The sequence below is a fragment of the Antechinus flavipes genome, chromosome 3, assembly GCF_016432865.1.
Source record: "Antechinus flavipes isolate AdamAnt ecotype Samford, QLD, Australia chromosome 3, AdamAnt_v2, whole genome shotgun sequence".
Lineage (NCBI taxonomy): Eukaryota > Metazoa > Chordata > Mammalia > Dasyuromorphia > Dasyuridae > Antechinus > Antechinus flavipes.
The window spans coordinates 589,507,805-589,577,755 of NC_067400.1; the positions used below are offsets into that span (position 1 = coordinate 589,507,805).

General features: G+C 50.6%; 1 protein-coding gene across 2 annotated transcripts; it reads left to right on the forward strand.

Annotated features, from left to right (window-relative positions):
* Positions 1-12,284: 12,284 nt before the first annotated feature.
* EPHA2 (EPH receptor A2) lies at positions 12,285-51,700 on the forward strand. Of its 2 annotated transcripts, none has more exons than XM_051988459.1 (17): positions 12,285-12,537; positions 20,410-20,477; positions 22,461-23,130; positions 35,173-35,328; positions 35,692-36,024; positions 36,299-36,414; positions 36,869-37,022; positions 37,405-37,504; positions 38,219-38,274; positions 38,508-38,633; positions 40,043-40,228; positions 41,188-41,249; positions 41,367-41,576; positions 42,278-42,427; positions 43,760-43,953; positions 44,639-44,794; positions 50,319-51,700. In XM_051988459.1, the coding sequence occupies exons 1-17, from the start codon at positions 12,438-12,440 to the stop codon at positions 50,563-50,565; spliced, it is 3,084 nt and encodes a 1,027-aa protein (XP_051844419.1). In that variant the 5' UTR covers positions 12,285-12,437; the 3' UTR covers positions 50,566-51,700. The 2 variants fall into 2 exon arrangements, with proteins under 2 accessions (XP_051844419.1, XP_051844421.1); XM_051988461.1 differs by having other exon boundaries at positions 12,286-12,537; positions 50,494-51,700.
* The last annotated feature ends 18,251 nt before the right edge of the window (positions 51,701-69,951 follow it).

Here is a 69,951-nt window from a genome sequence, read left to right on the forward strand (position 1 = left end):
AGACAGAGACAGAGACAGAGAGAGAGACAGAGAGAGAGAGAGAGAGAGAGAGAGAGAGAGAGAGAGAGAGAGAGAGAGAGAGAGAGAAGAGAGAGAAAAGAGAGAGAGAGAGAGAGAGAGAGAGAGAGAGAGAGAGAGAGAGAGAGAGAGAGAGAGAGAGAGAGAGGAGTATGGTGTGCATATGTGTAATAGTTCCTTGTTTCCCTAGCTGATGAGGGTCTTCCGCCTGTGTTTATGGAGTGGGCTATGGGGGAGGAGAGAAGGCAGCCCTCAGGGGAGACCTCCTGATGGATAGACACCTCAATGTGTGAAGTGATAACCGGAAGGCGGGGCAGGGCACCCAGGTGTCAGATCATCGGACTCCTCCTTGGCAGGAAATCCACAAGCCCGCCTCTTCCCAGCTCTCCCACTCCCCCTTCACCCAGCCTTACAGCCAGAGAACATGAACAATTTATATATCAATTAAACAACTAGCATCTCTCAAGAGCTTGTTTGCGTCAGGCCATGTGTTTAGGAAGAATCATAGAATTTGGAAGGGACCCTGGAGTCTATTGAGTCCATTCCTAAATCTAACTTTATAGACACTCAAGCAAACCTGACTGTAACATACACGCCAAAGAGTCACCCTTTGCTGCGTGATCCCCAGGGAGAGAGAGCCCCTTTCAGGGCAGCACATTCGACTTCTAACATTTCGAATTATTAGGAAGTTTTTTTTTTTTTTTTAAACTGCAATCATGCCTAAATTAGCTGCTCTTTGATTTCCACCCACTGCTCCTGGTTTTGCCTTCTGGGGGCAAGCAGAACAGGTCTAATCTCCCACATGAAAGCACTTCAATTAGTGGAAAATAGATATCAAGGTCCCCTTAGTCATTTCTTCTCCAGGATAAACAATCCCATTTTTTTTTAAGTGTTCGAGAAGATTGCGTCTACTCAGAACTTACATATAACAGATAAGAAAATATAGATAATAACATGCCTATTTATGTATGTGTAGTTAATAATATAGATTATAATATTATCTTTAACAAATAGAGACATTATAACTTTCTATATACATATACACATATGCATATCCATACATATATGTGTGTATATACAGGTGTGTATATATACACACCTATATATTCACTGATGAGAACGGAGGCAACATTAACAAATGAAAAAATCCGTTAAAGGCTCATGTAGCAAATGACCTGTGAACTGAGCCTTGAATGAAGCTAGGGGATTTAGGAGTGGAGGTGAAGAAGGACTACACTGCGCACATTGACGATGGCCTGGACAAAAGCACGGAGATGGCAGATGGAATGTTCAACAGGGAACAACAGATGGTCCAGTTTGACTAGAACATAGAGTGAGGGAGGGGGAGGAATCAACCTGGAAAGATGGGGAGGAGCCGAATTGTAGTAACAGTGACAATCATATCTAATTACTTTGTATATATTTATGTTTATGAGCTCTATATTTATACTGTATATGTTTATCTCTGAACTCATTGCTTACGGATTGTTTCCATTCTTGGTCTTTGTATCCTAGGATACAAAGGATCTAGCACAAGTTCTAGCACATAGTGGGTGCTCAATAAATGCTTATTGATTGGTGTATCAGTTTAAGGTTTGTAAGACACTTTATATTCATTAAGTCATTTGAGCCTCCCAAGAATCCAGTGAAGCAGTACTATGGGTGATCTTTTATACCCATTGTATAGATGAGTTATCTGAGAACAGAGAGTGATCGCCAATGATTACACAGCTAGTATCAGAGGGAGAAGTGAAACCCACTTCTCCCTGACTCCAAGCTCCAATCCTCTTTTCTCTATACTGCACTATCTCTCATAGGTTTCTTAAGACCATTAGATTTTAACATGTATAACATCTATTGGATTGTTTGCCATCTAGGGGAAGGAGGGGAAATATGGAACACAAGGCTATGTGAAAGTCAATGTTGAAAAAGTTGAAAATAAAAAGCTTTAATAAAAAGTAATTTTTTAAAAAGACCATATTAGAGCTAAAAGGGACCCTAGTAAACATGTAACCCTAGTCCTTCCCCTCCCCCATATATAAAAAGAACCTTTTTAATCAGATACACTCAGACTCCCCTTCCTCCATTTTACAGATAAAGAAATCGAGATCCAGAAATGGGACATTACTTGTCCATAACCAGATCCTTCATATTCTCTTACAGCTCTCACATCCTCCTCCCTGAAGGAGAAGGTACAGAGCACAGGGGATTGGGGGTACATCTATCCAGATGTTTCCAGATGCTGTTCCTAGCAGTGTGGGGGAGGGAAGGGAGGATTAGGAGCTTGAGGGAATTTTAATAGCTTAATAAAAACAGTTCACATTAATACAACATTTTATGGTCACAATGTGCTTTCTATTTACTGCTTTCTCAGCCCTCTAAGGGAGGCAGGGTAGAGATAACCATCCCTAAACTAGAAGAAACTGTGACTTGTCCTATGTTATATTTCAAGAAAACAACCCAAATCTGGCTTGGAGTCTGGAGCCAAGTACCTCTGTGCCTCCTGTTCCTCCCATGTTTTATCCATGTATATCATGTGGACAGTGGAGACGAAATGAATGATGGCAACTGGACAAGTGAAGTTTTGGGGTTTCAGAAAGGCCATGGCCCAGAGGAAGCTCTTCTCTACCTGATGATCGGCTCTTCTTCAGGTTCTCCAGTTCAGGAACATGGCTTCCTTTTCCTTGATTATTATGGTGAGGGTATTAGATGGAGTTGGGTAGCATGAGCGGGCATTGGCTAGTGTTGGGAGCAGGGGAAAGGTATGACTTTGGGGTAGTCTAAGTGGAGGTTGACATTGAGGGCAGAGAAAGGCCTTTCCTAGCTGTGAAATGAGGGAATTGAATCCCTTCTAATTTAGACATTCTAGATTCTTAATTCAAATCTCTTCTAGTTCTAACGTTGATTCTAAGGCACTGTTCAGAATTGCATCTGATTCTTATGAACTCTAATTCTTTAATGAATAAAAGTGTATTGATCACCAAATATGAGCCGCTGAGCTCTGTGGAAGGCCTTCTAAAACATGAAAGAAAGGAAACACAAAGGACAGGGACACATAGAACTGTTTGACAATAATTCAAGGCTTCGTGTGAATGAGTGAGTCCTTAGTGTGGTGTGGGGAGGATAGACCATTTGAAGGAAGTAATACTTCCTCTGTGTTTGCTAGAAGGGTAAGTTTAGGGGCTATGGGAAAGATGGGGCGGAATGAGTATGGCAGGAAGACAAGAGTAGAAATTTCAGCTGGAAAGAAAAGAAGGGCGTGTATCAGGTGGCCCAAGCCCACCCAGGACAGAGCGGGAAGGGGGGAACCCATAGGGCAGGAGTGAAAGGCATTTGTCCAACCTAATGGGAAGACTGAGGAAGGGAGGCGGGCTGGAGTTCTGAGTGTTGATTAAAGGGAGAAGAAGGGGTGAGAAGGAAGAATGGGGATATGGCAGGTGAACTGGCAGCCTTAGTCTCTGCCTGGGCTCCACCTGGCATGGTTCCCTGGCCCTCAGCCTTGGGTCCCCCTTCCCCCATCTCCAGGAGCTCAACAGGCAGGATTGGGGTGGAACCCACTTCAAAGGGCTGGGGGAAATCAGTTTGAGCCTGAAAGGAAGCATTTCAGCCTTCTGCCACCCTCTGGGGATGGGGGAGGGAGGGCCCTCCTAATTAGATCTGTTCAGACTTCCTCCTCCCCTCCATGTGAACCCCCTCCCTCTTCCCCCTTCCCTCTCTCTGAACTAACCATAGACCCCATTTTTTCAAGTACTCTGACATTACAAGGCACTTTACTCACTACAGCCTGTGAAGATGGGGCCAGTATTCTTATTCCCATTTCACAGAAGAAGAAACTGAGATCCTGTAAAAAGAAATAACTTGGCCATGGTCGAATAACTAACTAAGGGGTGATGGGGCTGGGAGTAGAACAGGTAAGCAAAGCCACAATATGACCTTGTTTGATAGTATATACAATATTCTGCAACTACAATCCCCTCGTAGACATTGGATTTCCATTCTTTCTAACACTTGATTCTGCTTTTCATGGGCTGTTCCTGGTATGTGAAGGCTCTCCCTCATAATGGAGTTTCTTCCTCTTAGCTTCCCTGCCTTCCTTCAAGCCCCCTGAGGTCTCCTGCTTCCCTGCCAGGTGACTTCCCATCACTGCTCATGTATCTCGTATGTTCTTAGTTATTTGTACGTGATCTCTCCCATTGGAACGGAAGCTCCTTTTTTTGGCCTTTCTTTGGCTCCCCAGTACAATGCTTGGCACATAGTAAGTGCTTAATAACTGTTTGATTATGATTTACTGACTGCCTGGAGGTTGGGGGGTCAGAGAGGAGATTTGGAAGAGCGGAAACAAAGGTGACATGGTCTATAAACACTTGAAGAACTTTCATGGGAAAGAAGATGTCTTCTGGGTAGATCCAGCTGGCAGAATTAGGGTTGAGAGGTGAAAGTTACAGCTTTGGGGGTTCAGGTTCTGATACTCCTGTGGACAGAGTGGTCCCCTGAAATGAAGGCTCTCTCTTCTAAAGCTGCTTCCTGGCAGGCAGCTGGTGGCCCAGTGGAGAGAGCTGAGACCTGGAGTTGGGATAGACCTGAATTCAAATCTTAGTTTAGATACTTCCATAATCTTCATCAACCTCAGTTTTTTCAACTGTAGAGTGGTCAGAATAATAGCACCAACTCCCAGGTTCTGAGCATCAAATGAGGCGACATTTATAAAGTGATGAACACAGGGCCTAGCACATAGTGGGTGCTTCAGAAAAACTATTCTTCTCACTTCTGCCTCTTGGAATCAGCACCAACTCCAACAGCTTTTCTGAGCCTCAAATGAGGCGACATTTATAAAGTGCTGAACACAGTGCCTAGCACATAGTGGGTGCTTCAGAAAAACTATTTTCTTCCTTCTCACTTCTGCCTCTTGGAATCAGTCCTTCAAGGTTTGGTTCAAGTGCCAGCTTCTACTAGGTTTATACTCATTTGCCCTCTGTTAGTACCTCCCAATGGCTTTGTACGTATTTAGCATATATTTTGCATTTATTCCTTTGTATGATGAATGTAATATAATATTGTAATAACATAAGCTCTTCAAGGACAAGGGATAGTTTGCTTTAACTTGGTATATTATGGCACGTTTCCTGGAACACACTGGTATTTGATAATTTTTTTTAAAAAAATTAAAGTTTGTTGAATTTAATTGAAGAAAGAGTTTTCTGACAATCACAGCTATTCATCAATGGAATGGGCTGCTCAAGGAGGTAACAAATGTCCTATCCAATGAAGGGGAATATTTATGCAGAATGCTCATCTGTCAGGGAGGTTACAGTGGACATAGCAGCGTGGAGTATAGTTGGACTACATGGCCTCTTAGGTCCCAACTCCAAAATCTCTGAGGGTAAAGTCTGTCTCCTCTTGTTCTCCTATCTCCAGTACTAGCACAATGGCTAGATCATAGATCTAGAGCTGGAAGGGACGTTAGAGGTCATTAAGAATAATGCCCCTCAGGCCTCTTTGTAGTAGCCAGAAACTGGAAAGTGAGTGGATGCCCATCAACTGGAGAATGGCTGAATAAATTGTGGTATATGAATGTTATGGAATATTATTGTTCTGTAAGAAATGACTAACAGGATGATTTCAGAGAACCTACATGAACTGATGCTGAGTGAAACGAGCAGGGCCAGGAGATCATTATATACTTCAGCAACAATACTATATGATGATTAATTCTGATGGACCAAATCAGTTCCAATAGAGCAGTAATGAACTGAACCAGCTACACCCAGTGAAAGAACTTTGGGAGATGACGATGAACCACTACATAGAATTCCCAATCCCTCTATTTTTGTCCACCTGCATTTTTGATTTCCTTCAGAGGCTAATTGTGCACTAGTTCAAAGTCTGACTCTTTTTGTACAGCAAAATAACTGTTTGGACATGTATACATGTATTGGATTTAACTTATACTTCAACATATTTAACATGTATTGGTCTACCTGCCATCTGGAGGAAGGGGTTTGGCAATTGTCAATGCTGAAAAATTACCTATGCATATATCTTGTAAACAAAAAGCTATAATATAATTAAAAAAAATAAAATGAGCTGGAGAAGGAAAAAAAATTAAAATGCTGGATTAATTAAAAAAAAAAAGAATAATGCCCTCATTCTACAGATGATAAAACTGAGGTTTAAGAGAGAGTGAAAGACTTTACCAAGACCATACCACCACTATTGTTGTTTGGTCATTTCAGTCATTCCTGACCCTTCACGATCCCATTTGGGGTTTGCTTGGCAAAAATCCTAGAGTGGTTGCCATTCCTTTCTCTAGCCCATTTTACAGATGAGAAAATGAGGCAAGTAGAGTTAAGTCACTTGTCCAGGTTCACACAACTAGTTAAGTTTGCTATTTCTTTTTCCAGCTCATTTTACAGATGAGGAAACTGAGTCAAACAGGGTGTAGCGATTTGCCCAGGATGACACAGGTAGTAAGTTTTTATTTAAAAGCATTTTGGAAACTTGTCCTCCCCAACTCCTCCTGCTATGGTTCCCTATCACCTCCAAGATTAAATACAAAATCCTCTGATGTTCAAAGCTCTTCATGACCCAGACTCCTCCCCGCCAACTTTCCAATCTCCTTTCATCTTATACCCCTCCCCGCCTTTATTCTTTGATCCAGTGGCGCTGACCTCCTTGCCAGAGATACCTACATTTCTTCTGGATGTCCCTCATGCTCAGAGTGCTTTCTTTCCTTTATCTCTGCTTCCTTCAAGTACCAAGTAAAACCCTAACTTCTGGGAAATCTCTCGTAATCCCCCTTAAGACCAGCACCTTCTCACTGTTGATGATGTTCTATTTATCCTGTATATAGCTTGTTTGTACATTCTTGTTTGCCTGTTATCTCCCCTGTTAGCCTGTAAATTCATTGTGTGTGTGGGTGTGTGGGGGGGGGGGGAACTGTCTTTTGCCTTTTTTGTATCCTTAGCATTTAGCACAATGCCCGGGACAAAGTGATTGCTGTTTGGTCCTGTACTGCTTTTTTTGACTCGGTTGGACCACAACACATCAACCACACTCCTTGGAGTTTTCCTGGCAAAGATACCAGAGTGACTTGCCATTTCCTCCTCCACTGGATTAAGGCAAGCAGGTAAAGGGACTACCTCCTTGACACAGAGTAGGTACTCAATAAATGCTTCTTGACCAGCTAGATAGAGAAATATGAACCACCCAGAATGGTGTGCCCTCATCAGAGAAGGTGCTGCGCTCTATGGACAAAGCAGAATTGAATTAACCCAAAGGAAATGAGAAATTCACAGTTAGAGAAGCCCCGAAATGTTCATAGGAACTATTTGTGTCCGCCTGTGGCAGAGCACTCAGAGCTGGAAATGGTCCCATCAACCACAGCGGGACACAGTGTAACTCGATTCTAACATGGTGATGTCATTTTGGTCCAGCAAACCAACTAGAAGTAGGAGATCATGGATATATTACACTGTATATTATGTCAACCTCCCTTTTTTTTTTTTGTTTTTTTTTTTTGTTTTTGACATCTTAACTATTTTTTCTGAATTTTTTTTCTTATTCCTCCTTGTTATAAGGAATGGCTCTCCAGGAGGGGATCAGAGAAGAATCCAGTGGCAGAGTAAGTGATCTTCAAAGAAATGGTATCAATAAACACTTATTTAAAAAAAAAAAAAAAGGAATGTGAGTTGTAATTATTACCTAGCAGTCCCTATCTCTTCTGTACTTACTCCAGTCCTCTAGGTCAGAGCTTCCCCTTCTTTCCCCTCCTCTCCCCCCACTTCTCACTAGAGCCCCTCCTCCATCCTTTCAGTGCCTCTAGGGAAAAGGCTGGTTGAAGGTGTGGATTATCCAGGGAGATAATTTCTTCCTTCTAGAACTATGGTTGCCATCACGTTGGCTGCTAAGAACAATAAATAAACATGGAACTAGGACTTTCTCCTTGTCTTCCTCAGTTTCCAAGGCTGTCTTGGCATTTAGGACCTGAGGGCCCTTTCCAGGTCTTTACAGGGTAATTTCATCTTCATTAGGGCTTATTATGTCTCTATAAATACCACCTTTCTGTGATGGTTTATAAAGAGCAATCGACAGAACTTGCCTTCTTAGAAGCAAGTTGCCCTGAGCATTGGCTAGAAAGGATCTAGGTTAGGCAGAGGCTGGTGTATCTGTGCTCAGTTTTGTGGGTAGGAGTCAGGGGAACCTAGAATTACCCCTGTCCCCCTTATAGTACTGTAGTCAGCCAGCCCAATTCACAGACATTTAGCGCTTATGGGATTTAGAGCAGGGAGATACCTAGAGCAGAGACAACTTAGAGCATAGAATTTCAGAGATGGGGAAGGAACCTTAGAACATAAGATATTAATATGGGTGAAGGGCAAGAACAATATAAAATGTTAGCTAGGAAACAGAATACTAGAATTGAAAGAGACCTCGGAACAAAGAATGTCAGTGCAGAAAGGGATTTTATAATAGAGAATGTCAGAACTAGGAAGGAGCCTTAGGACAAAGGATGTCAAAATTGGGGAAGACCTTAGAACATAAACTATTAGAATACAGAATGTCTATGTTTGAGGGGCTTTAGAACACAAATTGTCAGAACTGAAAGAGACCTTAGAACATAGAATATTAGGGCAGAGGGGGGGGCCTTAGAACATAGAATGTCAGTTGGGAAGAACCTTGGAATATTGATTATTAAATATAGAATATAATAATTAGAAGGGATCTCGGAACATAGAATATTAGAACTGATAGGATGCCTTAGAACAAAGAATGTCAGAGTATTTAAAAACTTTAGAGTTCATCTGGGATAAACCATACCTATTATATTTAAGTCTCGGTGTGTATCAATGTTTTATTCAGAATGTCCCAGAAGTTTTAGTACCATCTTAGGCTTTTTCTAACATTAAGCTTTAATAGCTTAAAATGGCACTAAGGCTTCTGGGACATAGTGTATATTGTAAGTGAAAGACTCATGGTATGATGGCATTTAGAGCCAGAATCTATCTATACAACCATCTAGCCAAATTCCATTATTTCACAGGTGGGGAAACTGAGGCCCAGAGATGCCCTTACTTGCCCAAGGTTGCCAGTTAGTAAATATGAAATAGACAAAATATATTCAACCCTCCCCCCCTAACACTACACATAATTGAACACAAAAATTCAGGAACATAATTATAATAGGGAACATAATTATAAAAGCTACAGCTGTGGGACCAGACTCTTATGCTAATTCCCCATATGACCTTGGGCAAGTAAGTCCCTTCCCTACTCTGAATCTCAATTTCTCCATTTGTAAAAATAAGGGGTGAGGACTAGGTGCCCTTGTAGGTCCCTCCAGGCTATGTCCCTTTCACTAACCATATACAAAACACAAATGCACCTAAAGGCTTGACTCTATTACATATGGACAAAGCTCTTTCACTCACACCAACATATTTCCATACTTACAACAAATCACACACACACACACACACACACACACACACACACACACACAGCCCTGCAGACCTACCCAGAGTCCTCCACAAAACCTACAATGAATGCCCACAGAGCCCACATACATACAGAGACTTCCATGTAACAGATATACAGAATCCTCCCACACCACGGACAGCACACAGAACCTTATATGGAAAACAACAAAAACAACAACACTGGTTTTGGAGTCAGAACATCTTCCATTATTTTCCCCTCTCAGTATCTCAGTTTCCCTTTTGAAAAAAAAAATGAGGAAGTTGGGAGATATTGTTAGTCCTCTGTAGTTTTAAATCCCATGATTCTACATACACCCACTAATGCAATTCTCCCTTCCTTCCCTACCCTGCCCCCCATCTACCCATAAGTCCATCTTTATTCCTTATTTTGTACAACTCCCACACACCTAGAAAGCTACACACGGGAACCAAGGATCCCTTCCAATTATCTTGAGCAAAAGCTTTAATCCCACTGCCCACACAAAGCTCATTAACTCTCCTCTCACCTCCAGGGGAAACCTCTCCATCCAATTTCCAGGTGGAGAAACTGAGGCCTAAAAAAGGCCAATAGAGGGCAGAGCCTGCCATATCATCGACAAAATGCTTTTATCTCCCCTTCCCTTCCTTTTTAAAACGTCAAAGCCAGCTCCCCCTAGCTCTGCCTTTAGACCGTGCCCCTTTGGCCCCTGGGGAGAGGAACCAGCCCTGAGAGGCTGAGGGTCGATGAAAGCTGTTGTTGGCTGAGAATTCCTGGCTGAAGCCAAATGGGAATTGGGCAAGAGGAATCTTGGGTGGCCAGGAGGGAGGGAGAAGTGGGTGAAAGGACAGTTCCAGGTTTTTCCCACTTAACACCAGCAGGTTCAGTTGGGAAGGGGGATGAGATCACGTCTGATACACCTTTGGGGAGAGGCCACTTAGAGGGGCCAGCTGGGGGAGAGGAAGGGCAGGAAGAAGAGGAAACCTCCAACTCCTAGATCATTGGGTTTGGGATTGGGAGGGTCTTAGATCAGAGTTTGGTTAAGTCGATGAGCCTCTCTGGGCCTCAGTTTTCTCAGTAGTCTTTTCCAAGTCTAGATCTCTGAAGCTATGACTTCATGAGTTGGAAGGATGCTTAGAATCTAGGATATAAAAGTAGACCCTAGAACACGGACTGCTGTTATGGTGTAGGGAGTAGACCGCTGGACTTAGAGTCAGGAGTATTTGTTCTGTGTTCTCATTTCGATCATGTCCCACTCTTCATTGGGGATTTCTTGGCAAAGACACCGGAGTGGTTTGCCATTTCCTTCTCCTGGATAAAGAGATCTGAGAATCAGCAGCACGGAGATGATAAATAAATCAGCAGCATGGAAATGATCCTTCTCCAGCTCAATTTACAGATGAAGAAACTGAGGCAAACAGGATTACATGACTTGCCTGGGTTGCACAGCTTATAGCTGAGGTAAAATCTGAACTCAGAACTTCCTGTCCTACTGCCCAGTGCTCTATGCATTTCGATACCTAGTCAGGAGGTCTAAGTTCTCATCTAGGCCCCCACATTTATTAAAAATGTCATTGTAAGCAGGTCACTTCACCTTTGAGCCTCCCTGTTCTTATTTGCAAAATTGGGAGAAATCAGGCTCCTTGTACTTCACAGTGATTTACAGATCTTAGGAGTCTATATGACTGTGAGTTGTTAAAGTTTAAGAGACATTAGAAAATCTTAGAGATCTTAGAAAATCATTCTATGAACTCAAATTTGTAACCATTAGAACATAAGATTTAGAGATGAAAAGGGGACCAGTAAATGTACTGTAACTCCTTTTACAGATTAGGAAACTGAGGCAAGTGAGGTTATCCTAGAGCCGAAAGAAACTTTGGGATGGGGGAGAGAGGGCTGGGAGGCACACAAAGGGAACCTGAGATCCGGAGAGGGGCTGTTGACTTGACAGGTTACTTGGGTAGTTAGTGGGAGAGCCTCGGCTGGAGCCAGGATTGTCCGGACTCCCACTCACTTCCCAACCACCAGCTTCCCATGGAATGGTGCCCTGCCTCCTAAACACTCCTTCCTACCTCGGTGACCTTTGGCAAATCAATTAACCCCTCTGGCCCTCGTTTTCCTCATCTGTAAATGAAGCAATTGGACCAGGATCGCTAAAGTCACTTCCGGCTGTAAAGCTGTTGTCCTGTGAGAGACCAAAGTTCACATCAAATCAAGAAGCATTTCTTTTTTATTTCATCTTTGTTTCGCAAGCGTTTATTAAGGGCTCTTTGCTAGGGACAGTGGGGGACACGCACAAAGAGGTGTAAATAAGAGCTCTCAGTCTAACGGAGGAGGTACCAATGTGCGGAGGGAGAGAGCGACAGGATCCAGGGCAGATTGGTGATCTCGGAGGTCGGGGACGGCTGGGGAAGCCCGCGAACGCGTCCAGGGGAAGGAGGGCTCCGAAGGGGTTCCCCAGCTCCGGAGACCACCCCGACAGGCCCAGACCCCCGCCCTATTTTAAAATCCTCTATCCCGCGGAAGGTGGGTCGGGCGAGTGTTTTCCCGAGTCCCAGGTTAGGAGGAGCCGAAGCCGGCGTTCGTCAGAGGATGCGCCCATCCAGGAACCCTCGGGGCTTCCCCTTCTCCCGGGCCGGCTTTCGGTTGCATGTTCTCCCCCTCCCTCGGGCCTCGCCTGCCCCTCCCCCTCCCCGCAGTCCTGCCCCTTTAAAGACATTCCTGAGGGAGTGGCTTTGGTGACATCAGCGCGAGGCATGAATGAACAGGAGCCCAGTTCTCACCAAACTTCCATTAAGGACTTGTGGGCAGGAGGGAGCAGTCGAGTGGCAGCAGCCCGAGCCGGAGCCGGGAGCCGGAGCGGGGCCGGGGCCGGGGCCGGGACCGGGGCGGCCGGGGGAGCGATCGGTCCGAAGCGAGCGCGGGAGCCGGGAAAGACACAAGACAGCTCCGGAGCCGCCGGGACGATGAAGCAAGCAGCCACGAAACTGCGGGGACCCCGGGCACCCCTGGTCGCTCTCTCCTTCTTCCTGGGCTACACGCTGGCTGCAGCGCGGGGCAAAGAAGGTGAGCGGGCGGGGGGCTTGGGGCGGCGGACGGGCGGGGCGGTCCCGGGGGCGCCGGGACCCGGGAGACGACTGGGACCTGCTCCAGTCGCTACCACTAGGGATATTGACCTGGCGCCTGTGGGTCTCCGGCCCGGGGCTTCGGAAGAAGGGCCGGGACTGAGCCGGGACGAGCCCGGGTGAAGGCCCCCTTCCCTCCCAATCCCCAGGACCTTAGATCCAGAGTGGGGGGCGGGGGGCGAGGAGGGTGTAGATGCGCCGTGTTCGGAGGCGGGGTTGAGTCGGGTGAGGTGCGGTGGGGTGGGGGCAGGCGGAGGGAAGGGGGGACTGGGCGAGGCGGCCGCCGGACTGAAGGCCACGAGGTTGTGATGCAGCTGCGGGACACAGCCCGAGCCAGGGATACTGAGGCAGGGGAGTCGCTTCCCTTATGGGCGTTTTGGGGGATCACTTGGAGATGGGGGCAAGACGACAATCTGCTCGGGTTCTCGCTGTACACTGTACCGGGCCGGATGAGATCTCTCTCATTTAAGGGTCGTGGAGCATTCTTCTGGGGGGGGAGAGCTTTCTTTTGGGGGTGTGCAGGAGAGCTGACAGCCACCGAATACTTGCCGTGGGTGAGCTACGTTCTCCAGAGGGTTCTGCGCTCCTCCCCATACTTTGAACCCAATTCCTAAGTCTGCGAGATGCCCTCTTCTTCCCACTCCCCCCCCCCCCAACTCCGCCCCATCCAACTGCAGGACCCGTCACCTTGGAACTTTTGAAGGTGGGGTGTGGAAGTGAGAGGCCGGACAGGAAGTCTCCGTGCCTCAGGTTCTGTGAAAGGGGGTGACTCAGAGCGCTGAAATGCAGTTGGTGGGGGTGCGGTCTCCCGGTACACTGGAGTGCCTCTCACGCCTTTAGTGGGGAGCCCCACTCACACGGGGATGGGGATTCAGTCCCTCTCCCCCTAGCCTTCGGATTTCCCACGGGTCACATGGAAGGGCTGAGGATGAAAGGGGAGAGTCGGGGTGGAATCCGGAGCCCGTCAGCCACTTAGGTTTCTGGGCTGTCTCTGCTCCTTCGTACTAGTTATCTGACCCGGGAGACAAACCTCGAGGTTCCGAACCTTGTCTTCCTCATTTGTAGAGACCGGGGGAGATGCAGGTACTCTAACTCACAGACACCTCAGAACCACAGCTTTTCACGAGTGACAAAAGATTGCCACAGTGATAGTGCCTGAGCTGGGGGACAAATAGTTTAGGCGAGGCAGTTCCGCGGGATCCCCCTTAGGATTAAGACAGAAACCTGCTCCTCCAGGTAAAACTGTGGCTTTCTTTTCCCTTTCTCTGGGGGAGCCACCCCTTCCCACTCGAGCTACGTTTCCACCCACAATGAATGATTGAGATTTTTTCCCCCTGGCAATTGAAGGAGGGAGAAGGGAGGAGAGAAAGGCTAAGGATTCCAGAAAATCGGTCCATAAGCATTTATTAAGTATATACTATGTGCTAAGTGAGAGGGATGCAGATAAAATGCAAAAAATAGATAAACAGTGAGAGAGCTTATCCTAAGGCTGAGAAAAGGAGGGGCTCACAGCTTCACTGAAGGTGACAGAGGAGAGTCTCCCTTCTCCCATTTCCCTTCTGCTTTCATTTCCATCCAGGTTAGCACGGTGTCTTAAATCTAGCAAGTGCTTATAAATGTTTGTTGACTAGCTGATTGATTGACTTCCATCTTCCTCATTAGTGGGACTGAGGTTTTAAAATCTCCAGTTGGCAGGAAAAGATCTTTCTGAAAGAAAATAGTTTTTGAAGTGGGGAGGGAACATCGGCTTTATGGAGGGATTTCCTTCTTCCAGACCTGGAATTCCTTGGGATTTCCAGGAGTTCTTTGGAGTTTCTTGGGAGAGGGTATGTGTGAATGAATTGGGGGCCTCCCCAGAAATGGGTGGGCAGAGTTTGAGCCACCCAGTCGTTTCCCCCCCCCCCTCCATTCTTCCCCTCCCTGTGACTAAGTTGATTCAAGTATGCCCTTCCCCATAGTCTGTGGTTAGAGAGGAAAGACAGCTGGAAAATCTCCCTGGTTCCCCCCCCCCCCTTCCTGCTGACCCAACTTGGTGGGGGGCTGGGAGAGAAAGGTATTTCAGGATGAACTGATGATTCAACAGGAGCTTCCCTCGATCTCGTGGCTGAACTCAACCACTTTCCAGATTTCAGACTTTAGGTGCTAGACTAGGGACTGGGCAGGGGGGATATGGTTTTTTTCTCATCTAAACCTTCAGTCTCCAAGGCTGGTTAGGATTCACATAATGGGGAGGTGGGGACAAGAAGGGGTTCTGGCTTGTCATTTAGATTTTGCCTGGAAAGCCTCTTGGAGTACAGCCTTCCACACCTTCTGACCACCTGCAGAAATCAGGAGGTTTCCAAATTTCACCACCCAGTCTTTTCTTCTATGGGACCTCAGGTTCCCTTTCCCCGATGAGGATGCCACTAAAACCACAGCCTAGCATCCCGGTTCCTGTTTCCTCCATTTCTGTTATTAAACTCCTTTATTAATGAGGGCTCGGTGATTGCTAGATCGTCTCTTGCCCATCTTCTTTCTGGTGTTCAAGTCCCTTTATGGTAAAATGAAGGAGATCTCAGAGAGAGGTGACCCATTTTACAGATGGGGAAACTGAAATCTAGAGAGAGAAAAGTCTAAGAGAAAGGACATCGCAGACCTAGGAGAGACTACAATCCATGATCTTCATTTTATTATCATTCCAAATGCATGGGATAAAAAGAAACCTGTATTTTAAAAAAGAGAGAGAAAAAGCACTGAAGGACTTGGGTTCAAATCCTAGCTTTTTCTTCCTCTGTGAAACTAGAAGGAATGGCCTGGAAGGTTCCAGCTCTTATTTGTGATGGAACTCTTATTTGTAAGGCCTGTTCCCGGGAGTCCTCCCTCAACGGAACTCCTTTCCTTAGAACAAGCATCTGGGATGAGCCTGTGAAAAACAGGTCGCCAAGCCTTCCTCTAAGCTCTGTGGAGGGATAGGCTGAGGCGGGACTTTTAAGGCTTTTCCTAGTTCCAGGGAATTTCCAGCAAACGGAAGAGCCCCCCTCCCCCCCAGGTTGTTTGAGGAGGTACCATTTAAATTGGGGCCTTGAGAGCTCTGGCAGCTGGCCTGGGAGGTGGGGGGGGGGTGTTCTCAGGAGAGAAGCTAAATGGTTTCCCTCTTTGAGGGGACGTGGTTAACCCCAGAACTTTTCTCTTTCAAGATTTAGTCCTAGAAGGAGCCTTAGAACTCATCCAGTTTGAGTTTTCTTCCTCCATTTTACAATGGAATAAACTGAGGTTTGGAGAAATGACTTACCTAAGATCACACACGTAGCAAACAGCCGGATGAGAAATGTTAACTTCTCTGACTCCCAGAGTCGGTGTTCTTTCCCCTACAGCAGCTCATTAACTTTGTCCTCCGGGTCCCTGGCAACACTTAGCATTTGGAACTCTTCCCCTACCCACTCCATGGGATGAGGAGGGATCGGAAACACCAGTCCGGTTCTAACTTCCAGCCAGAAGATGGGGAGGGTTTGCAGGGGGAGATTCCCCCCCTCCTTTTTTTTTCCAATCTCATCTCTCTAGGGGAGGGGGGTAGAAATGCTGGATTCCTTCCTCTTGGGCCAGAACATTCTCTTTCCGAGGGCGGGGGGGTGGTCTGTGATTTTCCAGGCCCGAGCATGTCTGTGCAAATCCGCACCATCCTCCCCTGTGGGGCCCTCCCTCCCCCCGTACACTCCCCCACCTCCCCTATCTCTCTCCCTCTGCTGGCAGGCCGGACATTGCAGCCTGTGACCCGGGGCCTGAGCCACGTCGGATTTCCTCTCTCAGAACTAAGCAGCCCGTATCCTTCCTCTGGCTGGCCACTGTGCCAAGAGGAGCCAGGATACCCTTCCCCTGCCCCTTCCCCCTCATCAGGACTCTGAGACTCTTGCTAACGTGGCCGGGGGAAAGTTTCTTCCCAGCCCCAGCCCAGATGGCATAATTAAGGGGTTCAGAGCCCCCAGGAGCCACCATCTTTTACAAAAAAGGAAACTGAGGGACGCTGAGAGAGAGAATGATTCGCAGCGGGTCGGTCATACGCTACTTACTAATAACAGAGCTGACCTCCCCTTTTCTTTGTCTCCCTTTTACTTAGCACATGTGGCACATGGGAGGTGCTGAGGGGCTCAGTCCTTAGAGCCCCTGCCTGGAGTCAGGAAGTCCTGAGTTCAAATCCTAAATCAGGGGCTTTCACTAAGGTCTGTGACTGAGCCAATCCCCCGCTCTCCGGCAGCCTCAGTTTCTCCCTGTAAAAGTAGCACCCACTTCTCAGGATTGCTTGTGAGGTAACAGAGAGAGCTTTGCGGACCTCACAAAGCAGCGTGAGCTGTTATTAAATGCTTATTGATCGATCGCTTCTCGATTTCACTGTCTCTTGCCCACAAGGCCTTTCCTTTGGCGAGAGCCTTGTTCCATGATGGAAAGCCTCCGCCCTCAGCTCCCAATGCAGCGTCTCCCGTTCATAGCTGGATGAGCGTGGTCAGTCACCTAACCAGTCTGGGTCTCATCTTTAAAACGGGGTTCTGATATCTCCGAGGTCTGTACGTGGCCCTGCTCTGCCTTTGTTTCCCCACCCGTAAAATAGGGAGTAATACCACCTGACTCATGGGGATGTGGAGGATTAAATGGGATGAGGTTTGGAGAGCACTGGAAAGCTCTGCAGTGTCAGTTATGATGGGTTTTATTTCCCAGCCTAGGCCCCCTCAGCCTAAGGGCTGGGAGGGTCCTACCCCCTCTGCACCTGGACCTTCTCTGTTCCCTAAACCCCCAGGGAAGTGAAGCCCTTGATCATGGCCCTCCCCTGGCTTACTGAGTGGGGCCAACTTGGATGCTTTCAGAGCCGCTGGAAACCTCCCCATTTAATCCCAAAGGTTTGCTTCCTTTAGGGATGGAAATCACCTCCTCTCCCTCCCTCCTCCCACCCAAACTCCTTGTCTTCAGATGGGGCCCCTGGAGCTGAAATCTCTTGGGGCTTTACTGGTTGATAGGTGTGGGGGAAGGGGTGACCTGGGTACTGGGAGTGTGGGTGTGGCATCTTGGTCAGGCAAAGAGCCAAGAGAGCTCTGGGAGAGATGGTCAGGCTTGGCCGGTCCTAGGGCTCCTGGGTGACCCTGAGGCCTCTGCCCTGCTCTCAGCCATTGCTTCCTTCCGGAGCAGAGCTAACCTCTCCCTCCCCAACCCCCTCACCCCCCAGTCACAGCCTTTAGACTCTCCCTTCCCCCAGTTCTCCCCCACCCCACCCCACCCTCACCCATCTCTGTATCATCATATCCCCAGGGCTTAGTCACTTCCCCGGCAGCCTGGGTCACCCTGACAATTCACTCTTATTCCATTCGATAAACTTGCATTAAACATCTACTGTGTACACTGTATACTTCGCTAGTATGGGATCCAGCACTAGGAAAATGTTTTTGGTTTTGTTTTTTAAAGATAGGCTTGTTATTTATTAGTATTGGGAACTCCCAGTGGAGAGATTTACTTTACTGGTGAATTGCACATAGTAAGAGTCTTCATTGCCTTTGTCCTTTCTTATGTCCCTTCTCTGGTAAGCTTCCTTCTCTTGATACGGTGCCTGCCACATAGTAGGCACTTAATAAGTGCTTGTTAACTTCCTCCTTCTCCCTCTCTCTGTTCCCTTCTCATTCCTCCCTCCCTCCTTTCCTTCCTTTCTTCCCTCTCTCCCTTCCCTACTTTCTTCTCCCTCCCTCCCCTCTTCCCTTTTTTCCTCCCTTTCCTCCCCTTTCCTTGCTCCCTCCATCCCTCCTTTCCTTTCTCCCTTCTTTCCTTCCCTCCCTCTCTCCCTCTTTTCCTTCCTTCTTTCCTCCCCTCTCCTTGCTCATTCCCTTCCTCCCTCCCTTTCTTTCTTTCTTCCCTCCTTCCCTCCCTCCCTTCTTTTTTTATTTCCTTACCTCTCTTCTTCCCCTGAAGTCTCAAAGAGTTGCCTGAGGCAGTGAGAAATCAAGGGATGTGTTTGGGGTCTCAGCATCAGATCCTGAGCTGGTAAGTGTCTGAGGCTGGATCTGAACTCCTTGCCTCCAGGCCCAGGGCTCTCCCCCTGATCCACCCTGCTGTCTGTGGGGGGAATCTCAAAGTTAAATGATGAGGTCCCTTGCTCTTTGTGGGGCGCCCAGGAGGCTAAATCAGAGTGAGCTGTGACTTCTGGAGGGGAAGGGGCTTGCCAGCCAAGGATCGGGAGGCTTCCTGCAGGCGGGGGCGGCTTTGAGTCAGACTTTCAGGAGTTGGTGGGGGATTCAGCGAGTGACGAGCAGAGGGAGGACATCCGGGTGGGAGGTGTAGGGCTGCCAGAGAAACTGAGGCAAAGAGGTTTGTGGAGGGGCCAGGCTGAGAAGCCCAGTTCTCTAGGGTGTAAAGTGCTTGAAGGGAAGGACAGAAGATAAAGCTGGAAGGGGCTTGGTGATGGACTGTGGAGGGCCTGGAAAGCCGGGCAGAGGAGTAGGGAGCCTGTGGGAGCAGAGGAGTGATGGGACAAGGGGTTTCCTCCCTCGCTGCCTGCTCTCGGAGCCCTGGTCCCTTCCAGTCAGTCAGGTATTGGTGGTAAGGGTCAGCACGAGTCAGGGGGGACAGAGTTGGAAAGGGGGCTGTTTAAGGCCTCCCCCCGACCTGGGGAGCTGAAGGGGCCCCAGCCAGCTGGGCCGGGGGGCTGTGTCTCTTCCCTGGAGGGGGGAGGTAACGGGGTGGGGGGGCATCCGTGCTTTTGGCTTGATCTCCCCTGCTCTGGGCCTTTGTGGTTTCTCTGCGGTGAGAGGATCAGTTTGCAAGGCTCCCTCCTTCTTGCACCCCACCCCCAGCCACAGCCCTACTGAGCCCTGGAATTGTTCCCACCTGTTAAGAGCTTTCTCCTCCTGGGTGCCCCTGGCCGTGCGCCCCCAGCCCGAGGGGCTCCTGCGCTCGGTTTGACAGCAGGAATGGATTCCAAACCGGGAGGGCGGATCCGGCTCCCCGGGGGTGCTGGGAGGGGATCCGTGCTTCAGGTGGGGGCCCCGGGCATCCAGAGTCCTCCCGTCCTGCGTCTGTGACTGGGGTGAGGGGCCCGCTTTGGGGACTCCTGCTGGGGAGGTCTGTGGTATCACTTAACACGCCCCATCCCCCCGCCCCCCACTGCATCCAGCTGCCGCTCTCCCGCTGGGCCGCTCTTCCTCCTCTCGCCGGGTCTGGATTTGACTTCAGGTTGGCGGGGGGAGGGGGGTTGTGGTTCCCAAGCCCCCTCCTTTCCTTCTCTAGGGGGCTCTCCTCCCGCCCTGCCCACTCCTTCCCCACCCACATCCCACCCCCTGGGAGAAGAACCTGGCCAGGAAACTGGACCTAAAGCTTGTTGACCGTGTGACTGTGGCCAAGCATCCCAGCTCTCAGCCTCAGTTTCCTTAAATGTAAGATGAGATGGCTGTTCTAGACAGCCCTGAGAATCCGTGACCCAAACTCCCTTGTTTTCTCCAGATCGAGTTCTTAACCTGGGTCTGGGGATAGAGGTTGTGAACCTGGATGGGCAAAAACGGCATCTTTATTTCAGTTTTACCGTGTGTGTATATTTTTGGGGTAATCTTGGGTATTTTATTTCATGCATTTAAAAATTTGTCCACAGGGGCTTTTCCACAGCACCAAAGGGGTCCATGGCCCCTCTGAGCTCTGGTGATGGCTTTTATAATGGGAGACCGTTCCGGGGATATTCGGGAAATCGCTGGGTCCATTAGGAGATGTTACGCCCGGGCTCGGGAGTGGGGGCGGGGAAGGTGGCGAGGGGCCGGGATCAGTGGGAGTCCTGGAGCTCACGCTGCTTCTCCTCCACTCTCTCTTGCAGTGGTACTGTTGGATTTTGCTGCGGCTAAAGGCGAATTGGGCTGGCTGACGCACCCTTACAACAAAGGTGTAAGTTTCCGGGCCTGGAGGGGAAGGGAGAGTGGGGGGGCCTAGGGGTGAAGGCTGGGGTGACGCCCTTCGACCTAGCGCTTGAATGGGAAGCTGGAGCGGGGTGTAGTGGGGAGGGGTCTGGATCTGGGGTCAAATTCTTCCGTTGCTACTTCTCACTTAGGTGATCTTAAGTTAGCCATTTCCCACGTGTGACCTTGATCCAAACAGTTCCCATCTCTGGGCCTCAGTTTCCCCAAGGACCAGATGGCTCTAAAAGTCTCTCCCAGCTCTAAATCTCTTCTCTGGGGCTGCCTTTAGGGATGGACATCTCCATGATCTGCCAGAGCCCATCGCTTCTCTGGGATCTCTTACCTCCTCCCGCCAGCCTATTGAGAACACTCCCCCAGGGAAAGGCAGGAGTTAAAAATCCCCCTTTGGTAGGGAGTGGGAGACACCCTCTGCAGCCCTAATCGCCCTCCTGTTAGCCAGAGGAAAGCTGCTTCCTTCCAGCTGGTATCCCTTCCTCTTCGAACCTCATTCCAGGCTGCTTTGGGCACCAGAAAGCTTGGCTTGGTGTTCATCCCTCCAGATCATGGCCCATTCCCCCAGCCCATCCTCACTCCCTCCAGGCTGGATTCAATATCTCAGTGGTTCTCAAAGTAGGGTCTAGAGAATCCTGGGAATTTCTGAAACCCTTTTAAAGGGTCTACAAATTCAAAAATAGCTTTTATTTCCAATATGGTAAATGTCTATAAATATAATCCGGATAAACAAAAATGCTTTGGAGAGATCCTCAATAATTTTTAATAGGACAAAGATACTGAAAACAAAAGTTTGAGAAGCACTGCAATAGCTCTTCTAATTTTAAAGAAGGCAACAAGGGAATGAAGTGGATAGACACCAGCTCTAGATCCCAGGCAAGTCACATGGCCGCTTTCTGCCTCAGTTTCCCCAACTGTAAAGTAAGGATAATAACACTACCTTCCTCCCGGTACAGTATAGTAATACTGTATTGTATTGATCCCAGTATTGTAGTGTAGCTGAAATGACACAATTTGATAATGTTTGTAAAGGGATCACATGCTAAATAAATGGTTATTTCCATCCATTTTTCCCTCTACCTCCTAAATCTATTCCTTCAGCTCTGGTTTAGGAGTTAGGATTACTAGGCTCTAGTATCATGTTGATTAATTCACTGTATAAGTGAGTTAGAAGGGGGAAAATCCTCCCCTGCTTTTTTTTTGTTCTGCAGTCTTTTCACTTGTAAAACACCAAGGTTGGGCCAAAAAATCTCCCAAAGGCGTGGGCTGTCTCCCTGAGTGCTGAGACTTGTGGTCCCTCCCAGTTATATTAATGATAGAGCTAGAAAGGGACTCTGGGCTCACCTAATTCAGCTGTCATTTTTACAGATAGGGAAACTGAGTCCCAGGCAAGGTTAGCTCGGGGATCCCTGCAATCCACTGGAGTCAACATTAGAGCTTCTATTAGAATGGAAATCTTCTGAAGGATTCTCTGTACACCATCAAGACGGTCTAGGAGAGGGTGGGCTGAGCAGTTTTAGGAGTAAAAGGGTGGAGCTACTTAGGACTCCAGGATTGTTGTTTCTTTTCCTCGTCAATAAAATGGGGATAACAATGGCAGCTCTGACATCCTGGGTTCTAAGGGCCCTCCCAGCTCTGACATCCTGGGTTCTAATGCCCTCCCAGCTCTGACCTCCCAGGTTCTAAGGGCCCTCCCAGCTCTGACCTCCTGGGTTCTAAGGGCCCTCCCAGCTCTGACATCCTGGGTTCTAATGCCCTCCCAGCTCTGACCTCCCAGGTTCTAAGGGCCCTCCCAGCTCTGACCTCCCGGGTTCTAAGGGCCCTTCCAGCTCTGACATCTTGGGTTCTAGGGGCCCTCCCAGCTCTGACCTCCCAGGTTCTAAGTTCCCTCCCAGTTCTGACATCCTGGGTTCTAAGACCCCTCCCAGCTCTGACATCTTCCCTTTTCTGACTCTCACAGTGGGACCTGATGCAGAACATCATGGACGACCAGCCCATCTACATGTACTCTGTGTGCAATGTCGTGTCGGGTGACCAAGACAACTGGCTGCGCACCAACTGGATCTACCGCAGCGAGGCCGAGAAGGTCTTCATTGAGCTCAAGTTCACCGTGCGAGACTGTAACAGCTTCCCGGGGGGAGCCAGCTCCTGCAAGGAGACCTTCAACCTGTACTACGCCGAGTCCGACGTGGATTACGGCACCAACTTCCAGAAGCGCCAGTTCAAGAAGATCGACACCATCGCCCCCGACGAGATCACGGTCAGCAGCGACTTTGAGACCCGCAACGTGAAGCTCAACGTGGAGGAGCGCTCGGTGGGGCCCCTGACGCAGAAGGGCTTCTACCTGGCCTTCCAGGACATCGGGGCCTGCGTGGCCCTCCTCTCCGTGCGCATCTACTACAAGAAGTGCCCCGAGATGCTGCAGAACCTGGCCCGCTTCCCGGAGACCATCGCCGGCTCCGATTCGGCCAACCTCGCCAAGGTCGGGGGCGCCTGCGTGGAGCACGCGGCGGTGGCGCCGGGCGGCGAGGAGCCCACGATGCACTGCAACGTCGACGGGGAGTGGCTGGTGCCCATCGGGCAGTGCATGTGCGAGGCGGGCTATGAGAAGGTGGACGAATCCTGCCAGGGTGAGTGCCGACCCCTCTGCCCGCTCTGTGCCCCTGCCCAGGTCCTTCCGTAACGATAGCAGCCCTTTTCTCGGGGATCGGTGATCCTTCAGTGTTTGATATGGGGAAACTGCGCCTGAAAGCAGAGAGCAGATCGTTCTTCCCGTTTTACAGATAAGAAAACTGAGACCCACTGAGGGGAGTGACTTGTCCACGTGGCCAGTAGGTGAGGGAGCCGAGACCAAAGGTCCTGCTGACTCTGGGCTCGTGTTTGCCCCGATTCCCCTGCAAAACAGTAAAAGGCTGAAGAGTGGCCAAGAGCCCTCCGCACTCCCCACATTCTCCTTACGTGGCAAATAGTGGGCACTTAATAACTGTTAGTTATGTGACCGCAGCGTGGCTCAGAGCTCAGGGCCCGGTTGTTGTTTGTTCAGCCCTGTCCAGCGCTTCCTGACCCGTGGCCCCTGGCCAGCGCTGCCCTGGCGCTTTTCTTGGCAAAGGTACTAGAATGGTTTGCTATTTCCTCCTCCTCCGGTGGATTAAGGTAAACAGAGATTAAGGGACTTTCCCAGAGTGCCAAGCTAGTAAGTGTCTGGGGCTGGATTTGAACTCGGCTCTGTAGGGACTAGGTCTAGTGCTCTATCCTCTGCATCACCCGGCTGCCTCAAGGTCCTGCCGCTTCTGACTTCCATGATCCTGTGATCTCTAGAAGTCTCTCCCTCCCTGTCCTAGTATTCCAAGTTCTAATGTTCTGTGATTTAGGGTCCCTTGCCAATGTCTCTGACATCCTGGTTCTAAGGGCCTCCCAGCTCTGACATCCCGGGTTCTAAGGCCCCTCCCAGCTTAGAACCTGCTGACATCCCGGGTTCTCAGGGCCCTCCCAGCTTAGAACCTGCTGACATCCCAGGTTCTCAGGGCCCTCCCGACATCCCAGGTTCTCAGGGCCCTCCCAGCTCTGACACTTTGTGGCCCGACCCCGGCCCATTCATACTGTGGCCCTGCCTCTGACACCTCTCCCGTTTCTTTTAGCTGGCCGGCGCCTCGTTAGCAGCTGCCCTGTCCAGTTGGAGCAGTCCCTTCCTCCCTATAGCACACACACAGTCCCCTCCCCAGTGGCCAGCCTGGGGACGACCTCTAGCCTGAGACAATGGCAGCCGAGGATGGGAGGGAGGGAGGCGGCGCTGGGGAGTGGGGCCGGGCGGGCTGGCCGCTCCCCACATGACATCCTCGGAGAGGAATGTGAGGGCTGGGGGTGGGGGGGAACTTTCCACAGGCCGGTGATTCAGGCGCTGAGATAAGCCCGGGGTTCTCGGGAAGGGCTGCTGGGGTTCAGGGCTCAGCTGGGAAGGCTCCCCCTCTCTCCCTCCCTTGGTCCTCTGGAGAAAGGGATCCAGAAGGTCAAGGATGCTGGCGTGGTTTCCGAATGGCGCTTTCATGCAGGATGAGAGAGTGTGTGTGAGAGTGTGTGAGTGTGAGTGAGTGTGAGAGTGTGTGTGTGAGTGTGTTTTGTGAGTGTGAGAGAGAGTGTGTGAGTGTGAGAGTGTGTGTGTGAGTGTGAGAGAGAGTGTGTGAGTGTATGTGTGTGTGTGAATGTATGTGAGTGTGTGTGCAAGTGTGTGAGTGTGAGAGAGTGTGAAAGTGTGTGTGTGTGTGTGTGAGTATGAGTATGTGTGTGTGAGTGTGTGTGTGTGTGTGTGAGTGTGTATGTGAGTGTGTATGAGAGTGTGTGTGAGTGTGAGTGTGTGTGTGAGTGTGTGAGTGTGTATGTGAGTGTGTGTGAGAGTGTGTGTGAGTGTGTGTGTGTGTGAGTATGAGTATGTGAGTGTGTGAGTGTGTGTGTGAGTGTGTGTGAGAGTGTGTGTGAGTGTGAGTGTGTGTGTGTTGGGGGCAGACCCCGGGGGGATGGGAAGGACTTGGCCGAGTTGGCCCACACGAGCCCCCCTCTGTGCCAGCGGTCGCCTTGGAGGCCCTCGGGCCCGGTCACGCCTCCTGCCTCCCTCCTCTCCGGCCCCCTGTGGCCAGGGACTGCACTTGGCTGACTGCGAAGGAGGCTGAGGGCCACAGGGGAAGTGCTTGGCTCTAGGTCCCGCAGGTAAGGGGCAGAGCCAGGGTTGGGAGCCAGCTGTTTCCTGGCTCCCCCCGGGTTATTTCCAGGCTCCCCCGGAAGCTCTGTCCCCCCCGAAGGGCCCGGGCCCTGTGGCCAGGCCCATGAGGGCAGATCCTGGAGAGCCAGGCCGGGGGGAGGCGCCGAGGGGAGGGGGTTGCGGAGGGAAACGAGGCTGGGAACCTTCAGCTGAGGGGCCGAGGGGCTGGCTGTGGCCAGGGAAAACTCCCTACCTCCTTGAGGAAGTAGCAGAGGAAGCTGTGAATGGGGGCCAGCCCTCTTTCCTTTCCTGTCCAGCTACAGTTTACTTTGCTGCCAGTTCCCTTCCCTGCTTTGCCTCCCCCTCCCCACCCCCTGGGTCCTCCCTTAGGTGAGGAGGGTGCTTACTGCCAGGCCTTGGGCTAAGCCCTCGGACCGCGCCGAACTCCCCGGCCGTCCCTCCCAGTAACCCGCTCCGGACCCTCCTCAGGCAGCCGGAAGCCCCCGCCATCTTGCTCTCGAGGCATCATCCCTGAGGAGGAGAAGCTTCTCCTACGGGTGTGGATGGAGTCGGCGAAAGGCCCCTCCCCCACTGCGCCTGGGGTCTGGAAACGGAAATCGAAGCAGTCAGAGCCACTTTACAAATAAGGAAACCGAGGCACAAAGAGACCACGGGGCAAGAGCCAGGTCTCTCCGCTGTACCAGCCCGAGCTCCCTCATGTAGATTTAGACAGGGAAGGGGACCTGACCTAACCTCTGCCATTGCACAGATGAGGAAACTGAGCCCGGGGGCTCTGGGGCAGTGGCGGGCCCCCAGCTACGTCAGGAATGACAAGCTTCCCCCCCCCCCCCCCCCCCCCCGTTCTCCGGTCCCATGGCTTTGTTTGATGGATGGGGGAGCTGGGACGAGGGAGATACCGGAGAAACCCTACCTGCTCTTTATTTCTCCCCGGGGGCTGCTTGTCTGTCTCTGCTTCCTGTGCTGGCATCAGCAGGGCCTGGCCGGCTGGGGGCCGGGATGGCGCCACGGCGGGGGGGAGGGGCTGGGCCAGGTGAGCAGGTGGCAGGCGGGCACCTCGGAGGGCAGGGCCCGGCAGCTGTCGGACTGTCCTCGGGCCTAAGGGGAGAGGGGCCGGGGGCGCGCCAAGGTTCCTCAGGGTGCCAGGCACAGGGCCCCCTCGGCTTCCCCCTTGGGACATCAGAGCCTCTCTCTTGTCTGGCTTAGAGGAATGCTCAAGTGGATGTCTCAGCTAAATCTCACCAGTCTTGGCTGGGAGGTAGACATTTTTGTTTTTGTAGAATTGTAGATTGTCAGAGCTGGGAGGGCCCTTAGAACCCAGGAGGTCAGAGCCGGGAGGGCCCTTAGAACCCGGGAGGTCAGAGCCGGGAGGGCCCTTAGAACCCGGGAGGTCAGAGCCGGGAGGGCCCTTAGAACCCGGGAGGTCAGAGCCGGGAGGGCTCTTAGAACCGGGAGGTCAGAGCGGGAGGGCCCTTAGAACCCAGGTGGTCAGAGCTGGGAGGGCTCTTAGAACCCGGGAGGTCAGAGCTGGGAGGGCCTTAGAACCCGGGAGGTCAGAGCCAGGAGGGCTCTTAGAACCCGGGTGGTCAGAGCTGGGAGGGCCCTTAGAACCCGGGAGGTCAGAGCCGGGAGGGCCCTTAGAACCTGGGAGGTCAGAGCCGGGAGGGCTCTTAGAACCCGGGAGGTCAGAGCCGGGAGGGCCCTTAGAACCCAGGTGGTCAGAGCTGGGAGGGCTCTTAGAACCCGGGAGGTCAGAGCTGGGAGGGCCCTTAGAACCCGGGAGGTCAGAGCCAGGAGGGCTCTTAGAACCCGGGTGGTCAGAGCTGGGAGGGCCCTTAGAACCCGGGAGGTCAGAGCCGGGAGGGCTCTTAGAACCCGGGAGGTCAGAGCCGGGAGGGCCCTTAGAACCCAGGAGGTCAGAGCTGGGAGGGCTCTTAGAACCCAGGTGGTCAGAGCTGGGAGGGCTCTTAGAACCCGGGAGGTCAGAGCTGGGAGGGCTCTTAGAACCCGGGAGGTCAGAGCTGGGAGGGCCCTTAGAACCCAGGAGGTCAGAGCTGGGAAGGCTCTTAGAACCCGGGAGGTCAGAGCCGGGAGGGCCTTAGAACCCGGGATGTTAGAGCCGGGAGGGCCCTTAGAACCCGGGAGGTCAGAGCCGGGAGGGCCCTTAGAACCCGGGATGTCAGAGCCGGGAGGGCCCTTAGAACCCGGGAGGTCAGAGCCGGGAGGGCCCTTAGAACCCGGGAGGTCAGAGCTGGGAGGGCCCTTAGAACCCGGGATGTCAGAGGTGGGAAGAAACTTGGAAATCATTTCACCTAACAAGCTCACATTTCACAATTGTGGGACCAGAACCCTGGTAAGGTAAAGGGATTTGGTCTAGTTCCATCCAGCACAGCCCACTCAAAAAGTCATTGTCTTTCTCTTCTGTGAGGACGTATCCAAATCTTACTCTCTGGGAGTCGGGGCCCTGGGCTATGGCTACTTTCCAGCTCTTGACCTGGAGCGAGCCAATTCCCCATCTGCAGTTGGTGGCTGGGGGCAACGGGGCGGCAGAGTGGGGAGAATACTGGCCCTGGAAGGAGACCTGAATTCAAATCCAGTCTCAGAACTTACTATTGCCCCCTCCCTTCTGCCCCCAGAGAAGAGTTCTCAGCTCATGGCCTTGTGTAGAGAAACACTTAGCTGTCTGGACTTGGCGCCAGCAGCTGTTTCCCGACCTTCCCCGCGCTGAGGGTGATGTTCACCAGACATAACCGTTGTGAGGTCCCTGGAAGCCCCCAGCCCCTCGGCCCCCTCGCCAGCTCTAAGTCTGCAACCCCATTTTGTGAGGCTGGAGTCCTTGGAGCAGCTTTGGGGAGTGTTTGCCCCGCTCTCTCCCTGCGCCTTTCACACGGCTCCCTCAAGGTCCTGAGGAGGACCCCGAGCTCCTCCCCAGCCTCCCCAGCTCCTCCCCAGCCTCCCTGGGCCCGAGCCGCGGCTTCGCCCTGGGGTGACTGCCCTCCGCCTGGAAGTCAGGGAGCACGTGCTATCGGCCTGCGGGCCTGGGGAGGGGGGTTCTCTGCCTGATTCACCGGGACTCGAGATAAGTGAGTCCAGCGGAAGGAAGGAGAGGAGAGAAAGCAAACAGGAGATAAAACCAGCCGGCGGGGGCGAGATGAAGGGCGGCCTCCTTATCTCACCGGCTCGCTCAAAGAATGCAGGGAGAGAGTCCCCAGGTGCGTTGAAGGGGCTCTTGTGCTGCTGCCTGCCGGGAAGGCCACAAGTTTAAGCTCCTGGTCCGTGGTAGGAACCCCTTACCGGCCCCCCAGTATCCCAGGGGGAGGTCTTGCACAGCTCCAATTATCGGTCTGCCCCTTATTTGTCAAGTCAGTGGCTCTGAGGTCATTAGCTTGTTGCCCATCCGTAGGCAGGACAAAGTCCGATCCCTGGCGTCCCTCTTCCTAGGCCGGGAGCCAGGCCCGGGGTGGCAAGGCTGGCCTCATCTGACGGTCTGGCTCTTCCTCGGGGGAAGGCATCGGGAGGTGAACTGCCACTTTAACCTTTGACCCTGTGACCTTAACCACCCCACCACTGGGCTGGGAGGTGGCTCAGGATGGGAGGGGTCCCGGAGCCTTGCATCAGTCGGGAGGGTGGCTGCCCCTGAGTCACCCAGCGGTGCCACCTTGGAGGCGGGCATCTAACAAACTGGAAAAACTAGGGTGCAAGGCCAGGTGCAGCTGTGCCCTACTTTTCCTTCCCAGCCTGGCCCAAGGCTGCCATCTTTGCCAATGTGCTAAAAACACTTCCCCAGCTCCAGCGGGTGAGGGACCGTCACAAAACCTTCCGGGGAGGCTGAGAATCCATCCCGGGGGGGGGGGGAGCATCCAAGGTCAGACCCTCCCTTCGGTGGCCTTGAAGGTCAGTTCTAACTCTAACACAAGATGTTAGAACTGGAAAGCCTCTTGGAAATCCAAATGAAAGCCCCATAAGAGAAGGTACTTTGTCTAAACTCGCAAGGGTAGAAAGCAGGATCAGCGCGCGAATCTGGGCCATCTGCTTCCAGATCCAGAGTTCCTGTCCATTCATTCATTCATCCCTTCATTCATTCACTTATTCATTCTTCCATTCATTCATTCATTCAACAAACAAGCACTTACTTGGATATGGAACCTTATTTCAGTGCTAAGGAAGATACAGACTTTCCTCACCTTGTGACAAATAGACAGAATCAAGCACAATAAAATCCTACATTCACAATGTCCAGAAATATAGTGGTTAGAGCGGGACAATTAAGAGTACCTGAGTTCAAATCCGGTCTCTGATACTTTACTAACTGTTCAGTGGTCCTGGGCAAGTCATATAACCCCCATCTGCCTTGGGGTGCTCACCTGTAAGAAGAGGACAATAACCCCAACTCTCAGGAGTGTTATGAGGATCAAGCGAGATAGCTGTAAAATGCTTAGCATAGTGCCTGGTATACATGAGGTGCTTAATAAATACTCGTTTCCTTTTCTTTCAATAAGTCCCTGATCTAGTGGGGCTATAGAACAGCAGCGCAGAACACAGGGAAGAAGCGGGCACCAGTTGGACTTCCCAGGTGATGTCATAGCTGGTCAGCTCCTAGAATGGAAATTTCCTCCAAAGATAAATATCAAGAGCAGTGCATTCTGGGGCTTTGTGAGCTATCTGGGACCCTAAAAGATGGAAATAATCATTCTGGGGTCATGGAGCCAACTTATGGCAGAGTGGGATTTAATCTAGCTCTTCCTGACTCTCACTATAGCAATCTGCAGCCAGATGCAGCACAATGCTGATGCATGATCATTGGTCCTGGGGGGCACAAAAGAACCAGACATGACTGAACAACAACTAATTACCTGATAAGTATATTAGAAAGATGAGGTCCTGGGGTAGCTACATGGCGCAGGGGGTAGAGCCCCAGCCCTGGAGTCAGGAGGATCTGAGTTCAAATCAAACACTTAACATGTCCTAGCTGTGTGACCCTGGGCAAGTCACTTAACCCCAATAGTCTCAGCAAAAAAAAGAAGAGGAAGAAGAAGAAGAAGAAGAAAAAGAAGAAGAGGAGGAAGAATAAGAGGAAGAAGAAAAAGAGGAGGAGGAAGAAGAGGAAGAAAAAGAAGAAGAAGAGGAAGAAAAAGAAGAAGAGGAAGAAGAAGAAGAAAAAGAGCAAGAGGAAGAAAAAGAAGAGGTCCTGAGTTGTGGGTTCCACAGAGAGTTTGTCCAGTTTAGAGAGATCCCAAATGTGTGAGATGTGGAGGGCAGCTAGGTGGCGCCATAGTGGATAGTACGCAAGACCAGAGTTCAAATCCAGCCTGAGATACTTAACAGCAAGTAGCTTTGTCCTTTTTTGCCCTGGTTTCTCTTGTGTAAAAATGAGCTGGAGAAGGGAATGGTGAATTACTCCAAGAAAACCCCCAACGGGGTTACAGCGAAGACCAAATGACAGCAGAGATGTGGGGGTAGACCAGGGGGCTCGGCTTGGGGAGGGCAGCCGTCGTTCACTGACTGACTTGTCCCGTGCTGCCCAGGGAGAAGGGTCTCGAGGGACTTTGAGATCTCGGTCCTTTGGAGGTAACAGTGCGGAGGGGTGGGGGTGGGGGTAAGGAAGGAGTTTCTGGGTCTCAAGGATCTGGAGAACAGTGGCAAAGTGGGGATGGGCACCCAAGGCCTGGAGCTTCTCCCCAACACTATGTCTCATCCTCAGCCAGCTTCAGCTCCCCACTGTGAGAGGGTTCTCCAGGGCTGAGAGAGAGAGACCAGAAGCCAGAGCCTGCGTTCTTGTCAGGGGAACAGAGGCCCCGTTTCTCTTCCTTTTTCAATACTGGGCAGCACATCCCCAGCGGAAATCTCTGCCCACTGCAAGCCAATGGACTCGGGTCTCTGGGGTCAGGGAATTGGGGACTTTTGTTCTTAATAGTCCCTGTCCTTTTCTGCAAAGGGTGTGGGTCAGGGTGGAGAAAGGGGAGGGATCGGAGCTGGGAAGGAGAAGGGCTCAGGGTAAAGGGAAGGAGGGGATCTGGGAGAGGGAAAAAAGGAGCAGGCTGTGGAGGAAGGGAGCTGGAGCTGGACTCTGGTATTTTTTCAAACTGTGCAAATATTTTCAGCAGGAAGCCATCCAGCCTGCTGTGGGATCTTTCTTCCCTTCTTTGCCAACCAGAGAGCCAGAAGTCGGGAAAGCTGAGACTGCGAGAAGCTCAGCTGTCCTAAGTGTGCTCTTGTAGGCTTTCTGTTCCACCCTGCCTGCCACTGGACATCAGGAGTTGGGACATTTTCTTAGTTCTTGAGTGCATGGAAAGGAAGGGGGAGTTTATCTGAACTTAGATCTGTGGTTGTCTGTCCATTTAGGGCTTCATTGTGTAATTCAGGACCTTAGCCAGCCCATGGTTTGATTTCCCCTGAGCCCAAAGTTTAGCATTATATTTCTTTTTCCTCCCTCCCTCCCTCCCTCCCTCCCTTCCTTCCTTCCTTCCTCCCTTCCTCCTTTCCTTCCTTCCTTCCTTCCTTCCTTCCTTCCTTCCTTCCTTCCTTCCTTCCTTCCTTCCTTCCTTCCTTCCTTCCTTCCTTCCTTCCTTCCTTCCTTCCTTCTTCCTTCCTTCCTTCCTTCCTTTCTTTCTTCCTTCCTTCCTTTCCCTCTCTTTTTCTTTCTCTCTTTTCTTTCTTCACATAGGTTGAGGCAGGCAATGATGAGCCATTTTCAACTCAAGTCACTGATGATCTTTCCCTTTGAGGAGATGGAGTTGGGGAGACTTGATGACCACAATCAATAAGAAAACCATTTAGATGGAGGGACAGCTGGGCCTGGGTAGAACTCTGCCTTTACGTGTCCCAAAGGGCCCGCCACCTCTTCCTGACCTTGTCCTTGACCCGAGGAATCAGGAACTTAGCTCAGATACCTGGATGTAGATTCCTTAGCCTCAGGACACTGTGAGTTCCCTTACACTCTGGCCTTTGACCTCCTTCCTTGGAGTCTCCCTCCAAGACTTCTGACTGAAGTGGGTGAGCAGGTACGAGACTGTCCTTGGGCAGTAAGAGCCAAACACAGGTTAGAAGAAGAGAAATGCTATAGATTTGGGCTCTGTCTCTGGCAGGAGGCCAGCCCCTTGCCCATTCCCTTGGAGAAGATACTTCAGGACCCAACCACAGCCATGATCCCTTGCGTCAAAACCATGGGCTCCATTGTCCCCTTAGAACATTTAACCATGGCCTTCCTTAAAGTCTCCTCATCTGACTCCTCCTTTTCCACCCCACCAGAGCTCTCACAGAAGCCTCTCTATTGCATCTACCAACCAAGCTATAGTGTATAAGAGGATTATGGGGCATCATCTCCCCCTTAGACGAGCTCAGGAGTCCTCACCTGGGGCTCAGTGAACCTGTTTTTTTTTTTTTTTCCCCTCATATTTTGACATTGTACTCTGGTATAACTGGTTTCCTTTGTAATCCTATGGGTTTTATTTTATACGTTTAGCAACATGGTTCTGAGAAGGGAATCTATGATGCAAAAAAGGGTTAGGACTAGATGGACTAGATTGCAAAGTCCTTGAGGGCAGGGACTGGGTCTGGCTTCTGCCTCCAGCCCCAGAACTTTCCTTTTGTATTTGTTTCTTGAAAGAAGGAATAAAAAGAAGCTTGGTGAGGTGACAGGAAGGGTGTGGGATCTGTGGTTGGAGGATTTGGGTTCAAATCTTGCTTCTTCCTGTCTACTCAAGTGACCTATGGGCACATCTTTTCCATTTACTCTCTGGACCTCAGTTTCTTCATCTGTAAATGAGGAGGATTGGATGGTATTTAAAAAGAGAGTGAAGGAAGGAAAGAAGGAAGAGGGAGAGAAAGAAAAGAGAAAAAAGAAAAAAGAAGGAAAGAGAAAGAAAGAAAGAAAGAAAGGGAGGGAGAGAGGGAGAACAGGGAGGGGGAGGGAGAGGGAGAAAGAAATGGGGAGACAGAGGAGTGTGTGTATATGTGTGAGAGTCAAAGATGGGGGGGTGGAGAGAAAAACAGAGAGAGAGGGGAAGGAGAGACAGAGAGAGGAGGGAGGGAAGGAGCAGAAGGAAGAAGGAAGGGGAGGGGGAGACCTGAGGTTCTGGTCTAGCTCTGCCATGAACCAGCAATTTGACTTTGGTCTCAAGTCCATTTTTGTGGATATTTGAGGCCCTCTAATGACACACGAGTTGTACCCAGGTTGCACCATGGTTTTAAGGGAACACTGGAAGTCGGGGGAGGGGGTTGGTTCTAGGGAGCAAGTTTTGCCTGTGGGGAAAGTGGCTTCATCAGAAGGAATTGTGGGATTATGGGATTGAGAGAGCCTTCTCCCTAAGACTTCATGTAGTGCAAACTGCCCTTCCCATTTTATGGATGAGGAAACTGACCCCCAGGGAGGGAAAAGGACTTGCTGGAGGAAGCACCCCCCAACCCCGCCAGGGCAGAAGTTCAGCTGGACGGTGTGTTTAGGCAGCTGTCTGCCTTTGAGACTAAAGGATGCTGTGTTTGGAAAGGAGCTGGACGGGGTGGAAGATGGTGCCGTAAAGTGGGATAATATGGGAGACAAAAAAAAACAGGTGCAGAAAACCGGACTGCTCCCAATTCCAGGAAAGGGCCTTCTGCGAGGAAGGAACCACTTCCTTGCCCTGGTAGAAAGGAAATCCCCAGCGCCCCGGGGAAGCGGGCTCCTGGGAGAAACCTTTAGGCATGTCATTGGTCCTGTTTCCTCTACAGGGAACCAGCTGGCTGCCCCCCAAACTGGCAGGCCGGCCCAGGGTTCAAAAGCTGGCGCTCAGAGTTAGGACAGAGCGGGAAACTGAGGCCCAGAGTAGTTATTTAAGTCCCCCATCACTTCGGGGCAGAGCCGGGGAGCCCTGATTCTTTCTGAGGTGGGCGGGAGAGGAGGGTCCCGTGGGTCAGAGGGAAGGGAAGAGAACGCCCGCTGCAGTTGGTAGACGGCCTTGGCCAGCGGCCAGCTGCTTCCAGCTCTCTGGGGCTGTGCCGAGTGATCGAAAAGCGTGGGACCTGGAGTGGGATGCCTGAGTTCTGGCCCGGCCGCGGTCATCTGCGTGACCTTGATAAGGCACTTCAGGCTCTCGGTGGCCTTCTCCTGGGAGAATGTGCCTGCCCCAGGCTCCCAGCAGCGCTGATATTCTGGGCTGGGGGCTGGGGGGGGGGCGGGGGCAGGGGGACCGGAAGAAGACCAGTTTAGGAGGTGGCAGGTTCTTTCACAGAAGCTGTGTGAGATAAAGCTCGGCAGACATGGGGCTTGGCTGGGAAGGGGCTTGAATGATGGGCCAAAGGGTTTGAACGTTTAACTTGTAGTCACTGAAGACGCCTGAGCTCCTGCTCAGATACCTGTAAAGAGTGTATTGGGTGGGGGCAGCTGGGTGGCCCAGTGGATAGAGCACCAGCCCTACAGTCAGGACCTGAGTCCAAATCTGACCTCAAACATTTAACACTCCCTAGCTGTGTGACCCTGGGCAAGTCACTCAACCCCAATTGTCTCAGCAAAACAAACAAACAAAAAAAAAAAAAAAAAAGAAAGAAAAAGAGTGTATTCTAGCATCCTGTGTGGGACATCACGTGGAGAGGCTGGGAAACCAGTTAGGGGTGGTTCTGACCCTTCTGGTACAAGGTGGTCATAGGGAGGGAAGGATTAAGCATTTATATAGCACTTACTATGTACCAGTCCTTGTATTAAACAATTTTTAATATTAGTTCATCCATACCTCAATCCTAGCAGGGAAGTACAATTATTACTCCCATTTTACAGTTGAGGAAACTGAGGCAAAAAGTCACGTTAGGCAAATTAGACTTTTCCAAAAGTCTACTTCACCGTGCTGCCTTAGGGCAGAGAGGACTGGCAGGTCAGAAAGAGTAGAGAAAGACTCTTTGGGACCGCGCAGCTGCTATGGGAGGTTTGGAGGGCCTGTGAGCTGCAGCCAGGGCTCTGAGTTCTAAACCTCCCGCTGGCTTTCTCCCACAGCCTGTTCTCCTGGCTCCTTCAAGCCCGATGCTTCAGACAGCTCCTGCAGCCAGTGCCCCCTGCACACCCTGCCTTCCCCCGAGGGCGCCACAGTCTGTGAGTGTGAAGAGGGCTTTTTCCGAGCAGCAGAGGACCCTCCATCCAGCCCCTGTACCCGTAAGTTACCAGAACCTTTGGGGTGAGGGAGGGTGGGGGATCCTGAAGTATGGGAAGGGGAGGGATGTTCTAATGACATCTAAGGGCCCTCCCAGCTCTGACCTCCCGGGTTCTAAGGACTCTCCCAGCTCTGACATTCCCTGTATTGTCCAAGGTCACACTGATCAAGCAGAATGAGTCAGGGTCTCCTGACTGCACACAGTGACTTCTCCATGACACTACTGTGAGCCCTGGGCTCTGTCAAAGAGTGGGAGATTGTTCCAGAGCTGGAACCCAAAGTAGTTCCCGACAAAACTCCGGCTGGGTTTCTCTGGGACCAGAGTCTCCAGCTTGTCTGAGTCAGAGTGCTGTCTTTGTGCCCAGGTCCTCCCTCTGCCCCTCACCACCTCACCGTGATTGGCTTGGGGGCCAAGGTGGAACTTCGTTGGAAGCCCCCCCAGGACACCGGGGGTCGGGAGGACATCACCTACAGTGTCACATGTGAGCAGTGCTGGCCCGAGACCGGGGAGTGCCAGCCCTGTGAGCCCACCGTGCGCTACTCCCAGCCCCCCCACGGGCTCTCCGGCAACAGCCTGGTGGTCAGTGACCTGGAGCCCCACATTAACTACACCTTCGCTGTGGAGGCCCGCAATGGCGTCTCGGGCCTCGTGACCAGCCGGAGCTTCCGGACAGCCAGCGTCAGCATCAACCAGACAGGTAAGGCCCCCCCGGGGAGTGCAGGTGCTGGACAGGGACTGGCAAGGGACAGGGCACCAAAGCCGGGCCCTAGGATGGGCGGCCAAGGGGAAGGCGGGCAAAGAGCTGGGGGACCTGCAGTGAGAGGCGGGGGAGAAGGATCCTGAGTTACTGGGGGGCTGATAGAGAGGCCTGAAAATGGGACTGTCACCGTCTGGATGCAGGGTTGGGGCCTGGCCTGCCCCCTCCCCCACCTCCATCACCCTCAGGCCTTTATCACTCACGTGTCCCACAGAGCCCCCCAAGGTGAAGCTGGAGAGCCGGACCACAACCTCCCTCAGCGTGTCCTGGAGCATCCCTCTGAGGCAGCAGAGCCGGGTCTGGAAGTATGAGGTCACCTACCATAAGAAGGTAACTACGGGTCTGCCTCCCCCAGGACACTGGGCAGAGTCCCCGGAGCCCCACAGCGTGAGCTAAGGCCTCGGGTGGGACAGCACCAAACTGATGCTGCCCCTTATGGGTCCTAGGAGGGAGCCAGGAGGGTTCTTAGCACCCGGGAGGTCAGAGCTGGGAGGGCCCTTAGAGCCCGGGAGGTCAGAGCTGGGAGGGCCCTTAGAACCCAGGAGGTCAGAGCCGGGAGGGCCCTTAGAGCCCGGGAGGTCAGAGCTGGGAGGTCTCTCTCTCTCTAGAAAGGCCTTTATATTACCTAGTCTAGCTCTCTAACTTCTCAGAGGATAACCCCAATGTCCAGACAGGGAAGGTCCCACTAGTTGTGAATAGTCCAAGGGGAGGGGAACCCATGAGTCCCAATCCTCTGCCTTCTGGGGGCTCAGCCAAACCCTTCCCCCCTTCTCTCCCCCTGTAGAAAGACACCAACAGCTACAACGTCCGCCGGACGGAGGACTTCTCTATAACCCTGGATGACCTGGCGCCGGGGACCACCTACCTGGTCCAGGTCCAGGCCCTGACCCAGGAGGGCCAGGGGGCAGGCAGCCGAGTCCACGAGTTCCAGACCCTCTGTGAGTTGGGAGCCCTGAGCGGGGACTGGGGGAGGGGGTTTCTGGACATCAGCCTGGTAGTTATGGTCTTGAACTGAGAAGGATCTTGAAGCCCTTAAGAGAGTCTGACATCCCTTTATATTGAATAGACGAAGACCCCGGCAAACTGGCCCTACCTGGCCCTGGGTCTCGGGAGGTTTTAGCAGTTTACGGATGGGAAGGAGGGTGGGCAGTAGGACCCGACTCTGAGCCCCTCCTGTAGCATGTTTGCTGGGATGTGGAGACCGTTAGGGCTCTGAGAGCTGTCCATCCTTGTGCACTGGCTAGCAAGGAAGACCAGGGTGATTCCCAGAAGCCCCCTTCCTTCCCTCCTGACTCACTCACTTCCCTCCTTGTTCTAAAGCTACTGAAAGTTCGAGCAACATGGCGGTGATCGGGGGAGTACTGGGCGGCTTAATCTTGCTCCTGGCTTTGGCCCTGGCTGGACTTTTCATTCACCGAAGGTAATGATAATGTTGATAAATGAATAAATAACACCGTGTTTCCGGACTGACAAAGAACCTCTCTCCCTGTACTTCTGTGGGAGTAATCAAGGGTTATCAGACCTATTTGACAGAAGGAAAAAATGGAGATTTAGTCCAGGGCCACACAGCTCAGGAGTGAGAGTGTGGTGTAATGGGTAGAGCACTAAGCGTAGAGTCAGCATTACCTGGATTCAAATCCTACTGTGGTCTACGTGACTCTTGGGGAAGTCTCAGTCGCCCTGTGCCTCAGTTTCCCCACCTGTAAAATGGAAGGTTGTACTAACGACCCCTTCCTTCCCACTTCCTTTTGCTCCTCGGGCCAACCTTGGGCACAAGCTCCCTTCCCTCCTCTGCCCAGGGCCCCCGTCTGACTCAGCAAGCCGGAGGTGCCCAGAGCAAGGTGGCCACGGAAGCCTCGTCCTACTTGTTAATTAAACTTATCGTCATCATTTCTGAAGTGTCTGTGTGTGGACATTTCACCTGGGCCGGAAAGGCTAATTAGGACTAATGATTCTGGGTCTAATTATGGTCACTTAGTGAGGAAGAAAGGGGTGAAGGTGCTGAGCATCCAAACGGGCACGTGGCGGTTCCCTGTCCTTCCACTCCTCCCCAGGGCAGGGGTGGGCAGGGGGTGGGGCCCCGAGCCGGGTCCCTAGGCCACGCCGCGTCCTATGGCCAATGTTGCAATTTCAGGAGGAGGAACCTGAGAGCCCGACAGTCATCCGAGGATGTGTACTTCTCCAAATCAGGTGAGCAAGCGCTCCCTCTCTATGATCCCCTCTGCTCTTTTCCCCAAAGCCCCTCTAGTTCCGGGCCTTCTCTGGCCAACTTCCTCCTCCCCATCCCTACCCCACCCCCCCATTCCCCTTCCCCCTGCCCCCTCGCCAATGAGCCTGACCTTCAGGGTGGAAGAAGCATTGAATTAAGTCAGAGAAATCTTCCCTCAGCATCAAGTCATTCATACCTCTCCTCTCCTCCCCAGAACAACTGAAGCCCCTGAAAACCTATGTGGACCCCCACACCTACGAGGACCCCAACCAGGCCGTGCTGAAATTCACCACAGAGATCCACCCCTCCTGCGTCACTCGGCAGAAAGTCATTGGTGCAGGTGAACGACGCTCTTCCCTTCTGTGCTGTTTTATGTTCTCGCTTCTCTCCCAGCCTAGAACCAGAGACCCTCAGGGGGAGGAGCACAGGATGTCAGAGCTGGAAGGGTCCTTAGAACCGGGATGTCAGAGCCGGGAGGGCCCTTAGAACATGGCATGTCAGAGCCGGGAAGATTCTTAGAACATGGGATGTCAGAGCTGGAAGGGCCCTTAGAACCCAGGATGTCAGAGCCGGGAAGATTCTTAGAACATGGGATGTCAAAGTTGGGAGGGCCCTTAGAACCCGGGATGTCAGAGCTGGGAGGGCCCTTAGAACCCGGGATGTCAGAACTGGGAGGGTTCTTAGAACCCGGGATGTCAGAGCTGGGAGGGCCCTTAGAGCCCAGGAGATCAGAGTTGGGAGGGCCCTTAGAATCCAGGATGTCAGAACTGGGAGGGTTCTTAGAACATGAAATGTCAAAGTGAAGAAAGGCTTTAGATCAGAAAATGTCAGAGCTGGGAGGACATAGGGATGAAAAAGGACTTTCATAAATTCATAGGATGGCAAATCTAGAGGTGAAAGGACCTTAGCAATTCTCTAAGTCAACATTTTCATCTGACATATGAACAGGGAGCTCATGCAAATTGCTCACAAATAGTGGAGCTGAAAACTGAACCTCTTCCTCTTATTCCAGATGCTATGTCCATTGTTCTGTTCCCTCTTTCTTTTTATAATTATAGGATTTAGAATTAGAAAGAACCTTGGAAATTACCTAGGCTACCTCCCTCCCATTTTAAAAATTAGGAAACCGAGGCTCAGAAAAGTCACACAACTTAGTTAATGGCAGAGGTAGACTTGAACATAGGACTTTTGACTCTTGGTCCAGTGCTTTTTCCACTCTGCCATCCATTTTCTCAGTGGGGATAATAATAATAATAATAATAAAAAGAAGAAGAACAGCAACGACTATAGACCTGTGAAATAAATGTATTTTATCTCTATTTTACATATGAGGAAACTGAGGCAGAAAGATGATAAGTAAAAATAATAGAGCTAATAATAGTTAATACCATGCTAAGTATTTTACAAATATCTCATTTGATCCTCACAATACTCTTAGACAGTAGGCGCTATTATTATCCTTATTTTACAGATGAGGAAACTGAGGTACAAAGCTATTAAATGACTTTTCCAGGGTCTACTAGCTAGCAAATAGCTGAAGTGAGATTTGAACTCAGCTCTTTCTCACTCCAGATCCAGTGCTCTAATTACTTCTCCATCTAGCCGAACAAGGTAGTGAGAGACAGAAAGGGTGGGTGATGGTAACTAGATCCCAGAGTCCCAGCTGCCAGTGGGCTGTCTCTGTGCTGCTCAGAGCCCCAGTAGGGCTGCGGATGCTCAGCGTTCTCTCCTCCCTTCTTCCCCCAACAGGCGAATTTGGGGAGGTTTTTAAAGGGTCGCTGAAGGCTTCAGGGAAGAAGGAAGTACCTGTGGCCATCAAGACCCTCAAGGCGGGTTACACAGAGAAGCAGCGTGTGGACTTCCTGAGCGAAGCCAGCATCATGGGCCAGTTTAACCATCACAACATCATCCATCTGGAGGGGGTGGTCTCCAAATGTAAGTGCCTCGTGTGGGGGACACTGATGTCTACGTTCACTCATTCTCAGGAGTGTTGGGAGACCCAAGGCCCGGGGAGGACGAGGGGCTTGCTGAAGGTTCTATGGAGAATAATTAACCAGGAAGGAATTCGTACCCGGGTTCTCTGACTCCAAAGGCAGTGGATTTTTCCCCTGAAATCCCACGCTGCTTTTCATTCACTCACATTTCTGGAAGAAAATACAAACATAAATATAGCTCACTTGGAGCCCCCACGAGTGTAGAACCCAGCGGAGGGCATATGGTCGACACAAATAGGCATGTGCACTAAAAATAGTGATGAAACGGAAGAGACTATGAGGGGTGGTAAATAAATGATACAAAATTCTGCACGAGGGCCAAAGAAAAGGTAACTTCTCGTGTTTCTCAGTTGTGGGCTTAGAGGCCAAAAATCCAAACCCATTCATTTTACAGTTGAGGAAACTGAGTCACAGAGAAGGGAAGTGATTTACCCAAGTCATAAGGTGATACACGTCTAAGGCAGGATTAGAACTCGAGTCTTCCTGCCGCCGGGTCTAGTATTCTATCCGTTGTACCATCTAGAAGCACTTCTGCTTTTCAGCTCTATGATGGCAGAAACTTACCTTCTGAACTCTAACCCTTAGACAATAAGGACTTAGGAAACATTTTTCAGCTTCCTAAATGAATGAATGAAATGAGCCTTGAGGGATGGGTAAAAATTTGGCAGGTGAAGAAAAGAGGCAAAAAACAGGTATTCTGGGTATGGGATATTAAGAGACGAGAAGGGGTTGCCTGTGTTGGCAATTAACCCCATGTGACTGGAAATACAGGTAGGAGTCCTTATAAGACAGTGAAGGAAACTAAGGGATGGATCTGAGGCTGAATTTAAATTCAGGTTTTCCCCACGTCTCTAACCACTGCTCCGTCCCGATGCGGATGCTCTCCTTCCTTGCCCACAGATAAGCCCATGATGATCATAACAGAATACATGGAGAATGGCGCGCTGGACAAATTCCTGCGGGTGAGCAGTAGGGTCCTGGTGACAGTTGGGGGAGGACGGGATTCCCAGACACTGGGTTCAGAGGCGGGGGTTCGGGCTGCCTCCTTACACACTAACCCTCCGCCTCCGGGGCTCCAGGAGAAGGACGGCGAGTTCTGTGTGATCCAGCTGGTGGGCATGCTACGGGGCATCGCGTCGGGCATGAAGTACCTCGCCAGCATGAACTACGTGCACCGCGACCTGGCCGCCCGCAACATCCTCGTCAACAGCCAGCTGGTGTGCAAGGTGTCCGACTTCGGGCTCTCCCGGGTCCTGGAGGACGACCCCGAAGCCACCTACACGACCAGCGTGAGTGAGCGTGGGAGCCCCGGGCGGTCCGTGGGAGGGAGCCCGGGCAGGTCCGGGCTAACGGAGCGCGCTGGCCACAGAAGGCCGAGGAGGCCCTTTGCCTGTCAGACCAGAGCACGGCTCGCTGGGTCAAATGTGGGTTACAAAGAACTTCCACTTGTGCTCTGCTTACACTGTTTTGGGAGGAAGATGTGCCGGGCAGAGAAACTGGGGCATGGGGAGGTGTTAACTGATGCTCAGACACAAACTAGAATCTGGATCTCTCTGACTGTAAGCCTTAAGATGTCAGGAATAAAAGGGAATAAATGGGATGTCAGGGCTAGGAGGGTCCTTAGAACCCAGGAGGTCAGAGCTGGGAGGGCCCTTAGAACCCAGGAGGTCAGAGCTGGGAGGGCCCTTAGAACCCAGGAGGTCAGAAATGGAACAGGGATTTTAGAGGCACCGAATCCAAGCCATTTATCTCACGGTTGGAATCTAGAGGAACAAAGAGTTGAATCAACATATAATATGACACGACTTTTGGCAGCAAAGGGGTTAAAACTTCTCATTCACATTCATGGATGCATGAAGTAGAAACAGGCCAAGCAAAGGATACTGAGAAATAAAGGATACTGACTCCCTTACTCCCGGCCCACCCGCACCCCCTCCTCAGCCAGAGACTTGAACATGTCCGGTAACAGAGCCTTGTGACTCTTCTGCAGGGAGGGAAGATCCCCATCCGATGGACAGCCCCGGAGGCCATCTCCTACCGCAAGTTCACCTCCGCCAGCGACGTGTGGAGCTACGGTATTGTCATGTGGGAGGTGATGAGCTATGGAGAGAGACCCTACTGGGAGCTGTCCAACCATGAGGTAGGTGTGCGGACACCCAGAGCTAGTGGTTGGGGTCCTGGCTCAGTCCCCGAGGCTGTGGGAGAAGTTCATAGGATTTATGTAGAATTGAGAGATCAGGCAGCTCACATAGTCCGGCCTCCTCATTTCATAGAGGAGGAAACTGAGTTAGAGAAAGAAGGCTCCTTCATCTGAAGGGTCACAGGAAGGGAGAGCAGAGCCCAATTCAAACCTGAGTGCTCCAAAGTGACAGCCAGGTGTGCTTTCCAGGGCCCTGTGATCCCTTCCTCCCATCAGTCTCAGAGTAAACATCTGTGTGACTCAGCCACCCAGCCTCTGCTGAATTCAGCAGGAACTTGAAAACATCTTGACTAGCTCCCTATTATTGCCTGTAAGATAAAATAAAAACTGCTCAGCTTGGCGTTCAAGGCCCCTCATGATCTGCTTCCAACTTTCCTTTTCAGCCTTATCTCTACCTTTTTTTCTATCCCATTCCTTCCAGTCAAGAAATATTAAATCAACAAGCATTAATTAAGTGCTTGCTGTGTTCCAGACCATGTGTTAAGAACTAGGGATATAGATTATAGGTAAAAAGAGAAATAGTTCTTGACTTCTGGGGGCTTGCAATTTTATAAGGGAAAACAATGTGAAGGAGAGATGAGAAGCAAAGTTGGGGGGAGTCCAGAGAGTCAGAAACCCAGCCAGCAGAGGTTGGCCTGGTCCTACCATCTTTAATGGAGGTTTCGGCCAAATGGAGAAGGGACTGCTGCAGTGGAGGGGTCTTCCAGGGTGAAAAAGGTCCATCCTCTCTCTACTCTAGTCAAAATAGACTCCTCTGTTCTCCTGCTTCAGGCTGCCTCTTCTTACCTTGTGTAGGACTCCATGTTTGTAACCCATGGCCTCTTCATGGCTGTTCATCACTACTAATAAGAAATGGAGTCTTGTATACAACAAGCACTTAGTATATGCTTGTGGCAATAAAGAACATGGGTCTTATCCTTCCTTTTGGATTGTAAGTTCCTTAAGAAAAGGAGCTAGACCACGTTTTAATCTTCATATTCTCAGTGCTGAGGAATAGAACCTTGGACTTTGTACAGACTTCCATGCCCTAGGTGCTTCATAAATGCTTATATACATGGAGTGTTCACTCAGTTTTAAGCCTCTCATTTTTCAGCCAAGGAAGTGAGCCCAGGGAGATGGAATTCTTTACCCAATAGCACCCAGGTAGTGGTTGCCAGAGACAGGATTTGCACCCAGGTCCTGGGCGGAGATTCCCCCTTTGGGTCTTGCTCGTTTCTCACCAAGCTCTTATAGGTCGTATCCTCTTTTCTCTCCTGCCGACTTCACCTGCAGGTCATGAAGGCCATCAATGAGGGCTTCAGGCTGCCGGCTCCCATGGACTGCCCCTCGGCCATCTACCAGCTAATGATGCAGTGCTGGCTGCAGGAGCGGGCACGGAGGCCCAAGTTCCCGGACATCGTCAGCATTCTGGACAAGCTCATCCGGGCCCCTGAGTCTCTCAAGACCCTGGCGGACTTTGACCCCAGGTGAGCTTCTGGGAGATCCCGAGGACCCGCAGGGTGGCCTGGGCACAGCTGGCCACCTCCCTGAGGGGTCACAAAGGCTGCCCACCTCCCCGCTCAGCAGCTGGCATGAGCTGGTCTCGGGGCCTGGCACATGAGCCCTCCTGAGGCAGGAGCTATGGCACTGGGGTGAGAGCTCTCAGAGGCTGTGCCAGGGGCAGCTTGTGCCAAGGAGGGTGGCAGCTCCCTGGGAGAGACAATGGCAGGGAACCACCACACGACAGGGCCCAAAACGGGCATCCCTGGCGGCCCAAGCGGGTATGAGGATTCCCACTGGAGACCAAGCTGGGCTGAGAAGGCCTGTGCCAGCCGTAGCCTAGGAGGGGCAGGGCGGGCTGAGGGGCACCTCACAGACCACCTAGGCCATAGAGTCACCTCAGGCCCAGAAAGAAGAAAGTCATCGGGCAGGTTAATTAATATTGGAGTCTGGACTAGAAAAATCTTCTGACTCCCAGCCAGTCCATCAAAAAACTTTTATTAAGCACCTGCTGTATGCTTGGTGATGGAGATGCAAAGTCATCTAGGAGCCCCCATTGCAGCGGAGGACCCGTGACCCGGAAGGCGGTGGTGACCCCAAAGAGCCCGGCTGAGGATGTGTGCCCCCCACCCCAGCCCTGTCCCCCCGGCCTCAGACAGCCATTTCTTCCAGGGTCTCCATCCGGTTGCCCAGCACCAGTGGCTCCGAGGGCATTCCCTTCCGCACCGTGTCTGAGTGGCTCGAGTCCATCAAGATGCACCAGTACACAGAGCACTTCATGTCGTCGGGCTACAACGCCATCGAGAAGGTGGTGCAGATGACCAACGAGTGAGTGTCCCTCCCCACACTGCAGGTTCCCAAAGGGGGAGTCGGGGTAACAGTGACTTTGGGGGAGCCCCAGTTACCTGGCACCCCAATAGAAGCCTCCAGGCTCATGTAATGGGAGAGCTGGGAGGGCCCTTAGAACCCAGGATGTCAGAGCTGGGAGGGCCCTTAGAACCCAGGATGTCAGGGCTGGGAGGGCCTTTAGAACCCAGGATGTCAGAGCTGGGAGGCCCTTAGAACCCAGGATGTCAGAGCTGGGAGGGCCCTTAGAACCCAGGATGTCAGGGCCGGGAGGGCCCTTAGAACCCATGATGTCAGGGCCGGGAGGGCTCTTAGAACCCGGGATGTCAGGGCTGGGAGGGCCCTTAGAACCCAGGATGTCAGGGCTGGGAGGGCCCTTAGATGCCTACATATCAGTATTGGGAGAGAGCTTAAAACATGGAATTCTGGCCATGAAGGAAGGTTAGAGCTTTTCGAGTAATTTCCTGAGGAGGAAGCAGAGGAGCCCAGAGGGGAAGTCATTTGCCCACAGTCACGGGGCTGATCCATCGTGCCGCGGAGCCCCAGCTGCCCCCTTTCCAAGCCCGCGTTCTTCCACGCGGCTGCTCCCGTCTGCCTCTCAGAGCTGCCCAAGCCCACAGGGGAAGTGGTTCAGGCGAAGGAGCCTTGGAGGAGAGCCATGAGCAGAGGCAGTGACTGGGGAAACCGGCTTCATCTGGTTTCTGCGTTGTTTGAGGCTGGGCTTCATGCCTGCTCCCCATCCCGGGCCCCTCCCTGCCTTGCTGCCCCCTCCGAGCATCCAGGGAAACAAAGGCTTCCTTCTCCCCCATTTCTGTCCTTGGCTTCTGCCCCCTCAGAGGGACCAGGGAGGAGGAGGGAGCCTGGGTCTGCTGGGCACACTGGCTGCATCTTGAGAGTGGGAGCATAAGACCCGGGTTCCAATCCTGCCCCTGATACTGATGCATGCTTAGGCAAAGTTTCCTCTCTGCACCTCGAGTTCCTCATCTATAAAATGGGAACAGGTTGGACTAGAAAATTCCTAAAATCTCTGACACATAAATTTTATATTTTGAGCTGAAATGGCCCACAGCTTATTCTTAAAAAATGAAGATACCCCATGTCTCTGTCTCTGTCTCTGTCTTTCTCTTCTTCTTCTTCTCTTTCTCTGTCTCTCTCCTCTTTCTATCTCTCTGTCTCTTTCCTCTCTCTCTCTCTCTCTCTCTCTCTCTCTCTCTCTCTCTCTCTCTCTCTCTCTGTCTCTCTCTCTCCCTCTGTCTCTTTCTCTCTCTCTCTCTGTCTCTTTCTCTGTCTGTCTCTGTCTTCCTCTCTTCCTCTCTGTTTCTGTCCCTCTCTGTCTTTCTCTCTGTCTCTCTCTCTCTCTCTCTGTCTGTCTCTGTCTCTGTCTCTCTGTCTTTCTCTCTGTCTCTCTCTCTCTGTCTCTCCTTTCTCTGTCTCTCTGTCTCTGTCTTCCTCTCTTCCTCTCTGTTTCTGTCCCTCTCTGTCTCTCTGAATCTTTTATTCTCTCTACCTAGTCCCAGTTCTAAATTAAATCCTCTGATCCCTTTCCCTCTGAGCTTCCCAACCCCTGGCCAGGTTCCTGACAGCTTCAGGGTTTGGATCCTTGACAGGACCTCTTGGAAGAGCTGCCTCCTTCTCTCTGGTTTTGGGATTGGGGACCTTTCCCGGCATGGCCCGGCCCGGCATTTGGGAACAGGGCCATGCATAGACTCCTTCCCCCTGGGGCCAGCTTCCTTTGAAGGGTGGGACCTGTGTAAGGGGAGAATTCTACTAACCCACCCCAGAAGGGGGGAGACCATCCTTAGAAGCCTTTTGTGTCTCTAAAAATAAACGCCTATTTGAGCAGCCCAATTTCTGGGAGGTCAGAGGTCTCCGTGAGAATAGGCCCCTTGCCTGGAAAACAGGTCCCGAGGGATTTGGGAACCAGTTGATGAGGTCAGAGGGGAGAAGTGGAACCTTGGACCCTAGATCTGGGCTGGTCTCTGTGTTCCCTGGGGACTCCCAGCAAAGCCACTTAAGACATTTTGGCTAGGCAGCTACAAGTAGACCTTCCTTGGGTCTCATCTTTCCCTTCCCCAGGGATTGCCTGTGGTGGGAAACAGGAGGACTTGGGGAAGGGAGGAGACAAACTTAAGAGATTGCAAAGAATTAGTTAGATTAAGGGGAGGAGAAGCAGGAGCTCTGAAAGAGCTTTTTTAAATAAGCAATTTTAAAATAAGAGATTTGAATTAAATGACATCTAAGACCACTGCCCCTGTCCCTGCTGGCCCTGACATTCTATGACCCAGCTCCACTATTCTATATACTCTCTGAGGTCAAACCTTCTCTACGTATCTTCCTCCTGATGTTCATTAGGGGCCTTCTTTTTTCCGCTCCAAATCCTGTTTGTGAGAGAAGGAGAAACTTCCTCAAGTCCCCTCCTCCCAGGGGAAAAATCCCAAGGGGTCAGCAGAAAAAAGTTTACAGGAAACGGACCCTCCGTGAAGAATCTCAAAATAGCTCTGGATTCCCCTTGCTCATTGATTTCCCATGAGCAGTATCTCTTGACTTGGTGAGGTTGGGATCATTTTAAAAGAAAGTATTAGATTAAATTCAAAAAATTATTCCAAGCTCTCTTCTCCCTACTCCTATGTGTCCTGGTACTGAGCAAGTCCTGAGCCCCATGATTCTCCTTCCTTCCCATCAAAGAATTCTTTCATAACAAGCCAAGGCGAGGCAGAAACTTACCTAGATTCTGGATAGGGAAACTGAGGCAGGAGTAGACTTAGGTTGGGCACCCAATTCCCTGGGAAATACTGGACAGGGCCTAGGGATGGATAGACTCCTAGAATTGAAGCTATTTTGGGTTGGAGGCCTGATCACAGGAACACTTTTATCTCTGAAAAAAGATGGGGACGAGAATCAGGTATAACTTTCATATAAGGAAATGTATTGAGGTGCTTGGGATACTGATGGGATGTAGTGGGCTGGGGAAGAGGGGCACTCAGGAAGAAAAATCTAGATGTAGGTACTAGTGTCCACCACACGATCCTCTCAGAGAACAGCAAAGCTAAAACAAATGGCCTTAGAACCCAGGAGGTCAGGGCTGGGAGAACATGGAATGTCAGAGCCAGGAAGGCCCTTAGAACGCAAGATGTTGGAGTTTTAAAGGCCCTTAGAACCCAGATGTCACAGCTGGGAGGGCCCTTCGAACATGGGATATCAGAGCTTGGAGGGCCCTTAGAACCCAGGAGGTCAGAGCTGGGAGGGAACTTAGAACACAGAATGGCAGCTAACAATGAAAGTCCCTTGTATCCAGTACCCTCATTGTACAGAAGGAGAGGTCTGGAAGGGAACAATTATGTGACCAAAGGCACACATCGCTCTGGGTGCTTGGATGGGATCACCTTTCGGTCACTTCCAGTTCTAAGTTTCTGATCCTATAATTTCATCAACAGAAAGTTCAATTCAATTAGACAAGCACTTATTAAGCCCCTATTGTGTGCAGAAAGCACTGTTCTGGGCACTGAGAGACACTGTAGTTAGGTAAAGCGGGTTCCCCTTACCTGATGCATGTCAGTATGGTATATTGGCTCTGAAGCAGAGGGCCTGGGTTCAAACCCCACCTCCAGTGCTTACTTGACCTCCCTTTCTATCAGTTTCCTCGGCTGTGGGGACCCCCTCCAGACCCAGGTTCTGTGAAGAACACTATCCAGATCTCTTTCTCATAGCCATGGTTGCAGCTGGGACAGGAGGGCTCTGCGGCCTCTGGGAGGGCAACAGTAGTCCTGAGCCGAGGCAGAGACGGAGTCTCCGGGGACGGGACATCCTTTTCCCCAGACCTTTAGTCCCGAGGTCTGGCTCTGCCTTTCCCTGCTCAGCACACCCCTCTGGTAGCTCCCAAAGCCTGTGGGAAAATCATGTCTCAAGAGATGCAAATAGAAGCAAATATCATATAATTAGCTCTTTTAACAACCCAGAGACTGGGCCCATAAAAACTTGGGTGTTTTCATCTGTTTGGGTCTGGTGGGTGATGGTGGCGGCAGGGGAGAGTAACAAAGACCATAATAAAAAAATACTCTCTGGGGCTTTGGGGGAGCACGGGCAGGTTTGTACAAGGATGGGGGGAGAGGAGAAGCAGGAACGGGGAGAAGGGGGCGTTGGGAGAAGGCAAAACTCTTTCAAGCAGAGGATTTGCTCAGTCGTGAATATCTGCCCTGAAAGGTTAGGGTTTCCGACTGAGACCTGAGTATCTCTGGGAGTCTGGGCTATCTTCCACCGAAGGCTGAGAGAATCATTTCTTTATGACTTCTGTCTCCCTGTAGAGTGAGGAGAAGGAAATGCCCTGGGGGAGAAGCCAGGAAGGTTGGTTCTTCCTGTTAAGTGCTCTGAGATCACTGGATTGAATGAGGGCAAGTTGGGGAGACATGGAGACTCATTCTGGGAAACCACACTTTGAGTGGTGATGGGTGAAGGGGATTGGACAACTCCCTTGAAGTCCCCTGTCATGGGCAAACCCTACTTTGGGCCACCTGTCATCCCAGCCACTCAAGGAGACATTCAAATAATTCTCCCGTCACCCTCAAGTTTCTCTGGATTTGTTATCCAGTAGAAATAGCCCAGCTCTTCAGTCTGGGGGTTTCCTAACCCACAGAATAATGGGTATTCTAAATTTCCTTCTAGTTCTGGCATTTTATATTCTAAGACCCTGTCCATCTCTAATATTCTGTGCTCCCCAGTCCCTTCCAGTTCTGAAGTTCTATTTTCTAATAGAAGTGTGATTCTTCTAAGCCTATGTCCTAAGGTCCCACCCACTTAGAATATTATGTTCTAAGATTTGACTTTCTATGTTCTTAGTTTCCTTCCATAAACATTCTAAATTATAAGGTCTCTTTAAGTGCTGACATTTCATGTTCTAAGGTCCCTACCCAGTTTTATGTCCTAAGGTCTCTCCAAAATGTGACTTTCTATGTTCTAAGGTTCCTTCTCTATTGAACATCCTAAAATTGTAAGGTCCCTCTAAGCTCTGACATTTCATGTTCTAAGGTCCCTACCCAATTCTATGTTCTAAGGTCTCTCCAAAATAGGGCTTTTTATGTTCTAAGGTTCCTTCTCTGTTGAATATCCTAAAATTGTAAGGTCCCTCAGAACTCTGACATTTCATGTTCTAAGGTCCCTACCCAATGAAACATTCTGTGTTCTAAGGTCTCTCCAAGATATGATTTCAAAGATTCCTTCCATATTATACATTCTAAATTGCAAATTCCTCTAAGCTTTGACATTCTCTTTTTTGAGGTACCCCTACCCCGAGTTCTGCTATTCTATGGTCTCAGGTCTCTCCTGGCTCTGATCTCCTATGTTCTAAGTTCCCTTTCATCTCCAAATATTCTTTATTTTAGGATCTTTCCAATTTTGCTTCTCTATTCTAAGATCTCTTCCAGTTTGGACATTATGGGCTCTAAAGTCTCTCTGATTCTGCAGGTCTGTGGTTCTCGGTGGTGCCGTAACGCTCCCTCTCTCCCTCCCACAGGTCCCTCCTCCTGCCTCTGTCCCTCCCTCTCCTCCCGACTTCTGCCTCCCTTCCACAGCTCCCCGAATCCCCATCTTGCTCTCCAGTTCCCTCTTCTCCTTCTCTTCCAAACCTTCCTTCCCTCCTTCCCTCCCTCCAGTCCCTAACTCTCCCTCTCTCCCTCCCTCCCGCACAGCGACATCAAGAGGATCGGGGTCCGCCTGCCTGGCCACCAGAAGCGAATCGCCTACAGCCTCCTGGGTCTTAAGGAGCAGGTGAACGCCGTGGGGATCCCCATCTGAGCAGAGCCGCCCGTTGTGGGACAGGAGGATGGGGCCAGACCGAGAAGAATGATGTTCTGCTCCCTTCTCTCCTCCACAGCTGATGGGACAAATGGGAAATACTTGAAGAAACTCAGAATTAAAACAAACCATGGCCTCCTCCCTCCTGGAGGAAAACTGGCTGCTAAGTAAGGGGAGGCCACAGCCATCGGCCTGGCCCCTGCGTCATTCTTACCTGTCCCCAGTGCTCTCTTCCTCAGCTGAAGTCCCTCGTTGATGCTGCCCCCGGGGGCCTCCCCAGCCCTTGCTTCGGGGTGTGTGGTGCCCTTACCCCGGGCCAGATGGCTGCTGGGCTGACAGCCTGGTGAAGCTTCTCTTCACCCCGTAATCCACGGGGGGCATCGAGCACTTAACCATACCTTCCGGGGAAAGAATTCCCTCGGCTCTTGTGGCATTTCTCAAACTGCTGGTCCAGGCGGAACCATCCCCATGGGAAGAGAGAACCCTCTTCCTGTTCACTCTTTATAAGAGAAAAGAGCCTGAACCAGACTGAAAAATTAAAAACCCAGACGACACCATGGAGACCAGACCCCAGTCTGATGGGCAGATCACCTTGGGGGCCCGAACGGCCCTCGGCTTGTTTCCCCACCATTTTCCTTCATTTGGACCATCCCTTCCCACTCCGCCCTTTCCCATCCTCCAGCCCGAAGTACTGTTTGGCCGTGGACTCTGAGGGTTTTATTGGGTTGTATTTTTATTTTATATATTTTGTATTTTGTAGAGAGTGTGTTCGTGTGGGACCCTGCTGGGGGTGAGACAGTGGTGGGATGGGAGGGGTCCTGTATCTAACATTCCTGAGTCTGGGAGGAAACAGCCTGGCCAGCCCGCACAGTCATACATTATGGACTTCTGAGGGAGGGTCTTCCTTTTCCTCCCTCTCCGTTTATTCCGGCCTCCTGCCTCATTCCTCTCGATGGTGGTCACAAGTCTGTCAGTGTTAACCTTGCAAAAGATTGGTGTTTTATGGGTTATTTTTTTGTGACATTAATTTATTATTTTTTATATTTATTGTTAGAAATTAATTATTTCTACATCAGATTAAAGTTGCGATTGGTTTCCAAATATGTCCGTGGTGTGTGTTTGTTCTCTGGGAATCTAAACTTTGGAAATGGGTCTCTTCAGACAAGGAACGCAGTAGAATGGGGAGGGGGGGTGAGAGTAGTGGTTTGGGAGTTGGGAGATCTGGGTTCAAATCTCTGATCTACCTTTTGTTACCTAAATGAACAAGTTGTATCCGTCTGGGTCTCTGCTTCCTTATCTATAAAATGAGGTGTTGAACTAAATTTATTCATTCGATAAGAATTTATAAAGCACCTACTTTTCCTTGATGGTCAAAATACAGAGATAAAAACTAAAAATCCCTGTCCTTAAGAAGCTAACATTGTATTTGGGGGGAGAAGGGGAATAGGAGATGGAAAGCTGCATCACAAATGTATATATATGTGTGTGTATGTATAAAAAGAGAGATCTATAGATATATTTATATAGATCTATATATAGATATAGATATATACCAAGCAATTTCCTGGTGGAGAATACCAGCAATTTGGGAGATCAGAATAGGTTTCCTGTAAGAGGAAACATGAGCTAATCTTGGAAGAAAGATAGGGCTCTTAAAAGGTGACAGGAAGGAGGGAGAGCATTCCAAGTTTGGGGAACCAAGCAAAGGCTTGGAGGCAGGAAATAACGTGTGCGGAAACATCAAGTGAGCCAGTTTACCTGGATCCTAGGAGTACATGTAGGCGAGTAGGATGGGAGCTAGACTGTCAGAGGCTTTGAAGATCAGACGGAGGAGTCTTCACTTTATGCTACAAGCAGGAGGGTTTCCTTAGCCCAAGAGGGACCAAAGCAGGGCTTTAGGGATCTTAATTTGGGAGTTGTATGGGGAGTAGATGGAAGGAAGGGGGGGATTCTCATTAAGGCTATTGCTAGGGCCAGGAGATAGAGCACTGGGGGCACTGAAGTCAGAAGGACCTGAGTTAATCCAGCCTCAGACATTTATTAGCTGTGTGACTCTGGGCACACCGTTTAACCTGACTTCCATCCCCCACAAAAAGCTGTTGCTATAGTCTAGAGATGCTAAGGGTCTGGAGTAGGAGACTGGCGAATTAAGAGAGAACGGAGGACAGATGGGCGATCTCTTCTTATGATCTGATGAGGATTTTCTCTAGCACTTGGGCCCCAGCCTCCTTAAGCCCTTCATCCCATTCCCTACCACCCTGAGCACAGGGCGACCCCTTGAAACGTCCTCGTTGTTACTCAGAGACATGCTCCATACTCTTCCCTAAGACTGGTGTGAGACTCACCAGCCCCTTCGTGCTACTTCAGGTCCCCCCTCGCTGCCCAAATTCCCAGAAGGGTTTGGTGGAGGGCGGGCAGGAGAGAGGAGCTGTGGGCAGCTGTTTGGTTCCTGGTACCAATGCTGGGGAGTCCCTGCCCTTGGGGAAACTCCTACATTAAGCCAAGAGGGACTGGGACAAGCTCCCACCTTCCATTCTCTCCTCTCAACTCAAGGAATTTAGACGGTGTGAGAATCCTCCAATCCAACCCCCTCAGTCCAAGTGAATTCAATTCAATTTGATTAGGGAGAGATTTAGAGTTAGGGGTCCTAGGTCCTTGGGGGACTTTGGACAAATTGCTTTTCTCTGAGTCTTCATCTGTAAAATGAGGTAGAGGGATGAACTAGAACGTTTCCAAAGTTCCTAACTCTATGATCCTATAATCATAGAAGCCCATGTTCTTTTCCAAATCCTGTATTTTTTTCTTTCCAAAGCACTTTTCTTGCAGGGTCTTGACACATAAGCATGTGCTGCTTGCTGCCCGTCATTGCTATGTTCTCTGGGCCTCAGTCTTCCTTCGATGTAAAATGGGACAATATTTCTTGATCACCCCTCGCTGGACGATAAGGAGGAGGGTGCTTTGTAAACATCAGAATGGGTTCTAAAAATGGGTGTTGCTATGATCTCACTGCTGCCAGCACAAGTAAGTAAAGAGAGAGCCCCAGGCGGGCAGGGCGCCTACTCCCCGACCCATCCCGTGTGGGATTTTTCATAACCTTCTTAAAACAAGAAATGGAGTTGTTTCTTTACAGGCTGTGTTTGATCCCATCTCCATTGGTTCCCATCACCACCCACACAAGGGCATCCCAAGGAGCATTCCCACCATTCTCGGGGCCTCAGTTCCCTCCACCTTCCTTAAAAAGTGAATGCTTACTGTACCAAATTGCTTACCTTCTCAGGGAGGTGGGAGGAAAAGGAGGGAAGGAGGGAGAGAATTTACAACTCAAGAATCTTTTCAAATAAGTGTTAAAAATTGTCTTTACATGAAATAAAAAATTTTTTTGAAGAAAAAAATATTTAAGTCAATGCTTACGACATCAAATTGTTTACCATCTCAGGGACATGGATAAAAAAAAAGGAGGAAAGGAGAGAGAGAATTTGCAACTCAAACAAATTTTTAAGTAAATATTAAAAATTATCTTTCCATGTAATTAGAAAAAAACATTTTAAAGAAAAAGGATAGAAAGAAAAAAAGGAAATGCTTAGTACTATCTTCCTCATTAGGGTGTTATAAATGTTTTATAACAAGGAACTGTGGTGATGGTACAGTGGAAACAAAAGTGGTTCTGGAAAGTGAACATTGCACGCAGTAACAAGATTATGTGATGTTCAACTGTGACGGACTTGGCTCTTTTCAACAAGGAGATGATTCAAGACATTCCAGTAGACTTGGGTTGGAAAGAGCCATCTGCATCCAGAGAGAGAACTATGGAGACTGAATGTGGATCAAAACATAGTATTTTCTATTTTGTTGTTGTTGTTGTTTGCTTGTTTTTTTTTTTCTTGTTTTTTTTTTCCTTTTTGATCTGATTTTTCTTGTGCAGTATGACAAATATGGAAATATGTTTAGAGGAATTGCACATGTTTAACTAATATTGGATTGATGGCTTGTCTTAGGGAGGGGAAGAGGGGGAGAAAAATTTGGAACCTGAGATTTTGCAAGGATGAATATTGAAAACTATCTTTGCATCTATTTGGAAAAATAAAATTATTAAACATTTAATAATAATATTATGTGACAATATTATTATTATTAACAATAAATTAAATAACTAAAAAATTTAAAAAAGAAAAAAGAAACAAGAAAAAGTGGTTCAGGAGTCAGAGGATATGGGTTCAAATTCTGACCATGATATTGTGTAATCCTATCACTTCACCTCCTTAGGCCCTTTCCTCATTTATAAGTTCCTTCCAGCTTCTTCTTCATAGACACATCACTACAGACAGATTTCCCCTCTGTGGCCAACTGAGGCTCCATAGAAGAGATTCAATTCAATTCAAAAAAACATTTATTAAGTACCAACTACAGGCCAGATGAAATGCGAATAATACAAAACAAAAACAAAAACTAGTCCCTGTCCAAAGGGCATTTATTGTTATTGTTGTTTGTCCTTCATTCTTAAAGAGGGCCATGATATTGGGAAGGTAATGTGGTGACTTGAAAGTGAATTGGATTTAAGTGAGGGAGGACTCACTTTCCCCTCCAGAGCCTTCTGGGACCAGTGGCCAGATTTAAATCAGACCTGGAGATGACCCTGGATGTAGTGGGAGGCCTTGCCCTTTACATTCTATGGAAAAAGACAATATGCCCACAATTAAACACAAAATAAGTAGAATCATTTTTGATGTGTGTTTTGAGAAGGGAAAGGAAGGGAGGTACAGGAATGGAGCCCTAACAACTACTTTCCTGGGGGATGATCCTTGAGGAATCCTGGGAAGTGATGGTTTGTTTGGGAAGTTTGGAGATGAGTTTGGAGAGCATTCTAAGAATAGGGTACGCAACCTGGGAAAAAGTAAGGAGCTGGGAGATAGTGTTCTTGCATAAAAAAAGAAATTAGGTTAATTTGAGCAGAATGGAGAGACAGCTAGGGAAGGGTTTTTCCATGCCAGAGTTGTTAGCATTTTGTCCTAGAGGAGGATCTTGTCTATCTCCCAGAGCTGCAGGTTTCAGACTTGATTCTGATCCCATTGTAGGCCAGTGATGGGAGTGGACAGCTGAGGCCAACCAGAGCAGCCTCCAACCTTTGACCTTGTTGCATGGTCTCTGATAGCCAGGTCTTTGGGGTCTGTCATTGGAGAATAAAGGGGGGATGCTCTGGGATGCACTGGGGCTCCCTTCACTTGTCCTAGCCCAGTATGAATACTTAATAAATGCTGGTTGACTTGACACAATCATGAAGAGAACAAGCTCCAGAATTTTGGTAGGTCTTTTTGCTTTATTTCTCTTACAAAAAAATTTTATTAGCATTTTCTCATCTCTACTTCCCAGCTTCCCTGGCCCAGTTAAAATCCTGCTTTTACAGGAAGCCTTCCCCATCCTCATTAACCCCCCTGCTTCTTTCTGTGGATTATTTCCCATTTATCCTGCCTATAGCTTTTTTTTAAACATAGTTTCTTGCAGGTTGACTCCCCCATTCTCCTGGGAGAATCTAGGGTCCCTTTTACCATTCTTTGAAGTTGAATGATATGCCTAAGATCACATAGTTAACTAGGATAGAGCAAACAGGGCTTGGATCTGGGAATATTTCTCTTCCTGAGTTCAAATCCAGCCTCAGACACTTGCTAGCTGTGTGACCTTGTGCTGGTCACATCACATTATCTGCCTCAATTTCCTCATCTGTAAAATGAGCTGGAGAAAGGGATGGGAGGCTTCTCTACTGTGTCTGCTAAGAAAACCCCAACTGGGGTCACGAGGAGTTGGAGAGGACCTCCACAAGATAGGGAATGGGAATCTGAATCCAGATGCTCTGACCCCAAATCCAGCCTTCTGATGGCTTCTGAGAAGGTACAATTTAACTAAAATGAAGCCTGCTGCTATCATAGCATAAAGGAGATAGTAGGGTCATGTTAGACCCGCTCAAAAGCAGGTATTGTAAGAGATGGAAGGGACCTTGGAGACCCGCCATTACAACCTCCTCATTTGACAGATGGGGAAACTGAGACCCGGAGAAGGAGCCAGGACTAGGACCCAAGGTCACGTTCTTTCTGCATCATACATCTCCCAATGGGCCTTCTTGACCTCTCTCCAGGGGTGATGGGACAGCAGTGACCAGAGGCCCTGGACACTCAGCTGGATTGGGATCTGGATTCTTGGGACCGGTGTGGCCCAGCCTGGAGACATCACTTACATTGCCCCAGAAAGTTGGAATAATCTACTCTGCCGTGTTGGGCGAGTTGCTGGGTCTCTGATCCCGAGACCAGGAGGTGTCTTTCTTTCTGAGGGGAGGGGAGGGTGGGAGGAGATGGGGCCATTAAGGGGGATCACCAGGACCCCAGCTGTTTCTCCAGTTGCCTCTGCTGTCGATTGGACTCAGGATTCCAGTGGAGGGCACTTTCCAGCTCATCTCCACGGTCTTATGAGTCATAGGAGGATAGCAGCTGGAAGGGACCTGAGTTACTCCCTAGCCCAACCCCCTGCCCGCCTGTATTTTCACAGCATCAGGGTTTAGGTTGTAAATTTAATGACAACTCAAATGTCACTTTTACCAGAAGCTAAGCTAGTGGGGTCCCCATTCTATGTGGGGAAGCCGAGGCTCAGAGTAGCTTGGTTATTGCCACATGGCCGAGTGACTAGAGAGGCCGGCGGGAGACAGTCTGGCCTTCTCTGCCCCCCACGGCTCGCCTGTCTCTGCGGCAGGCTAGGGTGTGACCAGGCAGGCCTGGCAGAACCCGGCTTTGGCCCGCAGCCCAATTAGGCGTCAAACCAAGTGTACACGAGGTAGAGTTGGGTGGAGCTGGGAGTCAGGCAGGGCTTCCAAACCTGCTCTGCTGGCCCGGGAGTCAGGGCTCTCCGTTAGTGGGAAGCCAGGCCCTGTTTGCTAAGCTGGGCCTTGGGTGGCCTTCCGGGGTGACAGCTTGTGTCTCCTATCAGCGGGCTGGGCCGCCGGGGCCTGGGGATTAGCCCAGACCACTTGTACAACCAGCCCGGCTTCCCACAGGAATCTGGGCCAAGAGGGCACCGGGAGGCCAGGACCGGGGCCTGCTCCCACAGGGGCAGCGGCTGTCCCAGAAACAGGCAGCAGCCAGGCCCCGGGGGCGAGATAGAGAACTGGGGGGCTGCTAGTGCTGGGGCCCTCCTCCAACGGTCTCTTCGGTCACAGTCTTCAAAGTACCGAGGGATCTTAGTCAGCATCTGGCCCAACACCCTCCTCTCCAGGGGGAGAAACGTGGACCCAAAAGGGAAAAGGACTTAGCCAGAATTCTGATCCAGTCTGCTAGGTACTGATGGATCGTGTGACCCTGTTTAAGTGACCCTGCCTAAATCTTCTCAGCTGTAAACTGAGAACTTGGTTGAAATAGATGAGTGACTTGTAGGAGTTTCCCCTCTACTCAGTTTGTATCTTGTAGACATCCCATCATACATGTTACATCTTTCCCCTAAAGTATATGCTTCTTGAGGACAGGATTTATTTTTGCATCTCTCCCACTTAGCACAATGCCTTGGCAAAGAATAAATGAATAATAGATAAGTGAAAAATAAATAGAATAAGTGAATAAATAAATAATAAAAGTAAATAAATGAATGAATCAGCTCTACATCTATGATCTCAGAATTAGAGTCCAGGAGGAACAGATTTAAGGACCTTAGAGTCCATTTACTATGACTCCTTCCTTTTACAGAGAAGGAAACTGAGGAAGGCCTGCCCAAGATCACGCGAGTCAGAACCCAGGCCTTTGCCTTCAGATCTAGGGGACCATGGGCCTGGGTATGCTAAGCCCCGGGGAAGGGGGGACTCCCCAGGAATGGAGGGCAACAGAGAGATTCATGTATTGGATCAAAGGCCAACTGGATCAGGCCTGTGGGCAGAATGGCCTTTCCCAGCCACCCTCGGCGGGAAGAGAAGCCATTCTATGGCACTGAGACAGGGCAGGAAGGCCCCCGTGGGAGGCATGGGAGCCAAGGCTCAGGGTGTGCAGAATTCTTCATCATAAGCTTGGTTTCTTCATCTGCGAAATGGGGTGTAGCCTTCCCCTCCCCCTCCCCACCCTTTGCCTACCTCTCTCTGCTTCAGGGCTACAGTGGGCCTTTGATGGCCTCAGATGAAAGTTTCTGCTACAGACCAAGGTGCTAATTAACCTGGTTCTCCTAGCAGCCTCCCTCCCTCCTTCCCTCCCTCCTCCAGCGGTTCTGGACCTGATCTGGCAATTAAAATACAATCCCATTAGGCACTGTGTTATTATTCTTTTTTTAATTAATTAGTGAATCTGAATCAATGAAGGGAGTGGGGGCTGGAGAGAAGTTAAGTGATACCTTAAGTGAATATGGGCTCCACGCCCTGCATTAGTCTGGAATCGGCACCGGGTGCCCAAGGGGATCTCTGGGTAGAGGGCTCAGAGGAATGTGGGCCCTGAACGCCCCAACGCAGAAGTCTGGGCAGGAGTTTCCCTTGGGCATCGCGATCCGCTGAAAGGGCGCAGAGATCTGGGTTTTAGCCTTGACTCGGCCACTGACCCACCACGCAGCCTTGGAAAAGGTTTCTCAGTTCTCTGGGCCTGCGCTTCCTCACCTGCCAAAGGAGGCAGCTGGAGTTAGATGCTGTCCAGGGGTCCCTCCTACTCCGAGCTCCTAGGAAGGTCTGATGCTTGATGGTCTAAGGATCGCTCTAGTGGTGGCGTTTTGTGTTCCTAGTGTCCTTGCAGCTCTGGCGTTCCACATCCCAAGGAGAACCCTCTACCCGAACAAATGATCCTGTTCCATCCCATCTCCTCCAGCAGATTGCCCCTCTACCATTTCCCCCATCATTTGTCTTCATGTCTCTCCTGGTCTACTGGCTGCTTCCCAATTGCCAACATGTGTGCCCTTGATTCTCCACTCGCAAAATAAACTGCACTCAATCTACTCACCCCCATTAGCTATCTTCCCTCAGATCTCCATCCATTTGTGACTTAATTCCTTGAGAAGGCTGCCTGCAGTGGGCAACCTTTTCTTTCTTTCTTCTCTTCCTCCCTCCTTTCCTCTTCTTTCTTTTTTCCTCTTCTTTCTCTCTTCTCCTTTTTTCCTTTCCTCTGCTTTCTCTTTCTTTTTTTCTTCTTTTCTTTCCTCTCCTCTCCTTTTTTCCTTCCCTCTCTTTTTCTCTCTTCTCTGCCTCCCTCTATTCTATTTCAGTTGGTGATCTCATCAGCTCCCAGGGTTCAATTATTCTCTATGCTAATAATTCTCAAATCTACTGGGCCCTACTAATCTCTGCTAACCTCCTGTCTCTCATTTCCAATTTACTTATTGGGCATCTCAACAGGACATCTTAAATCCAACAACTGAATATGTTGTCTTTTTCCCCAAACCCTCTTCTCTTCCTAATTTCCCTATTTCAATCAAGGGTATGGCCACATCTACACCCAGGACTGTGGGAACTCAATGTGGTTCACAACATAGCATTATCACTCTTTTTGTTGTTGTTTGCTTGCATTTTATTTTGCATCTCTTTTTTTCTTGTGCAACACGATAGTTGTATAAATATATATATATTGGACAACATACATTTTACCATGTTCAACATATATTGGACTATTTGCCCTCTAGGGGAGGGGGAATTGGAACACAGGTTTTGCAAGGGTTAATGTTGAAGAATTGTCCATATATATGTTTTAAAAAATAAAAATCTTTAATTAAAAAAAGGATATGGCCACCCTCCCAGTTACCCAGGTTCAAAACCAAGAAGTCATCCTGGATTCCTCACTCTCTCTCACTGATGGTCCCTTCCCCCCAATATCCAAGCTGCTGCTAAGGCTTGTTGACTTTACTTTGAAACATGTCTCCTCCTCTCCCCTCCCACTGCCACCCTATACCCCAGACTTATTTCAACAGCCTTCTAGCCAGTCCTGGTCTGGCTGCCAGAAGGTTTCCCCTCTCAGTTGATAAAATTGATCTTCCAAAAGCACAGTGTAATGGTGTCACTCACCCTACTCCCACTCAATAAACTCCAAGGGCATCCTATCAGCTCCAAGATCAATCCAAACTCCCCTGTTTGGCTTGTAAAGTTCCTCATAGATCATATCCCATCACCCTTTGCTTATCACCCTCTTCTTATACCTCTGGGCAATTTCACTGGCTGTCCTCCATGCTGAAATTCTCCCCCCTTTCCCCCTCTTGGAATTGCTGGCTTCCTTCAAGTCTCACCTAGAATCCCATCTTTTACGGGAAGTCTTTTCTCGTTCCAGTGAATGCTATCATCTTCCTTCTAGTGATATCTCCAATTTGTCCGGATACAGCTTGTTTGTATATAGTTGTTTACACATTGTCTCCTCCCATTAGATAAACTATAAACTCCATCTTTTTCCTGTCTCTGCATTTCTTCCTAGCACTTAGTAAAGTGCCTGGCACATAATAAATGTTTATTGACTGACTGACTTATTGGGGTTCCCTAATACCCTTTAAGTGGGTCTATGAGGTCAAAACTATTTTCATAGAAAGGAAAGAAGGAAGGGAGGGAGGAAAGAAGAACAGAAGAAAGGAAGGGAGGGAGGAAAGGAAGGAGAGAGGGACAGAGGAAGGGAGAAAGGGAGCAAGAAAGGAAAGAAGGAAAGAAGGAAGGAAGGAAAGGAAAGGAAGGAAGGGGGAAGGAAGGAAGGAAGAACAGGGAGGGAAGAAAAAAGAAGGAAGGAAGGAAAAACATGGAAGGAGGGAGGGAGGAACAGAGAAGGAGGGAAGGAAGCGAAGAAAGAAGAATGGAAGGAAGAAAGGAAAGAAGGAAGGAATAAAGGAAGAGAAGAAGGAGGAGAAGGAGGAAGGAAGGACAGAGGGAGGAAGTAATAAGGAAGGTGGGAAGGAGGGAGAAACAAGGAAGAAAGGGAAAGAAGGAAGGAAAGAAGAGATGGAGAACTCAGGAAGGAAGGAAGGAGGGAATATGAGATGGAAGGAGAAAAGAAGAAAGGGGAAAGGATAGGCAAAGGAAAGGAGATAAAAGAAGAGATGGAGAGAGGGCAGGAGGGAGAAAAGGATGGATGGAAAGAAGGAGCATGTATTAAATGCCTACTATATTCTAAGCTCTGTGCTAAGGGCTTTATAAATATCATCTTATTTGGCTCTCACAATGTTACTATTAGCATGAAGGAAGCATGAAATGCTCAAATTTAGAGATATCTCCATCCCAGATGTGCAAATGGGCTGTGTCCAACCTGTGGTAGCGCCTTCGGAGCTCTGAGACTGTTCAACCATAGTCACACGGAACCATCACCCAGTATTGGGATGTGATTGATCCTCAAACAGCTACTATTCCTCCCACCTCCACCACCACCGCTACAATTATAATTTGTAAGGTAGCAAATATCACTGGGCACAAGCCCCATAAATAAAGTCCTTGGGAGGGACCTCGATAACGTTCCAGAGCGAGTCCTGAGAGCGCGGGTATATTCCAAGGCCCCTCCAGCTCTGCTGCCGCTTCTGAGGGTTTTGTTTCTAGTTCTCACCCTTTTGTTTCCCTTCCAGTCCTACCATCCTGTGTTCTAAGGTCCCTTCCCAGGCTTACCGCGTATGCTAACGGTCCTAGCCTAAGCTCTAGTCCCTTCCAGATCTGTGTTCTAGACTGTGCAGTTCCCGCCAGCCCCGCCGCTGGCCGCGGGGCTCGGGGAGTTCCACCTTAAGTCGCAGGTGGGAACCCGCTCCACCTTAAGCCCCAGAGGGCCAGATCCTCTGGCCGGCTCCGGAGCCGTCCCCCCCTCTCCTCGCGGGACGCTTTCTGCAGCCAAGCCATCGGAGCTAATCACCGTCAGCAGAAGGCAGCCGGGTTTCTGGGAACCCGTCGGGGCTCGGCCGCCTGAGACGAGCTGTTATTCTGCTCTCAGGTTTCCCGCCCTCATCACTTTTCAGGCAGGCCGGGGCTGCTCTGCCGCTGCACCAAAAATCCGGCCTTATCTCCAGCCCTGGGGGCGGGTCGGGGACATGGGGGGTGGGGGGCGTGAGTGCAGGCAGACGAGGAAATTGATCTGGCTCCTGGAAAAGGCTGATTGCGAGTGGGGAGGGGCCCTGGTGGGGGCAAGCTGTCAGGAAGAATCAGTGAGCGAGGGATGGAGGGGGAGGGCTCCCAAGGTTGATGGGTCAGGGCTCACTTGTTTATATTTGTGGGAGCAGGCGCTCGGGAGATTCGGGAGATCAAGTGACCGGGAGAGGAGAGGGGAGCCGGAGGGAGATGGGATGGCCAAACACTCGTCTGCCAGGGCAGGTCCCAGCAGTGGAAAGAACGTTCTTGCTTGGGGGGAAGTGGGAACCCAGGATTCCCGTCCTTCTCTGCCGTGGTCTCTCCCTGGCCTAGACTTGACATATCTGTAAAGTGAGAGGGTTGGATGGCCCCTAAGGTCCTCTCCACCTGAGTGCTCCAAGAGGACCGTGTCGTCAGGGAGGTGGCCTGTGACATGCACATGGACTGGATTGACATGAAGGAGTCTGTGCAAGGTCACCTGTCTCACCTTCCCCTCCAGAGCCCGCAGGGGGGCCAGTGGCCAGAGGGAGAGCAGGGCCAGTGGAGATGAGCCTGAAGGCAACAGGAGAGTTCTCACACTTAAGATTCTCCCAGCTGACATCCTGCGTTCTAAGAGCTCTTCCAGCTCTGACCTCCTGGGTTCTAAGGGCCCTCCAGCTCTGACATCCTGGGTTCTAAGGGCCCTCCAGCTCTGACCTCCTGGGTTCTAAGGATTCTCCCAGTTCTGACCTCCTGGGTTCTAAGGGCCCCCCAGCTCTGACATCCTGTGCTAATAGCTGTAAGGCTGCTCCAGTTAATCCAAGAGAGGCTCTTCCTGCTGGGGGAGAAGGCAGGGAGTGGGGCTGGTCCCTCCCTTGCCTGGTCCCAGGCTCGGGCCCCAGCTCCCCACCCCCACCCCTCGCAGCGTGGGCGTGCTGTTGAGCCCCTGGTGGCTGGCTCATAAAAAGACTCTGCCGAGTGACTGGGGCTCAGGAATGCAAGACCTCGGAGCTGTCCCCCGGCCTCTCCCCTATGGCCCAGAGCCCCTCCTCCCGCAGCCGGCGTGACTCAGGGCAGACACTGTTAAAACATAAACCTCCTTCCCCTTTGTCCCCAGCCCTTGGGTCCCTTTGTCCCTGAGGCGGGCTGTTAATAGGATTGGGGTGGGGGTGGGGTGGGGGCCTCTGGCTGGGGGCTGAGAGGCAGCTGGGCCTCCAGTCTCCCCTGGGCAGCCACAATGGGCAACCCCCATGACGTCATTGTGCCCCCTGCTGTGATGTCATAAACAGCCAGTCAGGCTGGAGAAAGGCACAATGAGGGGCCCCTGCCTCCCCCTGCTCCCCTCTGTCCCAGAACTGGCTGCGGTGTCTTATGGGATGAGCAGACCCAGCAGCCCGACTGGGACTCCAGGACACCTGCTTTTTTTCCCAAGAAGCAGAACTGCTGTCCAAGCAAGGTGGACTTGAGCAAAAGCCCCCATGAGAGAGAGCCAGACTGGGCTATTGTCCTGGGAAAGGGGGAGAGGAGGCCGAGGGAGTGCAGAATGGGAGGGGATCCTGGGGCTCAGGCCTTTCTAGCAGAAGATGGGATGAACCAGGGGCAGCGGCAACCCCCTAGATGTCTTTGGAGGCTCCCAGAGTCAGCTCCCCATTTTTTCCCCAGCAGTTCAGCTGAAGAACTTCAAGTGTTGTTCATTTTTCCCTTTGCCTTTCCTGGGCAGAAATGGTAGGACAGATAATATCTGGGTTCCAGAAATTCTGAGGGCCCTCAGAACAGAGAATGTCAGAACTAGGAGGGCCTTAGAACAGGGAGGGGGGAGCTTAGAACATCGAATACAGCCTAATTCCCCTCATTTTGTAGATGGGGAAACTGAGGTCTAAAGGAATGACCTGTCTTGTCAAAGTTATAGCAGAACTAGAATCAGAAGCTAGGATTTATGACCATAAGCATACACTTTTTAATGTATTATGGATTCAGCAAAGCCATTTAAAAATTATTCCTGTTAGCCTCTGGCAGCTAGGTACACAATGAATAGAACATCAGGCTTAGAGTCAGAAAAACCTGAGTTCAAATTCAGCTTCAGAAACTTCCTAGCTGTCACTTTGAGCAAGTCATTTGCCTCAGTTTCCTCAAAGGTTAAATGGGATTGAGAATACTAGCACCTACTTCCTAGGTGGTTTGTAAGAATCAGCTGTATAATATTTGTATGGTAGTTAGCCCATAGGAGAGGCTTAATAAGGATTCTGTCCTTAACTCCACTACTGCTCTTTGTTGCCCAGTGGACTGGCTGGGAACCTCTTAACATTACATTTTAAGGTCACAAAGATGGTCTGATTCTCCAAATAGAGAGTCCAAATAGACTAGTCCAGATCACAGTGGACTAGTCTCTTCCCAGGCTTCACCTATGATAAACTCCTAATGGGTATTGTAATTCATCATCCTTAAAAATAGTCTTTCCTTTTTCTTCCTTCCTTCCTTTCTTTCTTTCCTTCTTTCTTTTCTTTTATTCTTTCCTTCCTTTCTTCTTTTTTGCTTTCTTCCCTTCTTCCTTCCCTCCCTTCCTTCCTTCCTTTGTTTCTTTCTTCCCTTCCTCCTTTTCTACTTCCCTCCCTCCCTTCATTTCTTTCTTTCCCCTTCATTTCTTTGTTTCTTTCTCTTTCTTTCTTTCTTTTTCTTTCTTCCTTCCTTCCTTCCTTTCCGAGACAATTGGAGTCTCAGATAATTACCCAGGGTCACACAGCTAGTTAGTGTTAAGTGTCTGAGACTAGATTTGAACCTGAGTCCCTCCTAATTTCAAACCCCCAAGCTTCCCCCAAGATATTGCTGATATTTTTGTATGTGCTGCTCCTCCAAGCCTAGGACCTGGAGCTCTCTGGAGGGCAGGGTCTGTGTCCAGGATCATTCTCAGGGCCCACTGTTCAGAGGGCAGAGCTTTGGATCTTCCTCATCAAAGGCGAATCCTGTGACCATGCACCGAATCCCCAAATGGGGTGGGAACTGGGAAGTGGGTGCTCCCCTGAGCTATTTTGCCAGTTTTCCCCATTGGTGACACATGGTTGGCCCGTTCTTTCTGTCGCCCAGACCTCCGTCCACTCCGTCGCCTGCCTCTGCCCCCATTGCTGGCGGACCGCTGGGTCTCTTGTGGAATTCTCCGGTCCCCCCCCTCCTGATGAGAAGATAACAACCCTCCCCAGTGTCTCCTTTGCCCAGTTCCTGGGGCCCTCGGATTCCTGCCTGCTCCCTGGGGAGTTATGACAACAGGAGCATCTCCAAGCCCAAATACTCAGCTCCCTGTCCAAACACCAGAGGCACAGTCTGTTCCCTTGACACGCCATGGTCTTTCCCTTCCTCCCTCCTCTGGGTTTGGAGCCAAAACCCAGGAGAGGAAGAGCAGCCTTCGTGTGGCTGGGATCTTGGGAACAGGACCTATTGCTGGCCAGGAGCCCTAGAGTGGAAGAGCTGAGACCCTCAGGATGGGAGGGCCAAGATTGGGAGGGTGAGGGGAGAAGGAGGTATCCTCTGAGGTGACAGGGACCTTAGAATGTAAAGTGCCAGGAGGAGAAACTGAGTGGAGGAGAGAGTGAGTAGCCAGTTTCAAGAACCGAGACTGGAGGCCTGACTTCCAAAGCAGAGCCCCTCCCATGTTGCTTGGATACTTCTGGCTTTATTCCCTTGGTTCAAACAGGCATTTGATAAATATCTGCTGATTGATTGTTGGAACAGGATGGGGATTTGAGCCTCTTGGGTTCAGATTCCTGGGTGGCATTTGGGGGGGATTTCTGGTGTTTTGGGGGGAGGCTCATTGTTGCCTCTCCAGGAAAAACCATCTAAATGGGACTAAAACTTTTACTTGAAATATTCCTCTGTCCCAGAGTAGATCAAACCCAATCCCAGCGACCTCATTTTCCCCTCTATCTCAGCCTTCTCTTCCCTGTTAGGCTCTTTATGAGAAAAAAGGCAGAGATAGAAGCCACCCAGTGTCTGTGATTCAGACAGAGAGTTTTTTAAAGACCGTTGATCAAGGTCACTTAGCTAGTAAGAGGCTAAGGTAAGATTTGAACTCAGGGCCTGTGACTCCAGGGTCAATATTCAATCCATTGTACCTCCCAGAGGCAGAAATTCTACTCCTTGCTCTCCTAATGGCCAATGGTATGATACGATATAAAGTCAAAGGAAGCGAATTCAAATCTTGTCTTTGATGCTCACCACCTGAATGATCTCGGTCACTTAAAACTCAGTTTACTCATCTATAAAATGAAGGGATTGGACTAGAGGTGTGTCTTAGGGAAATAACTTTCCCTCTCAGGACCCAAGTGTTCTGATCAGTAAAAATGAAGGATGCCTCAGCTTTCGTGAGCTCCAAAATTCTCTCCCGGCAGGGAGGATGCTGAGCTGGCTGGTGGTGACTATAATAAGGGGTTTTGAGGGGCGTGTGTTTATGTGTGCATGTGGGGGGGGGATAAGTAGTTAGCTGGGGGGAACCAAGAGCTTCCAAGAAGCAGGTATAAAGTTGTGATGCTGGGGGCAGGGAGGCCACAGTTAACTCTTAAAAGATGCCTGCTGGGGTACCGGGTCTATATGGCACCCGGCTGAACCTAGCCTGGGCCCCAGTGGGTTAATAATAGGTCCCTCTGCCCCCAGGGGAGCAGATAGGATCAGATTGGTTGGGGGTAGGTTGGGGAGTGGGCAGGAGGAGGGTGCCCTGCATTCCAGGGTGTGGGAGAAAAGAAGCTTTGTTGTATCTGTAATTGAGCAGCCCCCCACCCCTCCTGCCCAGGCTCCCCCAATGGGGCCAGGCACCCTGCCAGGGAAAGTGAAATTCATACCAAAGCCCTGCCTTTTGGGGGGGAGAAAGTTGAGTAGCACTTGGCAGGCCGGGATGAGGAAAAGGAGGGGACCAGGAGCTAGACTGCTCTGGCTCCGATCTCCTCTTGATGTCATTCACCCCTAACTTGATCCCAGGTGCCAGGGATGGCCGGTTCTCAGTCATTCTTGGTCATGGGGCATTTCCCCAGGCTCAAGGACCATGTATAAAATGGAGCCCAAAGATCCCTTCCATCAGGAGATTTAGAAACCTTTCATGCCGTGACTCCCAATTTTGTCATATATTCCCTGGGAAGTGCCTCCCCGCCCACTGCAAGCCCTTCCTTCTTAGCCTGTCAAGGAGGGAAAGAGCAAGACATCCCAGGTGAGGACCCACATCTCAAGCAATGTAGCGGGCACTCCCTATTACGGGGCCAGAATTTGGCAAATGCCCTTATTCCATTAGCTGCTTCTGATGCTGGGGATTCCCACCAAGTTGGGAGACTATAGCATATGGGTGATATGGTTTAGAATGGCCTAACACTGGGAGAAGATGGCTTGGGGCTGCCTAGAGAGACAAACCTTGGTCCCTTAATCCAAAAATAAAATCAACAATATGGTGGCCAACTGGAGAAACTAAGGCACTTTGGGAAATAGGAATAGAATCGGGCTGGAATTTCCCATCTCTTGGGGGTGGGGAGGAGAAATGGAATTTGGGGCTGCCTGAAGGGAAAGGAAAGACTGGAATTGTCCATGTCTTGGAGGGAGGAGGAAGGACTGGAATTGTCCATCTTTTGGAGGGGGGAGGAAGGACTGGAATTGCCCATGTCTTGGAGGGGGGAGGAAGGACTGGAATTGTCCATCTCTTGGAGGGGGGAGGAAGGACTGGAATTGTCCATCTCTTGGAGGAAAGAGGGAGGAGTACAATTGTCCATCTCTTGAAGAGGGGAGAAAGACTGGCATTTGAGGCTGAAATCGCTCATCTCTGCATGAGGAGAAGGAAGAACTGGAAGTGTCCATGTCTTGGGGTGAGGGAGGACTGGAATTGTCCATCTCTTAGGGAGGGGGAGGGAAGCAAGGAGTGGAATTGTCCATCTCTTAGGGAGGGGGAGGGAAGCAAGGAGTAGAATTGTCCATCTCTTAGGGAGGGGGAGGAAAGTAAGGAGTGGAATTGTCCATCTCTTGGAGGAGGGAAAAAGGACTAGAATTTGGGGCTGAACTCTCCAATCTCTGCGTGGATGGGTAGTGGACAAGGAGTAATGACCCTGGAATCTTCCATCTCAGGCTGAGTGGGGGTGGGGAGAATGAGAGTGGAATCTGCCATCTCTTTGGGGAGGATATGATAAAATAGAACTGAAATCCTGATGAGGAGGAATCTTAGGAATGGCCCACAATCTTTAACTTGGGATGGGAGGAGGAAGAAGGGGCTGATTTGGATGGGTCAGGAGTTTCTGCCCTCTGCACACAGCAGGCTGTTTATGGAGAGGAAGGCTTGGCTGGGAAGCCTAGAACCTGGCACTGGCAGGCATCTGCTCCGGCACAGGGGGGCGGGAGGTTCTGGGCGCCCTGGAGTTTGTCACGATGGCCTAATGGAGCCTCCCTCGATGTGGTTTGGTCTGCCAGGGCAGGCAGGCGGTTCTCGGCACTGGAGGCTTTTAATTGAGGGCTAGATTATAAGAAGACATTCCTGGCTCAGGTGGGGCTTCGTGAGGGTATGAGATTTAGGCCTGGGAGGGACCTCGGATTGTCGTTTTACAGATGAAGAAACTAAGTCCCAGGGAGGGAGAGAGTCTGCTCAAAGTCAGTGGCGCAGCTAGGGTTTGAACTCGGTTCTCCTGGCTCCCCAGCAGAGGATCTCTCAGATTCCCTACAGCTGTCCTAGGATCCTTCCTTATTTGGGGGGGGGGGCTCTGACCTGGAACCCCCAGAGCTGGGCTGACAGCAAGCACAGGAGACGCCCCAGGATCAGGCCGGCCTGGGCCTGACTGACCTGGTCTTGACCTTGGGCTGGCCCTGCCCTCTGCGGCCATGGGCTGCTGGCCAGGACAGCCACCTCAGGAATGAAGGGGGAGGGGAGGGCTGCTGAGAAGATGTGGCCCAGTGGCAGCCACACCTCAGGGGTCCCCTCGTCCGAACTGACAGAGAACATGGAGGTCCAAGTGAGGCTGGAGGGAACAAACGGCGGCTGGCACATAGTAGGCGCATTCAGCACGAGCTGAATGAAAGGAGGAGGGAGAAAAGTCATGGGAGGGAGGGGCTCCCCATCTGGGTCTCAGTGGGGAGTGGGAAGGGGAGGTGGGCCAAGAGGGCAGGGGAGGGCAATGGTGTGGGAGACATCACCTCTCTGAGCTTCCTCCCCCACGCTGGGAATCCCCCCACTCTTCATGGATCGCACAGAAGCATGTGGGGCCCCCTTTGTGTTCCCATCCTCAGTGTGTGGGGAGGGGCAGAGGGCATGCCAGTGGGCGAAGGGGGCAGGACTTGGGGCGCTAGGCCCGGGTTGAAAGGAGTGATGGTTCTGGCAGGGGGAGGGGAGACCCGCACTGAGGGCCCTGCA

Excerpts from the sequence above, each read along its gene's own strand:
- EPHA2 (XM_051988459.1), top strand. The coding sequence starts at position 12,438 with ATGAAGCAAGCAGCCACGAAACTGCGGGGACCCCGGGCACCCCTGGTC. Across the intron at positions 36,415-36,868 it reads AGGTCACCTACCATAAGAAG|AAAGACACCAACAGCTACAA; the intron begins GTAACTACGGGT and ends CTCCCCCTGTAG. Across the intron at positions 43,954-44,638 it reads CTGGCGGACTTTGACCCCAG|GGTCTCCATCCGGTTGCCCA; the intron begins GTGAGCTTCTGG and ends CATTTCTTCCAG.